The sequence below is a fragment of the Ixodes scapularis genome, unplaced genomic scaffold (assembly GCF_016920785.2).
Source record: "Ixodes scapularis isolate PalLabHiFi unplaced genomic scaffold, ASM1692078v2 PGA_scaffold4__175_contigs__length_147842914, whole genome shotgun sequence".
NCBI classification, from domain to species: domain Eukaryota; kingdom Metazoa; phylum Arthropoda; class Arachnida; order Ixodida; family Ixodidae; genus Ixodes; species Ixodes scapularis.
The window spans coordinates 81,907,736-81,979,824 of record NW_024609879.1 but is presented as its reverse complement, the minus strand read 5'-3'; the positions used below and the strand labels follow the sequence as shown (position 1 = coordinate 81,979,824).

Genomic DNA, 72,089 nt, shown 5'->3' with positions numbered 1-72,089 from the left:
GTCTTTAAGTTGTTTAGTGCCGTATATTTCCCTCCACAGGTGTACCATATTAACTATAATTTGGAACGCAATATATGTGTATCTGTGTATTTAGGCGAGAGACGTGTAATATTAGATCACGTTGGTGGATTGTCTAGAGGGTGAGGGCTGAGGCATTTTGAGCGCAACCTTTTTTTTAATAGATCAGCCACTACAGGGTGTTGTCCCATTTTTATTAGCAACTTCCAATATGCGAGTGAGTTTTTATTTCTGGCACGTGCCTGTAGACCAATAGCTTCCACCTAGGCACCTTTTGCAATACGGTCCGCCGCAGTTGGAAGGTTCCTTGCACTGTAACAAGACATCAAACTAATGTATAATACCGCACTCAAAAAATCTTCACATTCAATGCTCTTAACGTTAATCAATACACAATTTTCGCTAACATTGCACAGATTTTTGTCATCTTTGCGATCTTATCAGTCTTCCTAGATATGCGGGGTGCTTCAGCCGGTTTGTGTCAAGAATGAAAACAGAAATTGGTGCGCGTTACCGTGCTGAACTAACAGCGTCCTTCACAGTCGCGTTCAAGAGGTAGAGAGAGTCTTGCGATGCCCCAAACTCGTTGGATAATGCAAATAATTTACTACATTCAAAAACATAAAGTGCGTTTTAACCAAACCCCACCCCCCCCCCCCCCCCCCCCCTTTTGCCTCCGATTCAAAACTGTGTCCGCCGGTCCGTCCGTCGGTGTCTATATATTCCGCTAAATCTTTTAGGGAAAACGACGTCCCGAAAACTAAAGTCTCGTTACCTGTACATCAAGTGGGAAAATTATAGACACGTGACATGAACGTCAATTTTGTTTCGGCGTTCATTTTAACGAACATATTTACTTTCTGACCGAAACACCAATTTAGTATCCCCGCTAAATTTAGTGTGAAAATTAGTCATGTAACCTATAAAAGTTAAGTTTCTCTGCTAAATATAGCGAAATATTTGCGTCACATCAACTAACCACCAATTTGGTTTCCTTGCTCAATGTAGTGGGAATATTTTCGTCACGTGACATGAACAGCACCTAATTTCCCTGCTAAATTTGCCGTTAAAACTGGCGTGACCTGACCTGAGTACCAATCCAGTTTTCCCAATAAATTAAAGGGCAACTCCGTTCAATTCCGAAAATTTCGGGATAATGAGGATTTCGAATCAAAAAGCCCTAGTAAAACACACTACGTCGTTTGCTTAGCCAAAAACGGGATATATATCTTTAAATCTAATTTCAAACACGTGCGGAACAAGAAACCGAAACCTCGGCTCCTTCCTGCAACATTTGCCTCGGGACGCCAAAAACATGGCCATCACGTGGTACGAGATGTCACGTGATGCTCGGCCCAACAACGGGCGGAATTGGGGCGGGCGAGTGGCAGGCGCGAGTGTCGTCTGCATTGCACTCTTCGACACGTTTTGGTGGCACGGCATTTGACGACGTCTGCAGAACTGCGGCATAAGTCTGCGCACTCGATGTCCGTAGTGTGGGCGAAACTGCGAGAGACAATGATCTCAAACGGTGAGACGAGGACGGTGGTTGTGACGCGGAAGACGGCGGTAACGGCGGGACCACGGCAGGTTGCCGGACGGCTCCCAACAAGCGCGCAGCGCAGGCGCGTTATGCCAATCACAAGGAAACCACTGAGTGCCGAGAAGCAACGTTGCTGACGTCATGCGCAACGCCCGCCCGGAGAAGTAAAACAAGCAAAAGGGGGCCATGATGATGACGTTTAGCTCAATGTTGGCTCCGCCCATGCCGTAGCCTTCACTGCGCTGTTGGTTGCGCCTGAATTCTTCCGCTCGAGTCAGCCGATTTCGGCAACTTGGCGAGTTGCAAAGTTTGCCGGACTGTTTAAGAAACATTTAGACAGAACTGCGTCTTAATATTTTACGTATGGCCTTCCTAGGTGATAGTGAAGAGGACTGCATTGTTTTTTCAAAACCAAAAATGAAGCGGAGTTGCCCCGGTAGATTTTGCGGAAAAATGGGCGTCACGTAACCTAAAAACAACTTCAGTTTGCCCTCTAATATTACGTAAAAATCGACGTATTGTCACTTAAACACCAATGCAGTTTCCCTGCTGAGTTTAACAGTTGAAATGGCCGTCACGTGACATGCCCAATTCACTCTCTACACCCCTTCTTCCCTTTCGCCTCTAGTTCTATTGCGATCCCTCATTATTTTATGGTCTCCTTTCCATTCCTCTCTCCCTTGCTTCCCCTACGTCTGAACTTCCTCTCTCCATATCTACCTCAAATTCCATATTCTACCTTCCGTCTTGCCTTCTCCCTCCCTCCGTTCCATTTCCTCCTCCCCCTCCTTGGTTGTGTGACACGCATTCAGTTTTTCATTAATTTCTCTTCCCGTAAGCTATCCCTCCCTCACCCATACTCTCTCTTAGAGTTGTGCAGTGCCTTTTCTCCTTCTCCAGTTGCCTCCCTTTCCTCTTCTGCCCTTCCCGGACACATGACACGCCTATTAGACTCCCTAAAATTTATAAACAAATAAGTTTCTCCTCTCCCGGAACGACTATTCAAGGCGACGGTCCCACGGCGCCAGACAGTGATAAAGCTCCCGTCTGCGGAGCAAATGTTGTGTCTGTGTCACGTATATCGTTCTCTTTGCAAATAAATGGTCAATGTATGATCAGTGTCGATGGACACATTCCGACATGCATTACTGAATAATTATCGCATAATTAAAACAAGTGCAAGTTTTGATATTTTCAAAGATATGCCTCTACGCATCAAAATTTCTAGATATTTAATATGTTCAAGTTGTATTGTTATTTTTAATGATTATATGAAGGTCCCGTGTATTGACATATGTTTCTTGATTAGTACTTACTTTTTCCGATAATGAATTTTCTTATTATTGTAGGTGTAGCAACTTAGCTTAACATGATAACTCAGCCACTATATTTAAGGGCATGCTCCTGGTAAACGCAGAAACCCAGCTAATATATATATATATATATATATATATATATATATATATAAATATACTAGAAGAGCAGCACAAGCGTTTTGTTTAGTCCAACATCACTCTATAACCAAGAAATTGAAAGAATTCTTTTCAGGCATTGTTGGTGTTCACATATAGCAGTCGAGCATATGGCCTAATTTTTACTTGTACGCTAGTGGAGCTAGGACTCGATACGGCGGGTTTGGTTGTATTCATTTTCAGATTTGTCAAAATAATTTGAATTTATGGGACTATGTGAAGTTCAACCCACTACGCAAAAAAAAAAAAAAACGTTCAAAAATCCCAACTGTTAAAGCAACGATTTTTTTTTTAATTAGACCTTTTCTCGTTCCAGCTAAACACATTTTCCACGTCTTTTCTTTTTTCTTTTTTTTTTTTTGGAAGGCGGACTTACAGTTTGCAATTTTAAAAGAGTATTATGTTGAAGCAGACGACGCGCACGTACGTGCTCGTTTGTAACGTTGCTGAAATTCGAGGTTGGGAACGGGGGGGGGGGGGGGGGGGGGGGGGCTCTGGTCTGCCCTTTTTAAGCGCTTGACTGCCCCGCAGAAAAAAGCGAGCCGATGCAGACCTGTAGTTCTGCGCACTCAGGCGATGATAACTAAACCAGAAACAGAAGCAGGATCGCATGTAAGCGCGCTGTGCAGTCTAAACCCAACGCCAGGAAGCTCACATTTTGTTTTGTTCTCGTCATCAAATAGAGGCATGTAAGTCGATCTCTGTTGATTCGTAATTTATTCGCTGCTCAGCACTTTGGGCTGTATTCTGGATAATACACTAGATTGCAAGATTCAGCGAAAATATATTCTGGTCTTCTGCGGATACTGTCTGGGCCGGCAAAACAGGCATAGAAATATTTTTGTCGTCATGCATGAGGATAGCTTTCTGACTTCACTTACGTGCGCGGATATTTGTTCTACACCTTTCGCGCTTGCAAGCAATGAACCTTCAAATTTCGGTTAATTTATTTCTAGACAAAGCTTTTTGTGTTGCGGCGAGAGTCTGGGAGCCCATTTCGTGCTGCTCCTCTAGGCAGTAAACCCTTTACGAAATTCAGTCTGGTAACTTCGATAGCTATGACCATCTAACTGTGTATCATGTGACACGGTGTAAGATTACACCGTGATCACGTATGCATCCTAATGACTGCCTTTTGATGGCTGGAGAATTGTGTGCTTAGGGACAGAAACTGATGCGGAACCTGAGCATCTTGGCGTTAGTTCTCTGTGCTTTTATTATCTGTGAACATGACAGACGTATATGCTTCTATGCGCTATTTATTTGAAGGTGTTATATAAGTTCTTGGAAGGCTGGATCTCGGCACATATTACGCCTCTAACAGCTCATAACAATAAAAAGTTTGTTTTGTCAAGGGGTTTACTCAATTATAAGCGCCTCGTACAGAGTGGTAGTTTCTGGACACCATCGGGAATTAAAGCAAATACAGAAAAAATCTCCAGCGAAAAGCACCGTAACCTTGGCGCGTCTACCGTTGATGAATAGGTAATAGATGTTATCCGCCATTAGCATAAAACAATTTGGACATACATTTCAGCCACTAGATGGCACTAAATTTTGTAAAGGGTCCATTGCGGGCATGGCGCCTCACTAATGCCCCATGTGTGGCAGCATGTGCATCTAGTGCGTGAACGTAGCTTTAGCAAGATGTCCAAGTTGCAGTCGACCGTACACCATTCTAATCTTTAGAAGTCCGCAATTAAGAGTGCGATCTCCTCAGCCCAGCAAACGCACGTTTGTTGGTTCGGAAAGCAAGCAAATTACGTGCCAAAAACACTAAGATTGAAAATGAAACATGCCGGAGCCTTTTTTGGAAAGGTCTGTCCACTTTCCATAAAGCTTTATGAGGGCGCGTTTATTTCAGCGTTTGCGTGTTATGCGCGCGCACCTTCTTGCTGGCCGGAATTGCGAACAATAGCTGGCTGGAGTGTGATTTACCAAGTGCACACTCTATTTTTTTTTTAAATGTGGAAAGGTCTACAATCTATATCGCACAAGTATAAAACGGTGTAAAAGCTACATGTGCGAGCATTTGGCTTTATTTATGTCCTTTTCGTGCAAAAATACGTGCAAAAATACGTGCAAATTATCAGCGAGATCAAACACCATGCTCGCGCCAGCAGCTTTTACTGTGTTTTATATAAAGTATAAAGTATAAAACACAGTATAAGTTCTGTCCACCGACCATCAAGGTGATGATGATAATTCGCGGCTATACCTTTGTATTGTTTGATTTAGTTGCCAGTGCCACAAAACGTTCCACAGCAACAGTCTCTACCGGCGAATTGAAAGGCTAAAGAGCGCAGCCAGTGCTCGAAAATTTTCGGAGTTTATGTTGAGAGGTTAAAAAAAAATGGCTCTGATTTTGTCCCTGACGAGCTCCTTCCTCGTTCATGCAGTAAATGTTTAAGATAAATTGAAATTCGAGAGATGAAAAGTTTCATTAAGTTACTACGTTCAGTGCGCTCAGTTTCGGTGCAAATCAAAAACCAGTAAAAAAAGTCCTTTAAACGAGTCGTGAAACACTTTCCAACTTCTTCCTCTTTAGCTTTTCTCCTCAACTCAATAATTTCGCCTTCTACCAAACAGTTCAAGAAGACGGAAAGGGGGGAGTCCCCTTTTGCTCGTAATCTCGTTTGTGTACCCAGGCACAGCCATTCTGCCCCTAGAAGATTAGCCCGCCGATCAAAATTCAGACAAAAGTTGATTTCCCCGCCCCGTTCACCCCGAATCTGACAGTGTTGTAGAAGCTACGTGCTCGTTGGGCCAGTCACACTCTTGCCACTTGATCACGCTTTCTCGCGCATACCGACGCGCACAAAATTCGGTCAGGTAATGAAAGAAAGTGGCTGATTGGCCCGGCAAGCGCGTAGCTTCCACCACAATGTCAGCTTAGGGGTGAAGGGATTAAGTGAGGTCCGGTGCCGTGTGACGCGCGTTTGGGCCCGGTGACGCGCTGCGGGGACCGCGGATGTGTCACAGTGAAAAGGCAGAGAGCCTAAGAAGGGAAGGAGGTACGAAATAATCAGCTGTGTTTTCAAATTTTTGTACCGAAAGTTAGGATTTTGACTTTCTACCATTTTTTTCTTTTGTCCCACTTAACGATGTGCTATTTGTAAAATCCCAATTTAAATTGATTTATACCAGGCCAAAATTTGCTTCATGTGCCTTTTAAACCCTTTCTCCAAGCGAAGCCAGCTCCCCGCTATGAAACCACACCCAAAGCTAGCCAACGGCACCAAAATTCTCCGATCCCAAAGCACCGGAGTAAAGCTGATGAATTTTCAGCTTCGGTCCCATTGACTGGCGCGCCGACGAGGCTCCCATTGTACGGACACGCAGCGCAAACACAAAACATCCAAGGTAGCAGCGGCACTCTCTCCTCGACGACAGAGCGGAGCGGAACAATGGTGTACATGCTTTCGCACTCATAACTCATAAGAAGTGCTTAGGTGTACCTCGAGCCTTTTCTTCGACAGCTAGCTGGAAAGATTTGGAAGAATCGTAAGAACAGCGTCGACAGAAAGCATTGGTTTCTTTAGTTTAACCCTTACCTTCTCGCCGTTCATGACATGCACGTAATTTCTAATTACATACTCTGGTTCAAAATGTAATTCCCACAAATCAGAAGTCTCATTGAACATATCGTCCGCTCGATGCAAGTTATCCTACAGTTTTCGCCGCTCCTCGTCTTCGGGTACATCAAACAGAGATACCTTTGGCACGTCCTTCGCGCAAGCTTATCCTGTTCTACAGCCAGGTACGAAGCAGTAGTTTCGCTGAAGATTCGGCATTCTTGCATTTAAGTTTTTAGGAACAAACCTCAAGACAATATTTAAGCAATATGCCAATACTTGTTTTATGGCATTATCTTTAACAGTTCGCTTACTGGAGCAATTCAAATTGAAAGCAAATTTGCTTCACTCAGCAAGTTCGCAAATATACACGAAAATAAGCAAGAAACCTAAAAATGTATCTTGCATTGATAAAAATGTTCCGCAACATTCAATGCATCGTAACGGTACAAAGTCTTTTAAACCTTAAAGGCTTGTTTCAAAAAGTAATGAAAGCTACATTAAGGCAGTATACGCAGGTGAGTTATATTCCCTCGATGGCTTATTCCGAGCTGATCGTAACGAGCAGTCGCGCAATACACTGAAGTATATGTTAAATCCGTTCTAATTACTTAGAACAAATATAAACTTCGAATTTCAAACTCGCTGAGCGTCATCAAAAACCATGAAATCTGTCAAGTTTAGAAATACTCGAAGCACATCTGGAGCGCAGTTGAAAATTAAAGTTATAATTTGAGCATCAGGAGTAAGGCTACAGACGCGATGGCGTGCCCCGCGGTTTTTCTGCCTGTTATCATCCGCGTTTTCCTTTTTTTTTTATTGTTAGGTTTGTGTTTGCGACACGAGCCTTTAGCGGGCTACTGCGCTTCCCGCGCGCTTTTATTCCCAAATAAAAAAAGTGACTGACTTGGTGGCATTAAATATGGCTCAACAAGAATTTAATTGGAACCATGTGTTTATCTTTACTAGTTAAAAAGGTAAAAAAAAGCTTTTAGTTTACTCTTCGAGTAATCGTGCCGATTAGCCCACCATATTATTTCTCTGTTGGGTGTGTTCAGGTAAGGGCGGTCATGGCGGTTTCCTGCACATTTTAGTTTTCAATTAAATTTTTATATGTGGTACCGAAACGTGTCCACACAACAAAACAGACCTTACTTTTGCAAGATACTTTATGTCATTCGTGAAAAGAAATCTCATTCGAAAGGAGATTGAAAAAAAACGGTTTTCCCAACTGCGTGATAACGAAAATTGAAGGCCGTTGGAATAAAAGATACAATTTCTACACCGTCGATTTTTTTAATGTGTAATGCACGCACAATTGTTTGCCAGAATTTGTTAAAGTTGACTTATATCAGCATATATTTCAAGCGGAATAAGATGTCAAACTTGTCTTCTGGAGCAAATCTTGCACAATGAAGAATTTTTTAGCGAATTTTTAAATCAATTCAAATTTATATTATAAAGCTGAAACTTTTCGCGTTGAGCGTTTATTACTTTGTAAACCTAAAAAAAAAACTTTATTATCGTTATACTCTTGAAAGTGCTTTCTGCAGCGCGCTCGGAAATATCGTCAAACTCGAAAAAGTCAAAATTTTGCGACTTTTGTGGGAAAATTAAAAAAAACAATCGTTGTCGATTTTCTTTTTTTAAATTTTACCCCATGGGTCCTTGATTACCGGTTATTACAAGTCTGAAAAGACATGTCTCATTATCATTTTTAAAATTTAAAAAAAAAGTGTAACCAGGTCGTGGTCGCAAAAGCTACCGCAGGGGCGTTTTTGTCTTAGCGACTAGCGGTACAGGAGCGAGGCATGGCACAGTATCCGTACTTAGTCATATTAATGCCCTGATGCTATGAAGCAGTCTAAAAATAACACGTGAACTTGTTTTCATCGTTTATGCCGCTGGTAATGTCAACGAACACGGAACTTGGCGTCGAATCCGATACTTATTAGTGTGTTATACTTGGCTGGTTAGAAGCTCATCGTGCTACCTCTTCGTATAAGTCATTTAATATCAGTACTTGGCTGACAAAATAATTCGATTCGCCGTTCTAGGCACCGCTAGCACCAAGCGATGTTACAGAAGCTTTTGGCCCGACCGATGGAGGGCGTGGCGTGAACGGAAGGTTTAGCAGGTGGTATATTGTGGCATTGTTACGCATGGTGTAACTGGACTACAAGCCGTAGCATAATTGAAGACCGCGCCAATGAAAACAAGTGCTTGTTGATGCAGACTTGCCAAAAAACAGTAACAGCTCCCCCGCTCTTCTGTGGCAGAAAGTGAGGCAGAAAGTTACACCCGCGCGCGCCACGCGCGCAAAGGCGATCGTATCATTGACTCGCGGCGGCGATATGCGAAACCAGCGGCGTCCCTTCGCGGTGTAAACATAGATGGCCGGGCATGTGGTGATGGTAAGCAAACACCAAAGTCATTCCTCGTGCGGTGGCACGAGAGCCCCTCCCCACGGAAGAACAAACAAAGCGAACGGAGCGGGGGGGGGGAGGACTCTTGGAGAGTTTTGCCCGTGCTAGCAGACTGTGCGAAGGGATGTACGAAACACGTCTGATGCGTGGGTCTCTAGTTGTGTTCGCTCCATAGCACGTTGAGGATTTTCCGCCTAGTGCCCAAAACAGCATCTATACACGCGGAGCTATGACGCTATTTGTGACAATCTAACTTATGACTCCGCGCATGCATGCTTAGCCTTGTCAAAAATTAAGTTACACCTCGAGGACTACGCATCCAATCTACTCTCGCCTCACTTACGTTTGCGATGGAGCAGCCGCTCATCTTAAGGGTACCGATATCACGAGCCACAGTGCAGTGAGCTCCAGACGACGAAGGGGATATTTTCGGCAACAAGCCAAGGCAAGAATGCATGCGACGGGGTAGGGGGATTTGTAAAGAAACAAGCCACTCTCCAAAATTTGCGGGCGCCTGCCACTGACGCCATACTAGGTGGGAGTGGGTTTGTACGGGCACTGGAAGGGAAAAATGAAAAACGTCTCCATGCTTTACATTGTAGATGGCAAGCTTGACGCATTTCGAGAACGAAAAAAAAAAAAAAAACTGGGGTTGAAGGACGCCAAAAGGGTGCCTAGAATCCAGTCGCTTCACTTGTGGAAATATGAAAAATCAGATCAGGAGAATACATTGTACGTGACACGCAGCGCAAACTCTGAGTGGAAGAAGCCCTAAGTCCCCTAAACGTGTTCTATTAGGTTACTTGTTTCAACAAATCTGGCTGCGTCCGGATATATTAAAGACTCCTCTCATTGAACTTCCCGGAGACCGACCCAGGCGTACATCACAGCCTTGCAAATACCTATGCCCTTCAATATAAACAAGACCCCGCGGGACAAACGGTTCGAAGGCCTTCCTGCGCCTGGTTTGACATATCGTGCTTCCAACCATGCTCGTTTCGTTTCGTACGAATTGCGACCTGTGTGAACACGAAGTCTGCTCTGGACTTGGAGCCGTGAGATTCGATCTGCAAAAAAGCGGATCGAGCCCCGGAAATGCGATGGTGGCGGGCCATCTCTGTGCCGGGGAAGCCTTCGCAAGAAGTGTGTCTATCTGTGTGTGTGTGTGCGTGTGCGTGTACGTGTGTGTGCGTGTGTGCGTGTGTGCGTGTGTGCGTGCGAGCGTGCTTGCGAGCGTGCTTGTGTGCGTGCGTGCGTGCGTGCGTGCGCGCGCGTGTGCGTCTGCGTGTGCGCGTGCGCGTGCGCGTGCGAGTGCGTGCGTGCGTTCGTACGTGCGTGCGTTCGTGCGTGCGCGTGTGTGTGCGTGCGTGTGTGTGTGTGTGAGTATTTGGTTGGCTTCATCGAGCTGCCCACTAGCACACCGTGGAAACCACCGGTACCACCCCCTTCGGGCAATGCAAGGGAAGAGGCCATAACTCCAAGACAGCGAACGATTAGACACTCCCTCCACCCGCTAGCTTCTCAGTATTGCAATCAGGTTGGTAGTAATGCCGGATTTTAGAAGTTCAGTTTTTAATTGTCTAGTAATTGTTTTTCTTCTGTGCAATAGCTAGGTATTTGTTTGCATTTTACTGCCCGCGCACCGGCAGGGTGAAATGCGAAGACTATTTATTGCCACGTTTCGATACTTCTGAGCCCCATTATAATATTTCATTTCTAATGAAATGGTCCTTTCATATAAACTCTCGCTGTTTGAAAACCTGTGTTCCGTCCTTTTGATTCGCAAAACCTCACCGCAGTGTATGCAGGTCGTCTGGTCAGCAGATCTTTCTTACCTTTCTCTTTATCGTGAACAAGGAACCTGTGCGCGCGTGACCGCTTATGGCACTCGGTGGTGGCGCTGGCTGATTCTCAGCAATAGGGTTGTAATTGCAAATAAACATCTGCAGGTTTTTGCGCTGTATGACTTTCTCAGAATTTCATAAAAATATTTATCCAGATCGAAAACTCTCTTGCCCCCCTCGACCCAGTCACAGATCATAAATTTTCTGACCGCGCATGAGGCGCCGCAAGATATCCTGTGGGAGCGACTTGAGTAGCGCCCGAGCGCACACTAGGCTGTTGCCTCCGACACTGAACTGCATACGCTGCCCAAATACCCTCGAAGTCCAACTTGATTTCCACTCATTCTCTATGGTTTTTCGAGAAATACAATGTTTTTGTTTTACCCTAGCCACACGCGCCATCAGTCAGGGCAGGCGTTTCCGCAATGTCGCTCGTTTAAGCGATTGCTACAGAAATGAATCAAACTGTTTTGTCAGCAAGCTTTCGAGCGGTGCCTAGAAATACGAATCAAATTATTTTGTCAACCAGATACTAACATTAAAGTACTAACTTTAAATGGCAGCAAAATGAACATCTAACGAGCCAAGTAGGACACCCTAATTTTTGCCAAACTTTACCTCCTGGCAATCGAGATTTTTTTGTTGTTGTTGTGAAATTTAGTTTTAGCTTTTTTTAAGGACAGTTTTGTTCAATGGGTGGATAATGCTACAGCGTACCATTTTAAATAAATCTAAAGCCCTCACCACCTTCTAGTTTAGTGGAATCCAATATAACCACCATGTAAGATTATCATTTGAATACACAGGGGAACGGACCCAGCCAAGACATATTTCTGTTTGTCTTTGTCCGTCTGCCCACATCATGTAAATTGGGTGATGCCAAAAAAGAATTTGATATTAATATTTGAAGGAATTACTTTGCGGAAACGAATCTAAGATTTGGGGAGCTACTGGACGCAGCGCAATTTAAACTTGCGCTAGTATTACAGCTTCAGACTATCAAAGATGGCTTGAATGGAATTTCTTAATTCTAAAGCTAGTCTAACAAACAAATATGAGCAGTAAAACAATAGTTTTCATTTATACGAAAAGTGGGCAGGGAGTGAGAAGTATACCTATAGAGAAAAGCATGAAACGCATACAGTTTGTCTGCCAAATTCGAAAAGTTTGGTTCAAGGCCCCCTCTCCGCACACACGCACTGAGCCGCTTTTTTTACAAAGTAAAAGCTTCTAACGTCACTTTAATAAATACGGCGATGACTTCTTAATTGTGTTAAATTACACATAAGGCCTGAAAGAAACGGGCAAAAATGAACACACAAAAAAAATTCGGGCGTCAAAAACATTACTAACCAGTTAAATTTGAAGAATAAGAAAACGATAAAAATAAATAAATTTACAATCCTCAAAACACTGATGGCGTTAATGCCTATGTGCAATCAAGGTTCAAAATAAACTTTAAAAAATCAATCATCTCCATTCTACATTTAAAACGTTATGCAACCTAAAGAAAACGAATGACGTATGAAGACTTTCCTTTTTTGTTCATGGAAATACCAAACTCAAGTGTCAACGAACACGCGAGTGGACAAGTAAAATGCAGTACGCAAATGCATCTACATTTGTAAAACATTCGTATAAGTGACGCAAGTCAGTTGTGGTATCAGTTTTCAGTTTAAATCACTTCATTCCTCAGCTATAAATGCTATTCAAAACTAGAGTTTGCCATATGTGGAAGAACGGTTGATAATATTAAAAGCGGGCGCGACAGCAGAGCACTTCCTTGGAGACATCCCGGACCCACTCTCATACATGACTTTGCATTAAAAGTGCGTCCCTCCTTTCCTGTAGTGCAAAGGTATACAAAAAATCAGTTTTTTTTTAACGAAATCTATGTTGTTGTTATACTACGACCAAAGAATCACAACAACACTCGTGGACTTACAAAATTGCATATACTTACAAGGATTCCACATCCACGGTTTTTTGGACTCTTTGTACGTCCGCGATGGCACTCCACAAAGTAGAAGCTGAAACAATGATTTTTTAAAATCAATGACGAGAAATGATATTTTCGTTTTTGTTTTGTTTTACTGGGAGACTTTGATCAAGTGAAACATGTACAGATTATTTAAATGTGGAACGCAAGGTCTGTAAATATCTAATCAGACAATGTGAAACAAAATGTATTGCTGGGTCTCAACTGAACCTGCTCACTCCACCTAGTGACTATAATTATCAGATTGACGGTTTTTCGTCAAATATTTATTAACAAAAACGTTCAGAAACACGGAGAAAGAAATCTCTTCAATAGTTCCCGAGGCCAGAATGATATATGTGCAATGTACCTCGTTATGACAAGGAGTTTCTGAGAACTCAGTTTGTGTTTTATATCCGCCTTGAATGGAATACCCCGATTCTTTTTCTATAAAAAAATCGTTAACGATAAAAAGATCTTATTATAAACCTTTAAAGAGTGCAGTTTTTTTCAACATTATATTTCACCACAATAGAGGTAACCTCAGGCTTAATGGTGACACATTTCCACACTTAACAATGCGAGCTAGATATTTCCATATGATATACTAATGAAAAGTTTTAATGTAAAGGTGAATGCATCAATTACAATTATACACCTACGAACTGTATCTCTTTATATATACCGTCTTTATCTTCTGACCGGTGCGCGTACTTTATTTAAGACATGTTAGCCACTTGAGGAGTCTATACTGCGATACGGAATAATGGTAGATGTGTCCTGCCCGTATTTGAAATATATATATATATATATATGTATATATATATCTATATATATTATTTTGCGACACATAGCAAGAAATATCGCATATGTAAATATTTTACTCGATTGAAAACTGACCTAAAGATTCGATTGCTACGGGTACTGCCATTTGAAATAATGTATAGCTGCACCATATTAGCACGCAATTACTACTAATGCATGTTGAAGCAGGCACTAAAAAAAGCAAAGGGTCCCGAGGAAAATAGATAGTTTCGTTCTGCCAAGGGATTTCGCAAAATACGGTAAAAAGGTGTGGCTTATTTATGTTCCACATTATTAAAACAAGTTGACAGATCGACTTTTGGTTTTCCAATCACTTAAGATTCCTAAGAAGGGCTGCGAGAGTGGTGCCATAACTTTGGTGGTTATCCAAATTCGTAAGCTCGAGTCGTTCTTAAGTGGTGACTTCTTTTGTGCGTTTGCATGTTAATTTTCAAGGTTTCAAAGTTACAGTGTCTGTAAGTTGTTGGATATTGTAACGGTCTAACAATGTTTTTTTTTAATGTTTTTTACGCGGAAAGCATGCCGGTATTTTGTTTTGTTTTGTGTAAGAGTAATTGCGCACAATCCATTACAACTGTGTCCCGCCCACAAGCACACACGCGCTATCGTGGGCCTGGACAGTTTTTGTACCGTAACCTGCTAACATGTACAGTGAAGCTTTCTTTGGAAGAAGGGAGACATAACTTTTTAAGAGAATTTGTGAGGGTTAATTTAACAAAACCTCCCTTCACTAGCTTAGAGTGGGCCAATCTGGACGGAAGGAGTGGTTTCTTCCCACTCAGTTCGTATGACTAGTACACATGATAATCCGCAGAAATGAACGGAAGGTGCAAAACCTGTAAGGAACCTTCGATTGGATGTACATCAGTTACTTCCAGTGGATTTATACAAGTCTTCAAACACGAAATAATGTCAGGTACCACAAGGGGAAAGTATTTAGCTGTACAATCTACGATAATCAAGAAGTCGTCCACAAACCGAAACACCTTCACAACAACAGAATAATCTAAGCATTGTAAAAGGTTCCGGTCCTGATGTGCGGGGTAAAGTTTACTCAAAACTGGCGCAAGGCATGATCCAATGCATATCCCTTGCTTCTGCAAAAAAAAATATTTTTGCCAATGCGCAAAGGTAGATATTGCATATACCGTGAGTAGTTCAAGGAAACCGCTTTGGGATATCCTTGACGCAGTCTGAAACCCAGTAACACAAAATGAATCAATGCAGTTTTCCACACACTTCAAAAGCTTATTCTGAGGTAAGGAATAGTAGAAGTCCTTGGTGTCTACTGAGAAGGCCTTCAAGTGCCTACCATTACAGTTGGTTAAAAGATCAATCACTTCGTTTGAGTCTCTCAGCAAGAAGGGGTCATCAACCGGCAAGAGATTTAATTTTTCCTGTAGGAATAAAGCATTAGACTACTGCCAGATTCCAATCTCAGATACAATTACTCTTAATGGGCAATCTACCTTATGGGGTTTTGCGATGAAAAATAGCTCTAAGCTAAGAATATTACTGCTGTCAATACTCGAGCACAGATTTTTTTTTTTTTAAATCTTGTTCTCTACAAAATTTTCTGGCCTCACACTTGACCTTCATTCGCAATACATTTGGGTGATGTTGAAATACCGAGTCAGTGGCTATCGTGACTTTGGTGCCATACACATCTCGTGGTATGGTAACAAATCCACCTTCTTCGTCCGCTGGCAATACAGATAGGGACTGCCGCACAAAATACGTCTCAATCTTTTTTACAGGCTATCGGTACCTCGAGGCTTATATCGTGTAAAGCTTCGGAGCTTATCCATCTGGCTCTACAAAAAAAAGCACCAGAAGTGCGTTTTTACTTGCATCGAGGTGGCAGTTTATTCTATTTTACTGTAACGTGGTAGAGAAAAAATAAGTCAAACAGGCAGGTGTTTAAACGATCGCTTATGAGAGCACTTCTATAACACGCACAAAGTCATTTCGGGACACTTGGGTATACACTGTAGGGACTGTGGATGCGTTGAGACTTTTGAAAAATGTTTTGTAATATGAAGAAATCGGGACCCGCTGGGCCAGAGAGACACTGGAAGCTAAAAAAAAATAGCGCTTCTCGTTGGCAAGTTTGTTAGTAGTCCGTCCTTAACACTGTCTCAAAAAGAGCTCGAACCTTTAACCTGATAATTGCGATGATGAATGAGAAACATATTTAGAAGTGTTCCCTGTATTCGTACGTTTTTGCTGGTCCTGAAGATTGGGAGAGTCAACCCAATGAAGAAAACAAAGAACAACAGAATACAAAACGAAGTGTAAATCAGCGCGTGAATGTCTAATTAGGGCGCAGCTCTTGAGGAGGGGGAGCGGAGGGTACAGAGAGGAGGGTATGCCTTTTCTCCTCCTCTGTACCTCTCCTCCTCCCCTCCGTCTCCTCTCCTCCTCCTTCTCCTCCTCTTCTCCTCTTTCTCGTCCTGCCCTTTTTCTCCCTCTCCCTTCCGCCATCATCCTACTCCTCTCATTCTCCTCGCCTCCTCCTCCCTTCTTCATCCCAATCCTCCTCCACCTCCCTCCCCCTCCCTCAAGACGTCGCTCGTGACGCTCGTAACGTCACTCGTGAAGGTCGTGACCATCCTCGTGGCGTCACTCGTGACGTAACGTGTGACGTCATTATGGGGAACGTCCCATAATGCAACGTGCGTTTACGCCGACGGCCACGGCGATGCCGCTCAGGTCGGAAACGGGCGCCCACTAGCTGCGCTCTAAAATACATAAATTCGCTTGAGCAGTGGCGTAGCTAGGCCACCCAACACCCGGGGCCCTTAGGTCTTTCGTAACCCCCCCCCCCCCCTCCCCCAGCTCATGCCCCGAGATCACAACTAGTAAAGAGGGGGAGGGGGGGGAGGCTAATGCCACCGAAGGTGGTTTCCCCTCAGGTGACTGGGACGCCTGATACCTGAGCCGAAGCCACTCCCCCCCTTCTCCCCTCCAACCCATTTACTAGGCCACTTTACTTGAGTTTAATTATGGTTAAGTCATAACAGAAAGTAGACCCGCTTTTTCAGCGATGAGGAGATCAGATTTAGCCCTCATTTTCCTCAAATCGTCCACAACCAAAAAGTCAAATCAGGGCTGTGCCTACCAGGGGATAATTCTATATATTGCCGCGCGCGCAGCTGGCCAAGTAGGCAGCTCGCGCCTGGCCTAACGGTTATCACGCTAGCCTTGAGGGATTCAACCCTCAAGAAATCCATGGGCGTCCCCAGTCGTGCTTGTAAAGAAGAAGGACGGAACCCTGCGATTCTGCGTGGACTGTCGTCGACTGAACGCTGTGACGAAGAAGGACGTCTATCCGCTCCCCCGCATCGACGATACGTTAGACCGACTGCGCCACTCCCGATATTTTTCGTCGATGGACCTGAAGAGTGGTTACTGGCAGATTGAAGTTGACGAACGTGACCGGGAGAAAACTGCCTTCGTCACTCCCGACGGACTGTACGAATTCAAAGTGATGCCGTTCGGACTTTGTACAGCACCAGCCACCTTCCAGCGCGTCATGGACACCGTGCTGGCAGGTCTGAAATGGCAGAGCTGCCTCGTCTACCTGGACGGCGTCGTGGTATTCTCACGAGATTTCGATGAACACCTCAGACGACTTCGAGCCGTGCTTCAAGCCATCAAGACCGCCGGCCTGTCACTCAAGCCAACAAAGTGTCGGTTCGCCTATGGGGAACTAAAGTTCCTCGGCCACGTCGTGAACAACAAAGGTGTTCTACCTGACCCCGAGAAGACCCGCGCCGTAGCTGCGTTTGCGTCGCCGTCAGACAAGAAGGCAGTAAGAAGATTTCTCGGACTCTGTGCCTACTACAGGCGCTTTGTTCGAGACTTCGCCAAACTATCCGCATCGCTGACACACCTCACGAAGGACGCCGTAAAGTTCGAGTGGACAGAAGAGCAACAGAGGTCATTCGACGAGCTCAAACGAAGGCTCGAGACGCCCCCGATTCTTGGCCACTTCGACCAGTTTGCTGAAACCGAGATCCACACCGACGCCTGTAACACCGGACTGGGTGCGGTACTAGTCCAAATGCAGGACGGCGCAGAGCGAGTCATCGCATACGCAAGTCGGACGCTGTCTAACGCGGAGAGGAACTTATCAACTACTGAAAAGGAGTGCCTCGCTGTCGTCTGGGCAATAACAATGTTTCGCCCATATTTGTATGGAAGTCCCTTTCGCGTAGTTACAGACCACCACTCGCTCTGCTGGCTGGCGAATCTGAAGGACCCCTCCGGACGCCTCGCCCGGTGGAGCCTACGACTGCAGGAGTTCGACATGACCGTGGTGTAGAAATCCGGCCGGAAGCACAATGACGCCGACTGCCTGTCGAGGGCCCCAGTCGAGGCCGGTCCTTCCTGCACCAGAGAGGACGACGATGAGTTTTTTCTCGGCGCTCTGGGTATCAGCGACATGGCAGCACTCCAACGAGACGACTCTGAGCTGCGAGCACTCATTGAGCACCTAGAGGGACAAGGAAGCGCCGTTCCCCGCGGTTTTGTGCGAACACTGCCAACCTTCTCCATCCGACAGGGTGTGCTCTACAAGAAGAACTTCAGCGACAACAGCACGGCGTGGCTGTTGGTGGTCCCTTCCAGTCTTCAAAAAGAAATTTTTCAAGCCTGCCACGATAAACCGACGGCGGTACACCTTGGTTACAGCAGGACTCTTGCCAGGATACGCGAAAAGTACTACTGGCCCAAGCTTGCGAAGACAGTGCACCACTACACCCGATCTTGCCACGAGTGTCAACGACGGAAGAAGCCACCGACGAGACCGGCAGGACTTCTTCAGCCTATTGCGCCGCCATCTGCCCCATTCCAGCAAATCGGTATGGATTTACTCGGACCATTCCCAATCTTCGACGCAAGGAAACCGATGGATCATCGTCGCAACCGATTATTTCACGCGGTACGCCGAGACAAAAGCCCTTCCATCAGGAACGGCTGTTGAAGTCGCGAAGTTCTTCATCGAGTCCATCGTCCTCCGGCACGGCGCTCCCGAAGTCCTGATCTCAGACCGTGGATCATCATTCACGGCCCAGCTGACGCAAGAACTCCTTCGTCTCAGCCACACCAGCCATCGCCGCACCACGGCATACCACCCGCAGACCAACGGGCTAACGGAGAGACTCAACAAGACCATCGCCGACATGATCCCCATGTACGTCGACGTGGAGCACAAGACATGGGACGAGGTGCTGCCGTACGTCACATTTGCCTACAACACGGCCGTACAAGAGACTACCGGAGTGACACCCTTTCAACTGGTGCATGGACGCAAGGTAACGACAATGCTGGACGCTATGTTACCCCACGAACCGACTGTCGACGCAAGCGACGACGCCCAGGTGGTTGCCCAAAGGGCAGAAGTCCGTCAGTTCGCCAGACTCCGGATTAGGGCTCAACAACGTGTCGACACTGGCCGCTATAATCTTCGTCGTCGGGACGTCCACTTCCAGCCCGGAGACAGGGTGTGGGTGTGGACACCGATTCGCCGCCGCGGTCTCAGCGAGAAACTCCTGAAACGTTACTTTGGACCTTACAAAGTGCTTCGTCGACTCGGGGATCTGAACTACGAGGTGATGCCCGACGGAACACGGACTTCGTCACGCCGCCCTCCACGACCGGAAGTCGTCCACGTCGTGCGACTGAAGCCGTACTACGCTCGATAGGACTGTGGCCCTTACGTGTTCCAAATGACTCTTTAGTTTACCGTTCTGTTTTATTTGCTTCGTTTTTTTTTTGGGTTGAATCGGGACGATGCACTTTTTAAAGGGGGGAGTAATGCCGCGCGCGCAGCTGGCCAAGTAGGCAGCGCGCGCGTGGCCTAACGGTTATCACGCTTGCCTCCCACGCAGAAGGCCGGGGTTCGATTCCTGGCCGCGGCTAAACATTTTTGTTGACAGTGTAATTTGATGCTCTGGTGAATTCGAGAACCGTCTTGCTGATTCGAGGTCAGAATGTTCTACACGCCGAACCTTCTGCGCCGATCATTCCAGAAGCCCACACGTGTACATAAGGGGCTCCGCGTGACGATCTGCACTCAGTTTTCGCCCAGCGTTCGACTCTGCTGCTACGCCGACTTCGACGCCCGCGACGCTCCGTTATTATCTTTTGTACCCTTTTATTTTTGGCACAAGTTCGCCACATTAAACGCTTATTTCTTCCTGTTTATTTCTTGTTTATTGGTCGCCACCCGTGACAATATCATATAATGCTTACCAGCACAAACCCTCAGCCCAGAGAGCTGTGATAAGCAGCGTCGAACAAGTTTTTAAACCCTCCCAGGGTCAGACCATCAGGAATAGCCTTCGCGAACGGACACAGCATTGAACGCCCACATAAAATAGTCTTCATGAACGCCCACAAGAAAAGCTGCTGCCTATAAACGCGTTTAGCGCATCAGTTACCCGAGCTCCACCAGTCGGAGCGCCATCCAAGCCTTCATTAATGTCCTCCGCATTTAATCACCCCTGCTTTTCCAGCCAACAAGAGCCATCCTTTGCTGCCGCCAACGTGCAATAGGCGACGTCCATGGGACGCGTAAACCGCGTCCAGCAGGCGGAAGTTGCTCAGTGGTAGCTCGCAAATACTGCAGTGGTGACGTCAAGATCAGGAACCACAGTTTGTTCACGTAAGATGTGGCGTACCTGGGGCGTATTGCTTATGAACTGTCAACGTTTAGTGAGAGATTGAATGTACCGATGTCCCAATATAAAAAAAAAAAGATCGGCGGTGTCAATGTTTTTTTGGACACTTCGATCCCTGATGTACAACAAAGGTACCATGACTTTGATAGTACAGCGGCGTCTGTTAATCGCGGACGGTATGTCTTTGATTTACGCACTTTGTCGTGGACGTGGTCGGTTTGCTTGATACCTACAAGTACAAAAAATCGTTTACTAAAAAAAAAAAAAATGTTGCGAAAGTGTTAGGAGGTGCATGCGCTTATTCTAATGTACTAGAGTTACTGACAAGGTGAGAAGTGCAGGGCGTTTCTTTCGTATATCCGGCCTCCTGCACACACCGTTGCATTCCGCCGTGCTATGGCTATGCGTGCACACTCCAAGGTCACATGGCTCCAAACTGTCATTAAAGGGAGAAGGCTCACGCAAGGCAGGAAAACTGAAATATCTCCCTGCCGTTCTGAGCCTGTCAGTGATCCTAATAGTTTTCATATTAGTTGAGGCCGTTCGATCAAATATGACAATCCGGAAATCGCAGATTGGTAAATACAGTCACAGCGCGGACAGACTGCTTGTCAGCCTTAGCATGAATTAAGTGATGTCCGCTCGCTCTTCTGATTCGTGCAAACTACAATGGCGGGATTGTTCTTCCATTTGCTCAACTTGTTTACTCCGCTACATACTTGTACTTTAAAACGAAGTGTGAGAAGTTTGCACGAACATTGCGCCTAAAATTATTTTCACTTCATCAATACGGAAACTAATCGTATCAAAATAGTTGCTGCACGGCCGGATTGTTATGGTCAGTTGATGTAAAATTTAGAACTTTCGATTATCGATTCTAATTCAGTAGTATTTTAAGCCATATTATATTGTCAGCGACTCTCTGATATTATTCGGTGAACAAAGCACTGCATAAACTCAATAAATTAATTAAAAAGATTTACTTAGGGCACAAACTTAGGAACTATATATTGAAGTCACGTAATTTTAAGGAAGATAGGAAAGGCACACAAAATAGATCTCACGCAGTGGCAGGCACTGCAGAAAAGCGACTCCACTGACTTAAAACTGTAGGTCAGCTTTGGCGACAAGGCCACGTGATATCAATAGGGGGGCGTTCATGTAAAGCTGAGAGAAGCTTTCGCCTCGGTGAAGGGGGCGCACTGCAGCGACACTTGTGACGCCTCGATTTGGCTTGAAATCGCCCTAATGCGGCATTGGCCTGCCACTACATACACCAGTTGCAATGGCGAGTAGCGCGTTGCAATGTGATTTCATATTTGTTCCTGATTAAAAAGCATTTTTTTTAAGGGATGCGAATCTCGGCAATTGAAGGTAGCACATGTAATAGGTATTGGTCTGTAGGAGATAATCCACGGGAAATAACATTGGTTGACAGCGAAGTGCATCCCGGAAGCTGAAAATAGTGACGCCTTCGTGGCTGTCTACAAAAAATCTGTTTTTATCGTTTCACTTTCTCTTAGAAAGCTGAGCATTTAAAAAAAAATGATGAAATTGCTACATTGCTTACATTTATATTCGTACAGCTGCCCAGCCGCATACATCCTTTGTTCTCAGGCAAGCGCTCTCGAATTGCCGAGCTACCTGCTGTTCTAAGCATTCCGCGTCTGTCTTAATTCAGCCGAATGAGGTCGATGACAAGGTATGCACAGTCATACCGCAACAGTAAATCGAGCTGTAGAAATCCCAAAGCGGGACGTTTACATCAATACCGCTACTCTGTTTCCAGTTATTCTGAGTAGGCAGAATAAAAAAATCGAGAACATGAACCACGCACTGTGACAACTTTTAGAGTTTCAGAACATATATATGTGCTGAAAGCGGCAGAATTGTAACTCATATACGCGCGTGAGTAACCCACTCATTCTTTATATGTGTGAAACATGTGATCGCTGATACACCTGTATGCGAACCAATAATGTCGCGTGTTTTTCATTTTTGTTTTAGCCTGCCCCGGATTGATCATTTTGACCACAGTTTCGGCTGACTAAAAATAAGTTTCCTCGCGTGGTGTTTTGTTTTGTGTGCTTTTTGAGACGCTTAAAGCTGATATGTATTAAACTACTGCATCTTCTAGACAACTGCTTTAGTACTACCTCTATCTCTCTCTCTCTCTCCCCGTGCAATGTTGAGAATTCTAAATGTTACTCCTAACATTTCATTTCATTTGGGTATATGTCTTGGGCTCGTCCTCTTTAATTTTTTCTTTAATACATGTAACATTTACGGCATGCTCCAATTGCTCGACCCAGAAATGAATTATGATAAAAATTTTATATTTTATATTATCTATATCTATACTGTAAAGCGCGCGCTCGGCGCGAGCTTTAGCTGCTACTAGCGCCGAGCTTCCTCGCGCCCCACGCGACGAGCAAGCAACGATGGCGGTGATAGCTTTCACCGCACTATATCTGGTTTACCTTCAAGCTATGTGTTACCGCATATATCGAATAGTTTTTAATACACCAACCCATTGCTTCTCTAAACTTCGATATTTCGTAGTTCCAGGGAACAATACCGAGCATCATATTTGGATTTATTTCCTTTGGAATTATTTTCATCGGTTTTTATCGAGCTGTTTAATTTTCTGAGCCATTTAATATATCGTTAATTGGTTAATATTTTTTTAATCTACGTAAACAAATTGTGTTTGGTCAGGTGCTGGTCCTTTTAGCTCTCTAGCACCTCTCCTAGACACGCTGTTCAGCCTAATGTTGCGTTCTTCATACCCGCTTACCAATCGGCTCCGTAGCATCAACGCAGCAACATACGTTGTTTGGAATGGAGCCTATTTCTGATAAGAGGTACCATATGCAGGAGAATACCAAACCTCAAATAAAAACTCAGAAATGCAAACACAGTTCATTACTGTGATCCCTAAAATCAGTTGTACGGTTCCACGGGTAAGGTGCAAAGACCATGGTAAATGCCCATCTTCAACCTGGCCCAAGCCACGATGTGTGCATTTTTAAGAAGGCGTAATATAGCATTAATCGCAAATTTCCCTCAGTCAATCAAGAATATTTAAGATCCTATAGAATACACACAGAACAACCACAACATAAACAGGCCTTTAAGAAACGTTGCATTCATTATTTTGTATTCTGCATTAATTTCTAGTATAAGATTTGCAACGGTACGAGAGCACGTATATCTTACCTTTCTAAAAGAAGCAGAGATACGATGACAAGGGCAAGTACACGCATTGTTGCTATGCAATTAGAAGCTGTCTTCTGGAATGTCGCTTGAAGAGCAATATCATTCCTAGTCTTCAGCCAAACGTTTTATATACTGCGCCGTAAACTTTCAAATCATGTAAGCGACATGTGATGTCATCATACATATGCTGCGGAAATATTTTGCACCTGCCGCTTTTAATGTTGTTTAATGATTTGATTAAAAAAAAGTTTCGAGAGGGGAATTGTTGTTTTTGTATCTAATGATCCTGCATGTGTTATAGCGATACGTAAGAAAAAAAAAAATAACGGCCATCAACCGCTCTTAATCACGCGTCTTGCCGGTACGGCGACCTTCCGTGTAATATTAATATAAAAAAATAGAAAGAACGTGTGTGCGAGCAAATAGGAAGTAGCAGGCAGGAAATAGTAAAATATTTCAAAGGTGCAGCCGCTTTTTCTTTCAAAGATTTTTTTTATTATAGTAGATCGATAAATATTTCCCCGCAGGTGCGCATTTACAATGCAAAAACGGCATCAGAAATACTTATGAACAGAATAAAAGAATAGTTGTTTCATGTTTCTTCTATATCCTTTTGTTAGTTGTAATGGTGTGTTTAGTTAATTCTTATATTCTCATAGCAGATACCGTTGACCTCACGTAATATCTCGCACTTTTCTTCAATTTTTAAACTGCCGCTATTACATTTCTGTAAGATATACTTTTAACCTGGGGCCCATACCATGGCGCCCATACATTAGTTCAAGTTCAATTGAATGCTAGAATGGTACATCAATCCGGTTCCCATTTCGCAACAAACATTTCACGCTGTAAACTATCATCCCAAGACTTGTGTCTGCGACATGTAAAGTTCTATATATCTTCCATTTTTAAATATCAAACCTCTATATATTTGTTTTATAATATGTTATGGTACTATAACGGAAGTCGAGTGATCATTTCATTTCATATTTATTTCATGCTGAGAGCATAAACCTAAAAACGGAATACATCCCTATTCCCTATAATGCATTCATTTACTCTAACCTCTATCCGGCATTGAAGACACTACCGGGGCGCGTTACCTTTGCGTGAAAAAAATTATACAGAATCACTTCAAGTTCGCGCTTAATTTCATCATAAATCGTGGGCGCGGACGTGCGTCCCGTTCCTATTTATGACTGACAATTGTCCGTCCTTTCATAAAGCTCTGTACTCAATAAAACATATTTCTGTGACAAACCACTTCCGTTATATTGTGCACCATGCCTTTGAGAATTGTCAGGCTCCCAGTCCACAAAAAACAGTGGTTTCAAACTTGTGCGAGTCAGAAGTGGCCCAGCAATTGCTTCTCGCACTGCAATCTTAACTGAATAGACATTACACGTTCAAGGCTTCATAGCAGTGACTAAAGAAAAAATGGCCAAGCACAACAGCGCTGATAAGGCAGTGCGAGCATCAGAAGCTTTAAGGTAACCGAAGTGCGGTTAATATTTAGACTCCATCGAGGAAAACTCTAGCGCTCCGAGTTATGACGTTTCAATGGTCTCAAAAGAAAAGCTGATGCGAAACTGAAAGGAAATTGTCTGCTTGTGTAGTTCTCCTCGTGTCTTTCTCCGCGATGTTTGTATGTTTTGTTCATGTTAAATATACGTAATATAAAATATAGAGCAGACGTCGATACTTCGAATTTGTTATATTATGATCATCACGCAAATGCGTAACTGCAATTCCGTCCCTCTGCTCATTGCGCTTCCTATCATTGAAGAATTCATTGACGACATTTTTATTCCGAATTTGAGCCTAAATGTTGATGATTTTACGTTATTTTAGAATTACCAAATATCTGATAAAAACGCCGTGATATTGTAAAAAAAAAAAAAGATACGAAAAGCAAGGAATCGGCTGTAGACGGTAAGGTCAAAAACGGAAAGGGTTTCTTACCTGCTCTCACCCGCTTGTTCAGTATGGTCTTTATATTCTATTTAGTTCATACTGAGGCATTTAGGGGTTTACGAGGAGATAATTCTGCTCCGGAATCGAAAATTTCTGTGGCAACGATTGTGTTTTTGGATATGAATATGTTGAGAAAAAGAAAGCTCGAGAGAAATAAGGAAGGATAGATTTGAACACGGCATCGAAGGCCGTGTTTCCATTTCCTCATGGTGGGTATTCCGGAACATAAGAATATCATGGAGAAAGAAGTAGTAGCGTGCCTACGGTTTTTGTTGGTGGGGTGTGCGCGAGTAGGATGGAAATGTCTATGATTCTTATCTTTCGGTCGAATGAAATCTTGTTTTGTGCAGTCGTTCGTACTCAATTCCGTCTCTATTTGTTACCTCACGTAGGAACATTCAAATTTTTTACTAGAATGTGAATACAAGCTTATAGGCTAATATTTCAGCGACGAAACAATTAACCAATCTTTCAGAGCAAGTGCTTTGAGGTTTAGTCCTCTGGGGTTTTAATTCAATAAAATTAAGAAACTTTGAACTTATTTTAGTTCGAAAAAAAATCAGATTTCTTCGAAGGAAAGTTTTTTCTCCAAAAACTTTGAAGAGCAGTAAGAGACCTTGTACCGTCCATCATCAGCAATTATGAGTCAATCATATTTTTCGTGGTGAGACGTCCACCTCACACCGTCCGTGAACTTCGATAAATTTCTGATACGTGTGTTTGCTTTTACTAAAGTTATTCTACTGGCTTTACCTCTCCCTCACTTCAGGCAGTCATGTGTCAGTTTTAAAGTATTTTAAATAAACGTAGAAATAAATAAAACATTGATTAACTGAAGCTTGAAAACACAAATAGGCGGGAAAAATCAGTTCATTTTTCGTAGTATTCTTGTTTGTTATTCCTGCCACACGGTAACGTTCATGTAATTTCTATATAATGGGAATATGTGATTCTAGAATTGCTCGCAATCTTGAAGAAGAGCGATGCGCGCCCACCGCACTGCGAAACGAGTGGCATGACATGTTTCGCCGAGAGGATAATGTCATATTTTATGTAAAAGTCATTAGGTTTGTCAGATTGAAAAATGGAAGGGTGGGGGGTATAATTGAAAGATTCAGTGGCTGCATGTGTAAATATTGCATGCATGTATCTTACTATTATCCGTTTTTACATGTCATACCACTACTCCTCTCATTGCTTTGTGATGAACTCAAAAGAACATGCATTCTCGCAGATATATTTGCTTCACTTAATCTTTGCTGATAAAACAAAACACCATATTTCGCCATTGTTTTAATGCGAATAGTTTCGTGCAGGTATACAGATATTTCAGTTCTCTCGTATAGTACTTGTGCAATAAAATATGCTTGTTGTCCAGGTTCTGTGCACGGCTTTTATTTCAGCAAGTAACACACTCCTCTGCATGCGACAGGTCATCAATTGTATTTTAGACGGTCAATCCCCGCACGCTCCCTTCATTTGTCATCGATGGCCTTCTCTCCAAGCGTTCCGGTATGAGCGCTTGCCCGCCTAGCACAGCATGTCGTCCAGCACTTGGCCCACGTCGATTATTACCGGGAACTGTACGGCGGAGTCCGGACAGTTGCGCAAATGAGTACCCAGCCCCGGCCGCCATCGGGGCTTCGCTGGCCTGCCTTGACAATCTCGAGGGAAAAGTTTCGCCTACTGGTCGACATCGGTTTCAAGCTGTACTTTCCGGCCAGTCTCGCCGTAACCGCTCCCGCTACTGGTCGATATTAGTTCCTTGCTGTATTTTTGGCCAGACCAGCCATGGAACTTCAGACAACTTACTATAATGGAGAGTTTTGCTAATGTGTCCTGTATCTTCTTTGTTCTGTTTGCACATTTACTGTGGCGCTGTTTTTGATCGTTATCGCCATCGCTTTGCCGCTGTCGCCACCGATTCGAAAAAAATCTACAGCCGTTAGAGCTAATTGGCATAATGTTTGACGGTTCTCAGAATTATTCTGAAATGTAATCAACGCTTTAAGTTCATTTATTCTATAAGAGCCATTCCCTCGCTAGATTGTTTTAGAATAGTCTTAGTAGGGTTACCTAATAACTAAAGGGCTGTTTATATTTAAACTTCCATGAACTGTTCCACCATGCGCTTGCAGCTTTTATAGCCCCCGCGTCGCCTTGCTGATGGTGTATTTTCGATTTGACGGTGTATTTTCGATTCCACTGATCGGTATCAATGCACCGTCGGTGCGGTCAAACCCAAGGAATGGAGCAGTTTTCGTGCATGGTTAGGCTACAGTATCGTAGATGCATAAAAAAAAGGAAATGATGGAGATGACATGGAAAAATTAACTTTTCAGTGTTCTCGAATATCATAAAAATGTCAGCAGAAAAGAAAGTCACAATATCCCGTCACCGAGTGGCATCCACGAACGCTGCAGCCTGTGGACTGTACCGTGCGCCCTCCCAATGGTGCACGCCGATGAGGGCAACCAATTAGCGCCAAAAGTGCAATATCATAGCATTAAGGTGTGTTCACAATTGCGACTAGCGACAGTCCGGTGAGCGACTAGCGAAACATATGACAAATGACCATTGCATTCCCAATGAGGGCGATTGACGAATCGCTGCCGGCGAGTCGCTTCTCGTAAACTCGGGAGCCGCTTCGATTACACATACCACTACAGCTGCGAATCAAATTCTGTTGCTTTTCTATTTCTATTTTAGGTGCGTCATTTTTGCCTAACAAAACGAGTTGTTGCATTGAAACCTTCGCAACCGTAAAATGAAAGCAGAATTGCTACATTGGAGTGCAGTCACTAGAGCTTCCGTGGACATGTCAAGCCAAAATCCACAGGTTTGCTTCCAGGCCGAGTTATTTTTTTATTTTTTTGGGGGCGCTTGTTTGAGTAGGATCTTGTTTTTGTAGTAAAAAAAATAAGCACTCTTATGAGAGCAACCCCCAGAGACATCTAGGGCTCTGCATCTATAGCCACTACCGGCGAGTCGCTTCTCGGAAGCTGCGGGTAATGCCGTCGATTCTGTCCTCCCGTCACAGCTCGGGTTCGCGTTGCACTACTCCTCTATATTCGTTGTCTCAGAGTCTCAGATGCGTTCTTGTTGCCATTATCAGCAGACTGGTTATCTTGACCTTTGTCCTCCGGAACAGTACACAGAAACACAATCGCTACGTCTTCGTTCACTCGCTCGAGGTACCGCGTCGCATGATACATTCGCGTGAAGGCAAAAGTGACGCGGAATCGCTGCAAGGCAGAGTTCTTTTTCTGGCGCGCGTTCATATCGGAGGGCTGCTTTTATAAAAGAATTAGTATTATTTATTAGGCGTTGAACAGATGCCATGGTCGCTTCTCCCACAGAAATACGGCGTGACCGATGTAAACAACCGCGAGGCGCACTTTACTACACTTCCAAATCACTGCTAAACTTTCAGCCGCCGTGGGACTCGGCGACCGGTCGCAAAAATCGGTTTGGAAGCGAATGGTCTAAGCCGGTTGAATTAGTGGTTTGTGACAGTCGCTTTTGCGACAAACGTTGTCTCGCAACAACTGCAACTTGCTTGTGTGAACATGCCTTTAGTCATCTTTCTGCACTTGTGCGGTCATTAGGTCAACTAATCAAGAACAATAAATGTGGCGTGACCTTGCGCTTTTAGTGTGTTTATCCTTTTGAAAACCTTCGATACCTCCAAGTCTTTGTCTGTTCTCTGACTTCTCTCGCGTCCGACTCCCTTTAATGCCTCAGTTGGCTCTTCGTGCTTGTCTTTAAGAGGACGCGTGATCATATACCAAAAGATGAAGCACCACTGGTTTAACGAGCTCGTAGCTTCCAGCGCGCTGTAGGCTTATGAAAGCCCGTGAAACGTTGGTCAAGCAGGATTTCTTTTCTCTCCCGCGTTGAAGATATATTCCCTGTCCTGCAACTGGGGAATAGAGTGGACTAGGAGATGGGGTGCTGTCGAGCGGAAAAGATGGTCCGGCCGCGGGCTGTGTAGGGTGGAAAGCGAAGATAAAAGAACAGTGTTTTCTGAACTATAGTTTACACCTGTACACGGCCTGTACATTCGTCAGGGAGAACCACGGTATACGCGCTGTGTTCATTTTTAGCAATCGCTCTAGAAAAAAGAAATACGGCGGTTTAACGAAGCAACTATCCAGGCGATTTTTTCAACAGCGTTCCCCACTGCAGAGCAGCCGTCAGAGAAAGAGAAGGCACGATGAAGGACTGACATCTGACTGACATCGTCAATGAAGCCCCATGTGATCCTGTTTGCGGGACGCATATAGCGGCGAGTGACGTTCGAATTTCTTCAAGCCTTTGCAGTGGCTTAGCCCACTCTTGATCTGAATGTCCCCTGCATTTCGCTTCACCACGCTTACAATTGAACTATTCCTCAAGTACCAAGCAAGACATGGTGACCCTTCCGTTGTTTACCAGCGCTTCGCGAAATCGGAACGACTTCGCTGTTTTGAAGTCCTTACATTGGAAACTCCTTGAGCCGGCCGCTCGTCTAATAACTGAGATTCAAGCTATTTACACGCATTGAACTGCGTACCTAGGCTTGTTTTGCCTACACGACAGTCCATCCAGTGAACATCTCGCGTCGGGAGCATATATATTTTTTTGCTACACGTACTGGCTGAACGTCATGGTAACATGCTCGGTACCTTGTTTCAGGTTTACATGCTGAAAGCTAGAGCTACGTTGAAAGCATACGATGCATGGCGAATAGGAGCGCGTATACGCATATGGTGAAAAGTCAACCCCAAGCGTGCCACAGGCTGAGGGTAACATATCTTTCTACCGCGTGACGTTATGCGTAAGCTATGGGGGCGCACTTGGGTAAAGTTCAGCATTATAGAAAAAAATATTTTCCTTATATAGGCGCTCCGCACCCGGTGCGCTCTCTGCACGTAAAAACTTCTTATGCACTGCACACATCAAAACATGCCGGCATCACTAGTGCAAAAAATGCTTACGCATCCTTGTATCGTCCGCACATGTAGCTAGTCCGTAGAGTACCACCCTTGAGGAAACAATTCCTCACCTCTACTCTCGTCGTCAAGAGAAACACAAAATTGAGATCGAAGGGAGTGGTCCCTAAATTACGTTGAGCTTGCGTTTAAAAGTGTACCGCACTTTATGCTGCACAAATTTAATATTGCGGGTTTTCATTCCGTTTTGATCGCTCAACACTACTATTGGTTACAAAAGGAGATATTCCAATTGAAAATTTATGATCGTTAGATATAGTTTAGGAATGTTACTTTGGGCACGCCGTGCATCTATACAGGTGATTATTTGCGTTTGTTGTTTAAAGCAGAAAGGCTGCTTGTGAGAATATGTAACACATGATAACACGTACAGCATAAGTAAGGGTATGCTTAATGCATTTTAATATATCCCTGGCATTTCATCGTGGTTTAATCTTTCCCAGATGCTCCAAGCAACCTCGTCTGACTCGTTAGGCCTAGGGAGCTTCTCGAGATGGTGACCTCGGAGAGTCGCATACGTCAGCGCACACAGCCGTTCGATCAAGCATATGTACTTGAAGTATGCAGACCGCTCGCACCCAGTGTCAGCCGAAGGTGACCGGGTTACGTCGACGTACTTTACGTCGAAGGGGATCCGACAGAACATCCGATACCCGACCGGCAGGAAAAACGTCTGGTTCTTAATTTTCTGCTAGAATGGTTAGTAGTCTGAGAAAAAAACGGTCGCTTACAATTCTAATTTGCGCCTTCTCCTGTTTAAAAAATGCGTTTAGTGTAATTCAACCATAATAAGATGGCATATTTAGAGACACCAATCGAAAGTGATATGCGCAGACGGGGTCCGAAAACAATTTATAATTGTTGGTGGAAAAACAATGATACATATTTTCGCTCCGTTTATATCGAATGCACTACATCCTACCACAAATAAAGCAGATCATCATGATCATAGCAATGTCTACTGACCGCCATGCGCTATAGCATGAGTTCGCAAGGAAGCTTGCTTTAGTTTTTTTTTCGCTTCAGGCAAACCCGCCTTGTTCATAGTGTGCGATTCTATACTTTCGGTTTTGCAGTTGTGACGTCCGATTAGTAGCAAAAAAAAAAATAGTGGAAGCTTTGATGTTCGAACTCGCAACTGCGAAAACGTATGCAGATATGCGGCGATCAGTCGACAAATATGAGTGTGAGGCACATTGAGCCTGCGCGCAGCTCAACGCTGCGGCTATCAGGATATGCGCATAAACGACGGTGGATATTTGTTTAGCATTTTGTTGCTCTTTGGAGTTCAAGATTCACATTTGCATTCGGTGCCGTTCACAAAAGCCACAAATGCAAAAAAAAAAGGAACAAAAAAAAATGAAAGACGTTAAAAAATCTCTTTAATGCGAATTTAGAGTGCAACTCTTGAGGAGGAAGAGAGGAAGGTACGCAAGGGCAGGTATGCCCCTCCCCCTCCTCCGTACCACCTTCTCTTGTCCTCTTCGCGTCTTCCTCCTCCTTCCCATTCCCTTCTCTACCCTTTTCTTCCAATTCTGTTTCTCCGATAAATTTAGCGTGGAAATTACGTCACATGTCTTGGTGTCACGTCACCTATGAACCAATTTAGTTCCTCCGCTAGATTCAGCGGGGAAATTGAGATCACCTGACCTAAACACCAATTTAATTTCCGGCTAGATTTAGCGTAGAATTGGAATGGTGTTGGGGGGGAGGTCACTTGGCGTTAATGTTTCCGCAAAATTTACCGCGGTTACGCCGAAGCTTACGCTGACGTCGACGCCGACGCCGCTCATCCCGAACACGGGCGTATGAGCGCCGCGCTCTGAAAATAGGAATAAAAAAGATTGCCGTCACTTGGAATAAGGCCAGGATCTAATATTACATCTCCGGCGCTCGCAAACCACTCCGCCACCGGCAGACTTTAATTTCGAATTTCTAAGACATACAAAACGAACGTGACGCGGCACAGCTTTGGATTTCTTTTAACCTTAAGGACTTGATAACAGTTATATTTTTGGATTTTTCTTATGGCAATTACTCATCTATTTTGAGTTTAGGACACAACTCCTCTAATAACAGAGCGTCGCGGCTATGAGTCAAACAAGGAAACAGCCAGTGATATAGCCAAGGGATTGGTCAACACTAGAGTCGCTTCCCAGCACAGTCGAATCCATAGCACAACATCCGTCAATCGCGTTATTTGCTCCCGATCATTTCCGATTCAATAGAGCTCGTCTTGATCCCAAATATGTCGGAAAACGGGTTAGTGAACTTAAGTGGCCTGCTTCTACGCGAAGAAGAGATGATATCCCAGACACGGTTCTATCCACCGCAATCAAAGTTAGTGCTCGTTTTGTTTTGTGTGATAAGCGAAGGTAGACGAAACACAGCGCTGTTGTTCGTTCTTCTCGTTCTTCTCCGTGTCTTTGCGCACTTTTTTTTCACCTTTAAATATAATTTTTTTTTTAAACTCTCGGAAGGTGGTTTGCAACCACCACTTTTGCCTAGTCCTGACCCAGTTACGTGCTGCGATGGGTTCCCTTGTTGCTAAATATCACACTGACGAGTTTATCATTCGGTGAGTTCATCAGAGCGCTGCCACTCGCACTGGAGAGTATTCTATGAAGCGCTGAGGGCGCCGCAGCACAGCGCGTTCTTTCGTAGCAACGATGTCGAAGTTTATGGCTCGAATGTGCCACTTTTAGAGCGCAGCTCTTAGGGGCCCGTTCCCGGCTTGAGCGGCGTCGCCGTCGCCGTCGCCGTCGGCGTAACCAAGGTCATCCCAAGGTCACTTGACCCCCAAGGTCATCCCAAGGTCACGTGACCCCAAGGTCACCCCAAGGTCACGTGACCCCTTCCCCAGGGTCACGTGACCCCAAGTCACGTGACCCCCGATGACGTCATCAGTGACGTAACTGATAACGTCACCGGCATCCGCATCGTCATCGTCATCATCACTGATGACGTCACCGGCATCCACATCGTCATTGTCATCATCACTGATGACGTCATCAGTGACGTCACTGATGACGTCACCGGCGTCCGCATCCTCATCGTCATCATCACTGATGACGTCACTGGCATCCGCATCGTCATCGTCATCATCGCTGATGACGTCACCGGTATCCGCATCGTCATCATCGCTGATGACGTCACCGGCATCCACGTCGTCATCGTCATCATCGCTGATGACGTCATCAATGACGTCACTGATAACGTCACCGGCATCCGCATCGTCATCGTCATCATCACTGATGACGTCACCGGCATCCGCATCGTCATCGTCATCATCACTGATGACGTCACCGGCATCCGCATCGTCATCGTCATCATCGCTGATGACGTCATCAGTGACGTCACTGATGACGTCGGCGGCATCCGCATCGTCATCGTCATCATCACTGATAACGTCACCGGCATCCGCATCGTCATTGTCATCATCACTGATGACGTCATCGGTATCCGCATCGTCATCGTTACTGATGACGTCATCGGCATCGTCATCGTCACGTGACCCCCCTAGGTCACGTGACCCCCACCCAAGGTCACTTGACCACCCCCCCCCAGTACCCTTCCCTCCTCCTCCTCAAGAGCTGCGCTCCAATTCGGCGTTACAGGGAGTTGTAAACGGCTTTCACTTTTTTCTCTTTGGTCATGTGTCTTGGTCTTCGCGCAAGTGCAACCATGGATGAAGTCACCCGTTCCGCGCCAGTAGCTGCGAGCGTTGTAAACTAGCGCCCCTGTAAGTTTGCTTTTCATTTTCTTTTTTGGAGAGTGCCTGATCAGTGTTCTATGATTTTCAGTTTGTGGGCTTGCGTAGGTCATTATTTTTTTGCAAGCACAACCCATTTCATGCGGCTCTTAAAAATGTATCGCACTTATTCTACTTAATGTGGTGAAGTACTTGTCACATGTGAATGGGATGGGTTCGAAGATAGAAAAAAATGCTTTGAAAGAGTTTATTTTTTAAACACTGAAAGAGTGCACGCTAAAAGCTTGCACTCTAAGTCGAAACGGACTTTCGCTTGGAGAAATTAGCCCTGTTTACCTTCGGACGTGAGGGATGCTGCGGAACAAAACATAGAGATACCTCTGCCACCTATGTCGCAAAGGTGGTCTATAAGATCCCTTTTGACTCTGGGTTGTGTTATGTTGAACAGGCAGGGCGTTGTTTAAATAACCGTTTTACGGAACACAGGAGTGTAAAGAATAAAGAGCAGAGTTCTGAAATGGCAACTCATGGTGCGAGTCGTTTTTGTTCCCCGCTTTGTGGTGTAACTTCCGTTCTATGAAACGAAAAGGATTTGTTTTGAAGGCAATTAAGAAGACTTTGTGCATCCAGCCGTCCTTGGTTATCAGTGATCGGATGAAATATTTTTTTCTTGTGTGAGGGGGCTTGCAAACTTGGGGGGAGGAGGGGGGGGGGGTGAAAAAAGACGGGAAGCGGTTGCTCGGAAGTAGAAAGTTAAGCTTAGGCTTTAGCGGTTTGGATGTCGTCTTGTGTCTTGGACATTGGGGCTGTTGTTGTTCGGGTGGTGGTTTTCTTTCCAAAAGTATGGAGACGGGAAGTGGCTAATTTTGCCTGGGTAGAATTCGTTGATCGTCTTGTTTATGCGTTTGAGTTCATTTCCTTTTTCTCTTTCTCTATGTGTTTGGAAGTCCATTTATTGGTGTTCTCAAATCAATAAATTTTAGCTGTGTTTAAAGTGTTGCTGCCTTTGTCTGTTTTTTATTATTGCTTTGTATTTTAAGGTTTACAGGATTTCGTAAAAAAATACAAGCATATATTCAATTAAAACAGTTAACATTTAAAAAAATGACGCGATATGTTATGCTCCACTGTTAGTTGCTAGTTTTGGACGACTTGTTTTTATGCCCATTAATTAATTAATTATTGCCGTTTTGCGATAGCATTTGTTTATTTCAGTTTAAAGCACAATGAAATAAAGTAAGGCGGATGCGTAGACGCGACTCTATATTTTATATATGGAAATTTTCCTACATATGTCCCATTTATTATTTTTAAAATATCCAAATAACAATTAAAGAGATTCCTTTTATTCTTTCTGGAGCATCAAAAGCTTACAGGCAGTTCCCTCAAAAAAGCTTTATGAAGAAAAATATGGTACCGTATTTTCCGGCTGCCAATATCTCCTCTACCTCCATTTATTTTCTCTCTCTCTCTTCCCCTCTGGTTAATAGTCCGCGCACTATACATCGTTAAAAGTTTTAATATTACCCCATACGGTCTATCTACAGGTACAGACTATACAAGCATTTGTTTTTAGATTGATCGTTACTGTGGCAGGACATAAAAAATTTTATGAATAACGAATGATATTTTTTTTTTTTTTTGTGAGCTAATAAAGTAAGCACCTCTTAACGTTTGCTTTGTATGATATTCCTATTTATATTTAGACTAAGCCCCAAGTTCGATTGTGCTCGGCGTATGGACCGTGCGCCGGGTGCGGATTATCTAAGTAAAAACTTTTATTATGAATCCACTTTTTTATGTAGAGTATGCACCGGGTGCACGCTATGTTCCGCAAAATACGATAATTGAAAAAAAAAAAAAATTTCTTAATGTGTCGAAAGGCCTTGCACGGAACTTCAGCTTTTTCCAACTTTCGCTTTTTACGTACTCTAAGACTTATGTGAAGGCAGGCTTGTTTAAACCCACTGATATTGTTGTCTTCGTTCAAAGAAAACAAAACAAAAAAAGTTGGTATAGGCAGGAGAGAAGTATTTATTTTATTTATTTACATTGTATCTACATCGCCCTGTGGACATTATTGTAGTGGGGTTTAAGAAAACATCATGACAAGTGGAAAAAGAAAACGTCATTATCATCAATGAACACAATATCTTCCGGGAGGTCGTTCCACTCTCTCGCGGTTCTAACAAAAAATGAATTACAAAACTGTCAGTTCTGTAAGCGGGAACAGCAACCTTTTTAAAATAACAACGGGAGGAGACATAGGATGGCTCCAGAGAGAGAGATAAGTTCTTTATTATGGAGATGTTGGTATTCTTTAAATGACACCGGCTACTCCATAACAAGAAAGAGAAATAAAATATATATGAATAAAGGAAGAACATAAAAGGAAAAGAATAAAGATAAAACACATAAGTATAACCGTAAAAAAACAAAAAAAAACTTACAAACAAATCTAATTACAATTACGAATAAGACGACCATTTGGGAGTCGTGCACCGATTTGCTAAATTACATACATAGTCATTCCCGTTAAAATTGACGCAGGTTCGCACTCAATAATCATACACGATTCTAGTGTCCTTTAGAAAGTCATGAATGATATTCATTGCTCTGTCTTGTTTTTTACGCGTCGGCTAGGGCCCCAACAACTTGGGCAGAGACAGGGGTCTATCATTTAATATTTGAAGGCGAATCTCCATCCGGCGCCTTTCATGTTGAAAACGTTAACAGTCACGGAGGATATGTTGTACATCCTGATATGGTTCTCCACAGTCACATCTTGGCGAATCTCGGCGTTTAATTCGAAATAAAAAGCTGTTAGTAAAGGCCACTTCAAGTCTGAGTCGATGGATTAATGCGTCGTATTTTCTTTTCATCCCGGTGTGCGGTGGAAGCTCAAAATCCGGGTCGATATATGGTAGGAGAGTCTCTGCTGAAGTGTCCTTTAGCCAGCACTGCCGACAACGTAGATGGCGTAAGTGACGAAGGATGAATTTTGCATCTCCAGAGGTAAAGGATGTTGCTTCCATTGCGTCACCATCGTGAGCTTGAGCTGCCAGGTGATCAGCCTCTTCATTTCCGGCGATTTGGCAGTGGCCCGGTATCCATTGTAGCCTGACGTTATGTCCGTGGAGTTGAGCTTGTGCTAACGTGAGTTGCACCCGATATAGAATGGTCGCCTGGGAAGTACGGAGGTGCATACCCTGTAATAACTCTAGGGATGATTTTGAGTCCGTTAGAATAACCCAGTTTGATGGTGTACCGAATGCTTCAATGAATGATGATGCTGAACGTATTGCATGTAACTCCGCTGACGTCGAGCATGTATGATGGGACAATCGAAAACATTTAAATGTGTCTAACATAGGGATTGAGTAAGCAGATGTTGACCCCTTGTTAGATGTTGACTCGTCTGTGTAAATATGAATGTCGTCTTTGTAGCGTGCCTCTAAACGGGAGAGGGACATTGTCTTTGCCACCAGGGGGGCCACCGAAGATTTTGATCCAAGACCAGGAATTTCGGACTGCATCTCCAGTGGCGGAATTGACCACGGAGGGTTGATTAGACTTGGAAGCCAATGCGCGTGATGGGGTGCTGCGACAGGTAGTGCGACGAGAAGTCGGTGAAAGCTAGACACCGTCCGTTGAAGTGTCTTTTGGCACAAGGGTCGGGCATGTGAGTGCGAAGCCAGTCAAAGATAACGACGGCATGTTTCTTGTTCCCAGAGAACAGGTACTGGAGGTTCCTTGGCCTCAGCAATGACGAGGTCACTAGATGTTGCGCGGGGGAGTCCAAGGCATACGTGCAAACTTCGCGCAATCATGTCCCAGGCAGCACGAAAATATTGGACCAATAACGGACAAATATCGGTCAAAGTTTTAGGAAATAACGGTCCAATAATGATTTGCACCCCGGCTCCAGATCGGTCCAATAACTTGAACCGATAACGGGGAAAGTTTTGAGACCGATATCGTCAACCGTTTTGTGACCGATGTCGTCAACCGTTTTTCGGCCGTCTTTCGAAACCGTTTTACAGCCGTCTTTCAAAATGTTTTGTGGCCGTTATCGTTGAACCATTTTGGGATTTAAATGTCTTCTTGAAATACGGAAGAATGCGAATGACGTACTACGACATCAAATGTGAAACTCTTTATTTTCAATGGAAACGGATGCTTCATTTTAGAGGGAATCGGAGATGTCTGACCATCTTCGACTTGGACAAGGGGTATGGGAGCACTGCAAAAAAATTTCACTCAATTTTATGGGCAAAAGTTCCGGGTTCCATAGTGCCAGCATGGTTTCCCGTAATCTAGAAACTGAACAGTCTGTTAAAAACAAGGCATATAATTTTGTAAAATGACGGAACGTCTATATTCCACTTAACAGACAGTTATCCGTTTTCCCATTTTATTGGTAAAAGTTGCTGGTTTTATATTGCCGTCAAGTTTTCCCGTAATCTAGAAACTGGAGTCTGTAAAAACAAGGCACATAATTTCGTAAAATGACGGAATGTCTGTAGCTGACTACGGAGGGCTATCCGTAGGAATTATGAAAGCTGTCGGCACTAAATAATGAAGCACTACACCTTTTGGCCTTAGATAAGGCCAAAGTTACGAGCCATCCGTACCACCCGCACCTCCGCTACATCAGGCGACTCCCCTGGAAGGGCTATACCTTTGCCAGGGGTGTCACCTGACGTATCGGAGGTGCAAGATTGGTGCGGATGGCTCGTAGCTATGGGCTTCAAGAAGACGGAAAGGTCTAGTGCTCCGTTATTTAGTGCAAACAGCTTCCATGTTCAAGCAAGCCGAAGTCACATGAAACTTTTGGGGTATGGATTGGGATGGAGAGTTCATAGGCTCTGTCATTCAATATACTAACTCGTATTATTTTTTACCCTTACACAAAACAACAAGTGTTCAACAAGAAAAAGAGCACACAACCTCTACTACTCATTGCCAGGATTTTGTTTGTGTGAGATCAGCTGTTCGTAGAGATGACAGCTGAACAAACGAACCAATTAAGAAGTTTTGCCACAATGCCTTTATTGGAAGAAGGCATGCCTTGCTTTAAGTTGGGAGAAATTTTACATTACAGTTGTCCTTGCGCTCGCCATCTAGATGCCCCTCCATGCTTGTGCTTATAGTTGTCCTTCAATTGGAGACCTCTTCGATATCTTCATGGTGCATATAAGAGCAGCCTGAAATAAAGAGCAGAAGAGGATTCGAAGTCAATACACAATCACAACAAGCTGTATATGACATACATGGTTAACATCAGCAAGCAACGTGTTTACTACCTAGCCCAGCTCCCCACCTTTCTACTGCACATGACATATAAAACAAACGTCCCATAAATTGAACCAAAGTAAAAATTTGCATTGATTTGAATACCCAACACAACAAGTGCTTGAGAAATAAAACTAGCAAATTAAAATTTACATAACCATTCAGTGATATTAATCACAATCAAGTGAGCCATATCTCCTTTAGAATATACAGTAGGCTCGCGATAATTCAAACTCGGAGATTTAATACCTCTGGTTAAGTCAAACAAATTTCAAAACTTGGGCTGTCCCAATACGTTTTCAATGTATTAATTAGCCGCTTAATTTGATCGACGTTTTCGTGTAATTCATACTTTTTGTTCTCGCGGCCCCGTTGAGCTCACTTCTTTCCGAGCACCAGTGCACTGCGGAGAAGCAGCACCTGTGAAGCTTGCTTTCACAGGCTTTGTTTTCCTGCGGTGCACTGGTGCTCAGTAAAAAGCACACTCTACAGGGCTAAAGCAGAGCAGAGCCGTACATATAGATCTTGGTATATGAAAGGAGCAAGCAGAGCCAAGGCCTGCATCAGACGCAGATAGAGGGTTCGACAATCTCTCTTGGCCTACCAGAAGCTGAAAATAATCCCCTAGCTATGGTAGCGAGAAAGGGTTTTGATAAGTGCATTGGAGTTAAATATAGTAACTCTCCATGGTTGAAAGTATGGTGCATGCACTGTTTCGATTATGGTTATGCAAGTAGATGTAGGAAACCAATGTTCCGCTTAAATTTCTGTATTGCTCAAATGGAGTCTGACCGCTTCGACGCCTAGTGTACGGAATACGTCAATCGTTCAGCAGGTTGCACACGTTTTTGATATTTTCTACATCTTCCACCGTGATTTTGCATGACCACGATCAAAACATCACTGCACCCCAGTCACCGAGAGTTACTCCGACGAGCTCATTAATTTTGATTCTCACAACCACTGCCAGGATATTATGCGCGGCTGCTGGTTGGCCACATATGAATTTGTGAAAATGCTCTGGAACATGCCCAGCCCACCTTAAACGAAAGGAGCCGCCTCATTTGCCTTCTATACATCCAAATGAATGGTTAAACTATCTCTATATACGTCTCTGAAGCAGAGGACACATGAGCGGCAAAAACGGGCGCCGCACGGCAGTTTCCATATCAATTTGCAAGGATGCTGTGATGTGGCGGCATGGCTTTATATCGCAGTGTTCACGCAAGTTCCTATAGAAACTGCAGCACAATGCCCGTTTCCATTACTCATGGGTCCCTGCTTAACAGTCCCTAATAGACAACTTTTTTTCTGGTTGAACAAACTTAATTTTGTTTTAAGGTGTCATGTGCTGTCTAAACAGTCCCTGATAAACAACATTTTTGAGGGTCGAATAAACTTGTGTCAAAAATTTTACCAATGTTATATGAATTGCATACCAGCTTATGATTAATGGGCCTGTGCAGAGGAAATCATGAAATATCTGTTTTGTATGTGCAGCCATCCATATAGAAAATCATATTTTATATGGATGGCTACACATTGATAATTCATGCAAAATTCGTGGCTTCCTGGAGTTTGAAATAATGAGAGTCTACTGTATGTCACATTCAAATTAATGGTTTAGCTGCTTGGGCTTAACTGTATCTGAACCTTTTCCTTTGGCAGTGCATTAAATGTAAAATAGTACAGCAATGTATAGGCTCTAGTTTGTGCACTGGCACAGGCTTGTGCAAATAAGTCAAACTAGCATTAAAGGGAGCTTGAAGCACTTTGTAAGAAATCTGAGTTAGGAGCAGACTTACATAGCATTTTGGCTCGTTAATTCAGTAATCACACTAAACTTGGGCAAAAGTCAACAAAAAACCGCATTCATTTTGATTATGTGCAGCAACTATAGCAGGGCATGCACTGAGCCTTTCTTCCACATGTAACCTGTCCCAAGCTTCATGACATCATCGTTGGCATCCCCAAGTCAGCCTATTGGCAAGCAAGGGTTGTCGAACCCTGCTAATGACGTCACTTTTGGTAGTCTTTATCTCCGTTCTTTCGCTCTGCTTTGCTCGGTGTGCCGCAATGAACGCCGACATTTTAATTAACGACTACGACGCTGCTACTAGCAAGATTAACAGAAAACTTTGACTTGACTCGGGATCTCTTTGGCTGGGTCTTTGGTGGCTCATGGACTGGGAAGCGCAGTTTGTGGATAAGCGTCCCAGCGTGTCCCTACTTGGCAACATGTGCCGCTTAGCATGGATCCAGTTCAATTCTAGCAGCCCAACACGGTATCCTGGCAACAGCAGTTAGACCAAGGCGTAATTCAAAGGTAGTCTAAATTGTGTTTACCATTTATAAATGTCCAGGCACGCCTGTCAATTAGCCCATCCAAAGGCTTTCGGAGATGGTCACGAGAGCCAGCAGGTTGTCTTGGGCAGCTCACTGTCAGCCACTCTGTCCCTCTGTGCACAGTGCCACCTTCATGAGCTCCCACTGAAGAAAAGAAACAATCTGAAAATTGTAATGACTGTAATGAGAACCAATCAGAACATCCCAGCAGCAGATGCTACAGCATGGTGTCTGGAATGCACCTCTGCGTTCTAGCATTCTATACCACACACTCATTAAAGGTGGTCCCTAAGCGACAGCATTAAATGACGCCACAGTAGCCGGCATGTCCTGCTGTCAGATGAGACAACCCTGGCAGTTGGTTGACAACTTCTGGCAAAAAATATGAGCTAAAGGCAAACGTCATTGCTCTCGCAACATCCAAAATCCTGGCTGCTAAAGCTTCTGTGAACTGTCAAGCTGAGGGATATTCTCTTCCCCGCAGCAGAAACTACCTCAATAGCCATGATGTTCACAGCCTGTAAAAAAATCTCATGGAAAGTCCATTCAAGAGCAAATGGGTAGCTCTAGAGACAACCTGTCGCACTATGAAACCATTCCACAAATCTGCCATAAGCAGCACTGCCATAAGCAGCAGCACTTCATTTAGAGTACAGAAGTTTGTGTTTTTCATACATTTCGAGATTAAATTGTATCTCTGGATTCTCCCAAGACTCTATAGTTTCCAAGCAGAGATTTACATTGGCAAGCTGGCTGAGTTCCTGAGTAGGAAGGTTTATGTGCCACACCACACGTATCTTTTGCTGACATTCAGACAAAGGAAGGCTGAATATCCCTGATCAATGGTGATTAGGGTGGAAATCTTCAGGCTTTTGCAATCGCCAACTTCCTCAACATTACCATTTTTCCAGTTCATAGACGCCCTGCACGAGGTTGAGTTGGGTGCCAATGGTCATTAACAACTGCATGAGTGACCTGCACACATATCCGGTAACTACTGGGTGTATCAAGGAGTGGCCCGGCTCTTTAAATTGACCGGAAAATTTGGTTTCTTAACCTATCGCGCTATGACTTGTGCAGCGCTGCCCACAGATGGTGCACTTTTTTGTAAAATTTGCAAAGAGAAAACTTACCTGAGGAAAAAGTAAAGAAAGAAAAGGGTTAGCTCCTATGGAAATGCGGCGAAGGCAAAGGTTTTCAAACAATACGGCACCATTTCGCACGGGAGACAAGAGATGGCGCAAGCGGCCACAACGCCAACTGCGCCAACGAACGAGCATATGGCACCGAAAGCTGGCGTCTTTAACAGACAATCTTTTGAACTCAAAAGTAGAGTGCATTCCGCAGGCGGTGACAGTCGCAGAAACAAAAACAGGCGCGGCAACAACAAGGAACTGCAAAGCAGATGACATCGGTACTCCGAAAAAAACAGTCAAAATATCCCAACAAATCACTTTTCTAATCGATTATGTGTCCATTCAATATGTTTTATCAGTAAGGATAATAAAATAATGCATTGGCAACTGATATCAGAACAGCTCGTGCCACTTTTGAGTCGAAAAGATTGTCTGCTAAAGACACCAGCTTTCGGTGCTGTATGCTCGTACATTGGCGCAGTTGGCGTCGTGACCCCTTGCGCCATCTTTTGTCTCTCTAGTGAAACGGCGCCATATTGTTTGAAGACCTTTGGCTTCTTTGCATTTCCATAGGAGCTAAGCCTTTTTCTTTCTTTACTTTTTCCTCAGGCAAGTTCGCTCTTTCCAAATTTTACAAAAAAAATGCACCATCCCTGAGCAACGCTGCACAATGTCGTAGTGAGATAGGTTAAGAAACCGAATTTTGCAGTCAATTTAAAGAGCCTGGCCCCTCCTTGATACACCCAATATACAACAGCCCAATTCATCCTACTGGTCAAAGTGTTGGCTTACGTCCAAAAACATGGAATGTTGGCAGGTACCTATAGTCGGTGACAGGTCAAGAATGAAGTGAAAGCTCCTCCCACCTCTTTCCCCTTTAGCAGAGCAAACGCTGGTAAAGAGGGCGCCTCCTCTCCAGGGTTCAGTCTGCTATAGTGGAAAAAGGTGGGAGCAGCTTCCACTTCCTTATTGACCTGTCACCGACTATAGAATGTGAGCAACCAATGTGGCTTTTAACTTATTCTGGGCTCACTTTTGTTTTTGAATGTGTTTACCTGTGTGTCTGCATTTCTTTTTTTTGGTACATATGCACGGGCGTATTTTTACCTTCACGACTGACTACATACCTCCCCTCCCCTCACCCCCCCTGCAATAATGCCTTCGGGCAGTGCAGGGTAACCCGAAAGTAAAGAGATGTGAATTTGCCTGCCATGCTCGGCAATCCCAATTCAACTCCCTCAACTGCAATCCTCGTACAAAAAAGATGCACTCTAGCAACTGCGTGGTTGACATGCCAAAACCCAAACTCAAACCGAGACCAAAAGAAGTTCAGAACTACGTGGTGCGCTAACACAGAGCCATTTGCACCTGCCTGCCCCTGCCCCGCCCCCCCCCCCCCCCCCCGCTTTCTTTTTATTGCCACAGAAAGTGGTGTACAAGAAAAGATGGGTTGCTCTTTTGTTCTAACTCAGAAGAGTAAATTGAAGGCTTTAGTAACAGCCAGTGCTAATCGAACACTTTTCAGAATGCTTCTTTGTAAAAAAAGAAAAAAAAAAAGGTCATGCTTTGTTTTTTTGTGTTTGCATAATTAACTAGCTCCGCAAATGCAGCTATTCGTAATTTCGTGCAAAGACCAAGCAAGGGACCATGAACACTTACCAACTATCGTACCTACCAAGTGCTCAACCTCCAGCTCTCTATGATTATCTCCAATTTAGAGTGGGCGTTTGTTCGGTATTTTACAGTTTGTAATGTTGTTTTGTTTTGAAAATCAAAATGCGAGATAAATCCAGCAGGGCACTGTGGAAGCAGTGCAAGGGCCGTGTTTCACCTTTTACAAAGCATCCTGTCTCCAATGGCAGTAGAGGAACGGGGGGAGGGCTGATACGCCTGCAGGCCCTTGCCGTGTTAATAGCTGCCATCCGGACTGGCAGCTCATCGGCAGCTTCTAGTAACCTGCAGTTTTTTCGTCATCATACAGACTTCCTGCAACATCATGAATAAGACTCAGACTGACATTCTCGAACAAAGAAGAAACCAGAACTTGCTTCACGGATCAACAAAAGAACAAGTGCAACATGACGCTTCTCTTGTCGTCGACAGTGCAAGGACCATGACGACACCACCATTAAACTCAACCAAATAAGAAAAATAAACTTCTGCATGAAGTAATTGTATTAAGAACAGTGTGCATATGGAGCTTAGATACCTACCGGTGCCTTAAAAAATCCAGGGAACTTCAAAACAAATTAAACACCACCTAGAAATAGCACAGCTCGCTCGATAGGCACATGCACAGCAATCAACAAGCCTTTTGACGTGTTCTGTAGTGCTGGGATAGAAATCAAGAATCAACACCGGAGATGTTGTCAAAATACTTTGGGGTAGTACAATGCGCAAGTTTATCCTGAAGCTACTGTTGATTACGTTCACCTAAGGTGTTAAATCTGGTTCACACTGTTGCAACGGACTATGACCAAGTTGAACAAAACAGGGTTTTAAGTTGCTTACGAATAACATTGCTTCTGCGCAGCACGATCATAAGATGTCACAAGAGGCTTGAAGACTGGTTTTGTCAGACTCAGTCGTAGCGGGTAGCAACAGTGTGGACCAGCCTTCTAGACTAAAATTGTACCCAGCACTGGGTTTTGGACATGGTTCCAAAAATGCTGTAAGAGACTCCCTTCAACTTTAACAGAACCTCAAGTATTTAAAAGTTGAAGTAGGAAGCCTTCACATTCAAAGCTGGATTTCCTTGATTTGAATGTGTCTCCACTGTACAAGCGAGAGCGCCTGGCAGGTGTGGGAGTTGGCTTGTGGCTGTCCCTATTCGCACACCGAGTGTGGATAGTGGTGGATTCTAATCCGCACTCCGAGTGTGAATAATTTTGGATTCTTATCCGCACTCCGAGTGCGGATTGTGTTGGATTCTTATCCGCACTCAAAGTGTGTGAGTAGACTCTAGTGTGAGTGCGGATTGCGTGCGGAGGCGCGGACGCTGTACGGGGGTACTAGGAGATTAGGGTACGAAGGCGTTGGCACGAAGCCGTTGAGTGTGTTGGATTTTATTTATCTGCACTTCGCGTGTGGTGCGATTTTGTCGCGCTATGAACAGAGTGCTTTAGAAGTTTTCAACTTTGTGTTGTGAATGACACTGGCTTTGAGCCTCAACGAGTTTATAAAAATATTGGTGGTTCTGGTTTCAGAATTATAATAATTTCAAGCAAATGTTTTTGCTTCTATTAAAACAAAATTAATTAGCATTGGGTGGTGCACTTCAGATTAAACGGTACTCACGCCACGGGGATCGGACACAGGCAATCAATGTATGTGTATGTGTTTGTCGCAGGGGGAGGGAGGGGTTAGGGGAAAGGGGTGGGTATCTTGTACCCACTCCAAAACTTAGAGAATCTCAAACACATCACCCCCCCCCCCACCAAGAAAAAAAAAGGAAAGAAAAGAAAAAAGTTTTGGCGATAATTTTTTTTGGTAGGGCTAAATATTTTTATTGACGAAAGAAAAAAAAAAGAAACTAGAGCAGCGTGCAATTTTTGACGTGTATTGTCTTGTGCTTAGGTGATGGGGGCAGTGGCGTAGGAAAAGGGGGAGGGGGGGGGGCTGCAGGAAAATCAGTCATTTCCAGTAAACAATATTATTAAAAAAGAGAACCCCCCTTTCCTATGCCACTGCCCCCATGACCTCAGCACAAGACTATACACGTCTTCTGAACATTTTTAACACTAATAGATGAGGGAATGCTTGAAAAGTCCCTGGCATGGACGTACCAACCGGGGGGGGCAAGGAATACGTTAGAATGTGTTTTGCAGCCCCCCCCCCCCCCCCCCCCCCCCTTAAACAGCCGCCACTGGGCAGGGCAAACACTGGCCGGCGGCGCCGAAGGGATACTAAGGGCACCGCACCCCCGGCTCGGGGGGGGGGGGGGGGGGGTCGTTTGTTTCCTCACTCAAAAACAAGTTGGTACGCCACTGGTCCCCAGCCATTTGTTACTGTAGATTTTTTTTTAATAGAATGATGTGCACGTTTGTAAGTAGACGATAGATGTCATGGCTGTTTTGGGTGCGGCAGCAGCGGAAGCGTTGAACATCTGTGTGTGTGTGAGTGGGGGGGGGGGGGGAAGCAATTGCATCTTGAAAATTGTTCGCTTGCCGCCCCCCTTCCCCTTCCTACATTACTGCCCCACCAGCTAAGCACCACAGAATGTTAATGTGCTGACCATGGCAAAGCTTCCGTTTTCGGAGTGCGAAAAGCGACAGACGTGTGGTTTTCATTGCGAGCTGTCCACTATACAAGCGAGAGCACCTGCCAGGTGTGCGATTTTTACACTGCAACTTTCTTGAGCATTTTAATCAAATCGTATAACCTATATCTTGTAAACCCTGATATGGGGAATGCTAAAAAAACGAACGAACATCTCAGGGTTTACAAGATGTCGATTAATTACCAGCTCGCCTGCACTCTATCACTGCTTACATATAACCTCTTTCCTCAGCCATGTAAAGTATGTGTGCACCCCCGGGTTCTAGAAGTCACGAATATGACCGGGGAAAACTAAATTAATGTTAAGGCAAACAATAATAATCTTCATTAGCTACAGTAGTAGTACTGTGGGTGGCTCGCAAGGCTAGACATATATGCAGGGCCCGTAAGGAAGAAAACAACGGAAGTGACGAGCTTAACAGGGTCCTGTCAACACGTTTAAGCAACTCTAGGCCCGCGCGCCTGAACACCGACGACACGCAGAGCAGGCCGGCGCGGGGCACACGCCGTACGCGAGCGCTACGACGACGCACAGCTTGGAGCGTGTTCTAACAACCCGCTGAAACCCGCTAAACGCCAGCACCCCAACCGCGCCATCCCGCTGGACGCAGCTCAAAAAGCCAGCGCGCGCTGACCGAGATACGCTGTTGCAAGCGTGAGAAAGGACGAGACGACACGTCAATGTAAAAACCATCCAATTCTTCACGCGTGTCGCCGTCTCGAACACATTCAAGGCGTTCGTTCTAAGATCCGTATCCAAGCGTTTGACAGCACAGCTCAGTTAGCGCGCCTGGCACTTACAGCGTGTCCGAAGGGCTCGCCGATAGCAACGCGAACTTTCGAAACAATCTGATCAGCGTCTTTGCAGTGCTCCGGTATAGCAGAACATTCACGGGATTCTCAAGATAGCGGCTAGCATTTACGCAAGGCTTGAACGAACAGCCTCCACAAGCGATAGCGATCGTTTCCCGCAGGCAGCCAGCATCCCTCAGAACTGCGACGCGACACGAAATCGCAGAGACCGCTCAAGCGTCGAAAAAAGTTAAATATCATCCGAATTACGGTGGCAACGTAAGCTACGGTGCTCGGAAGATCATCCAGCACATGTAGATGATACTTTTCGGGCATGCATTATGAATATGAAATCAAGAAAACTTACCTAAACAATCATTTGACCCACGCACGTTGAAGGTTCAAACAGGCCTTTGTCTGCACGGACAGGACGGAAAAGAATCCACACTCCAGAAGCTGCTTGTGGCTTTGGATTAGACTTTGGATTGGCTGTGGCTTTGGATCGGACAAGTATAGGACTGCGGCATATAGTTTCGGTTTCGACCCAACTCTACTGCAGTTTATCTTTCGGTGGCCGGTGTCGCTACCGTGGCCAGCCATTACTGGAGTTATCTTGTTCTCTAAGCAGTTTGAAGTCAATTTTTTGGGCGAGCAGACATAATGTTGAGACCCGTCTGTTTTTTCTGTTACTTCTGCTCTTCAAAAAAAAAAAAACCAGTCTCAGGGTAAACGACGAAATAATGTCCCAGATAACCTTTGTTTCCTGACTGAAATCTCCGTCAATTAACTTATGTGCAAAAAAGAAAAAAAAAAAAAAGGAACAGGGTGTTCGACATCTTAATTTAACTTGACTTTTTTTTTATATGTGAGGATATGCAATATCTTAATTAATTAGTGGGTATTTGTTTTGTGTTTTTATGTTTTGCTTAAAAATTATTTGTACTTCCATTTTTTTTTTGTCTGAAGCTTTGGTCGAGTTACGGGGCTGAGTAACAGCGGGTTATTTTGAGATTTTCATACACCAGTGACGTAGGTAGAGGGGAGGCGGGGGGAGCTGTCAGGGGGGAGCCCTCTTCCTCCTGCCTCTTTTTCATCCTTGTCCCTCCTCCTCCTCCCTCCTCCCCCTTCTCGTCCTCCTCCCTCTCGCTTGGTGCATTGTGGGAGACGTCCCATAATGCAACACGCGCGGCACCGCGGTGCATTATGGCACGTTTCCCATAATGCACCGCGCGGTTACGCCGACGGCGACGCGTCACGCCGACGCGTTACGTCTACCGTTACGGTCGCCGTCGGCGTAACGCTTTTTCGTTACGCGACGCAAAGGCGTGACGAAAAAGCGTTACGCGACGCTGGCGGGCCAGCAGGCGCACATGCGCAAGGGTACTAACCTTTCTGTCTAGCCTTGCACGCCGCTGTGTGGGCAAACTTTCTCGTGCAAATAAAAATTATTATTATTATTATTATTATTATTAAAAAGCGCTACGCCGACGCATCACGAAAAAGCGTTATGCCGACGCGTTACACGACGCCGAGGTGTCACAAACAAGCGTTACGCCGACGCGTCATGAAAAAGTGTTACGCGTCGGCGTCGATTAACACTTTTTCGTGACGCGTCGCGTAACACTTTTTCGTGACGCGTTACGTAACACGTCGGCGTAACGCTTTTTTGTGGCGCGTCACGAAAATGTGTTACGCCGACGCTTTACTGTTACGCCGACGGCAACGCCGCTCAAGCCAGAAGCGGACGCCTAAGAGCAGCGCTCGAAGATGAAAGAAACATCAATCAATTCAGGTTGTAAAGTCTGATGGTTAAGGTTTTATAGGCAAAAATGCTTATGTGTCTAAATATTCCTTGTACATATGGAAGAATCCCGGCGATATGTTGCCGCGACTTGGCTGGTGCAGTGCCGTCATTCGGTGGTTGCAAAACAGAGCCCGATATAGAACTTCATATATTTTCAGCAATATATTTTGGAAGCTGGCAGAAACGGCAAATGTTGCCGTCATGTAGCCGGGATGCAGCAATATCTTTTGGAAGCTGGCAGAAACGGCCAATGTTGCCGTCATGTAGCCCGGATGCAGCAATATCTTTTGGAAGCTGGCAGAAACAGCCAATGTTGCCGTCATGTAGCCGGGATGCAGCAATATCTTTTGGAAGCTGGCAGAAACGGCCAATGTTGCCGTCATGTAGCCAGGATGCAGCAATATCTTTTGGAAGCTGGCAGAAACGGCCAATGTTGCCGTCATGTAGCCGGGATGCAGCAATATCTTTTGTAAGCTGGCAGAAACGGCCAATGTTGCCGTCATGTAGCCGGGATGCCGCAATATTGGTTGGACGCTGGCAGAAACGGCCAATGTTGCCGTCATGTAGCCAGTTTAGTGCCGGCATCATGAATGCTGGCTCTAGACTGGTCAAGCTGGGCCCATATGGGGCCACCTTAGCCATGCTGAGACCAATGTCGGCACAATATCTTGTGCTGCCTGGGGTATGCCAAGCGTTTCTCCAGTGTTGGTGAGAGGCCGTGTAAAACAGGAATGGAGTATGCGATAGTCTGGCGTGCTAGAGCTGTATGCGATAACAGTAGTCCATCAGTCGAGCCTCATATCTGGCACCTGCCACATATCTAAGAACGTTAACGACTCTGCCAATTTTTTCCTCAAGCATGGTAATATGTCTTGACCATGTGAGGGAGCAGTCCAGCGTAACTCCAAGAAAACGATGCCACTTCACCTTTTCAATATGTTGTCCTTGAAGTGTCAATTTAAAATTCTTAAGGTACTTTAGATAGGTAGCTTTATCAATTCCTGTTTTTTTTTTTGTGAAAGACACGGTCGAAGAATTTTAGTGTTAGTTTTTTCTTCTACATTCGAGTGTTTACCATTCTAGCATAGCCTTCATATTTGTAAAACTAGCATAGGCTAATAGTTGTTCAGTACATAAAATCACATAAAAAAGATGGTAGCGCTACCCCAAAAGTACGTTTAATGTGACCGAAACGCGCCTCTAAAGCAGTTAATAGTTATTCGTTTAACATAGAATTAAGAAACCCGTCCTTGGTTTCGTCAAGGAGTGGCATGACCGAATGTTCTTGACAAAGCTTACAACATTCCGTTCCTTTTCCTTGACGTCACGGTAATGAGTCATACGTTATGTGTCGGCTTGCTCTAAGTGCCAGTTGTATGTCGCTACGTGTAGAGACCACTCAAGCATCACGCACCCTTGCGAAACCGCAGATCGAAATAACTTTAATAATTGGGCGCGCTGATGATTTCATTTAGATTGATTTTTTTTTCGAAGAGGCTCGTATTCTTGTCATTAACATTCTGTACGGGACTATTGAACAAACAATCGAAATAAAGATGGTGCCCTAATTTAGTTAAAACGATTACCCAAGCCTTGAAAGTGATCCTTATGGGTTTCCTCTTTAGCCGACGTCCGATCAGGCCCAGCCTCATCCGCACAGAAGACGATCTCAAAGAACAAGATACGAAGGATTTACTGTCTCTCAGTTGGACGTTCTCGAGGCATCGACTCGTCCTTTCACCCTTCCGTCTCCGACCATCCTCGAGCTCGCTGCTCAAACTCTGCCCTGTCCCATCAGCCACTTCTTTTCACTTCGCCCCCGTGGGCTCAGGTCGGACCTCGTCCGGCCTCCTCACTGGCGCGATTCCCGAACTTCCCACTACAAAGGTTGCACTGCGGGGAGCTTGACATTTCGAAGAGGAAGTTGCTGGGCTCAGAGGCGGGCGCGGCCTCGACTGCCAAAGGAGCACTGACGGGAGTGAGGAAGGGGGACATCAACTGGGTCTTTACGGAGACGGCTGTGGGGCAATGGATGTTGTTGGTGGCGGGGGCGTGACCTCAAGAAGTGTGACTAATTCCCCGAATCTGGCGTGCGAGCAGGGCGGGCCTCTCTCGTTGGAGCAGCTGAACTGCCTCCTCCATATTGACAGGGGGAGACATCGTTCCAAGCGTACGCCTATGGCGTCGTAAGTCCCCTGCGGTACGAGGGGGACTTGGCACAGCCAGAAGCTGCTCTCTTTGACCAAAGAACGGGTCCAAAACGGGTTGCGAATTCACGCGTAAAGGCGGTGGGAGCCCTGGCCTCTGAAGGTATTTTTACCATTGACGAGAGACGCAATGGAGTTCCACCAGTCCCTCGGACGCTGCCCTCATGGCCACAGCGTGGCAGGGGAGCGTGCTCCAAGTTGGCACCCCCACCGCTGGCGGCGTTGACCCGTTGCGTTGAATGTTTGCTTCAAGGAGTTCAGATAAACCTGCTCCAGAAGGGCTTGATATTGGGCCCTTTCGAAACCGACTGGCTTCATTGCCGTGCTGCGGTGGGGCCACTTCCAGGGTTGGGCGCGCAGCGAGTCGGACCATAGGAATACAGGATGGCCGCTTTGGCGGACCGATGAGACCGTACCATTCACGCTCTGCCGAAGTGGGCCTCCCGGTGAAGCCATCCATAAGCGGAGCAATGTCGAGCCCCTCCCCAGCTTTCGTTCCCTGTGCGGCAGAGCACTGTTAAAGACGTGCAGAGTCATTGAACTCTGCTCCACCGTGTCCCGAGAAGGCCTAAGATGCTTCCAACCATCTCAAACACCGGCTGACCACAGCGAACGCTCCGCAATCGGGACAACTCGCAGGAGGTCGCTGGATGGGGTCGCGCCCATCTCTTGGTCAGGAAGGAAATACCCCTTAAAATTTGAGACGGGAATTCGACCAGACGGCTCGTTTGTACTGACCCTAGAAAGTAGTAGGTAAGACGAGACACTTGCGTCGTTACCTCGTAAGTACCTTCCCACCACGGAGCCATGGCGAACATCCAAACAGCATGTTGTGCTGCTCAGTAAGTGGGTTTCTCCGTAAGACCAAGCCGCCGACATTTGATTCCAGCTGACGATGACTTTTGCCGTAGAACGTCGGAAGCTTGATCATTACAAAATGGACAGTTTGCAGCAAGGGGCTAGTATATTCCAGACGGTCATATCCCACGGAGACTGACTGACTATCGGCTCCATCAAAAGCAGGAGGCTTCCTGCCTCTCGGCTTTGAATTTTGTAAGCCGGCGCGACTGAGCTTATAAAATGTCTTGCCACATTGTGTTCGCCCGAGAGCCAGCCGTAACTGACACCATCACTGGGGACCAAACGAGTAGAAAGAGAACCGCACTCACCTTCGCGTGTGATTACATGGCCGATCGGACACAATCTGCTTCTAACAATTCATGTACACTGTGCGTCAGAGCAACACAATTTAAATGGACATGTAAGTATTAAAGCCCCTTGTAAACATTGGCGACGAAGAGTGGCATTAAAGACGAAGGTGTTCCATAGCTACAGGAGGAATGCACTGCGCAGTTAAACCCCTCTGGCAAGTACTGGGCGTCATGGATACAGTGTGTCAAGTTTTACTTCGAGGCGAACGAGGTAAATAAAAAAAAAAACGAAAAAAAACGAAAAAAAAAAAGTGCACTTGGTTTTAAAATGCGTAGTCCCGACATTCGATGCAGCGTGCTCCTTCGTCACGCCGAAGGCCCTTGGTGAGGCCAGTTACGATAATTTGGTATCACTGCTCCAAAAGCACTTTGACACAAAATAATCTGGGCTCAAGAGCAGGTACGTCTTCCGACGACGCGATCATTCGCCTAACGAGTAAATCAGCAGCTATGTCGCAGCGCTCAAAGGGTTGGCCGCAGTATGAAACTTCAGTGTGTTAACGACTACAACCGCCACATGGATGTCGCCGCTTGAAGCAACCATATCCTACGTTCTAACCTTGAACCCTACTATACTGCAACTAGATGTAATTCTCCGGGACAAATTTGTGTGCGGCGACCGGGATGAAATTCTCACGGAATTTGACTACCAAATCCCGTGAGACGCTGCTAAACTTTGGTGGCAGCGGCGGAGCGCATCACCCACGGCCTTTCTGAGCATTCTTCTGTATTTCACAGGATTGAACCGCCGGTCTTGAGCTGTTCGGCCCGACCGTCGACAGGACTTCGGAGAGTGTGCCGCTGTCCCGAGGATTGACCTGCCCGTCTTGTGCTGTTCGGCCCGACTGTCCTCAGTACCTCGGAGATCCGTTCAGGATTTTAAATTTCGAGCCAATTTAAGTCCGCCAATCAGCGTGTACCGCCACTATCGCTCAAGATCAACGACATCGCTGGAGCGAGGGGCGTTTTCACTCACTTTGGTGGCAGCGGCGGAGCGCATCACTCACGGCCTTTCTGAGCATTCTTCTGTATTTCACAGGATTGAACCGCCGGTCTTGAGCTGTTCGGCCCGACCGTCGACAGGACTTCGGAGAGTGTGCCGCTGTCCCGAGGATTGACCTGCCCGTCTTGTGCTGTTCGGCCCGACTGTCCTCAGTACCTCGGAGATCCGTTCAGGATTTTAAATTTCGAGCCAATTTAAGTCCGCCAATCAGCGTGTACCGCCACTATCGCTCAAGATCAACGACATCGCTGGAGCGAGGGGCGTTTTCACTCACTTTGGTGGCAGCGGCGGAGCGCATCACCCACGGCCTTTCTGAGCATTCTTCTGTATTTCACAGGTTGGTCACTTTCCTGTTTTAGATCCCCCTTGTAGTTAGCTCTGCTGCTGCTACCAAAGTTGTAACTGTTACGTTGCTGCTTGAGATGACCCGTTGCTATGCCTGTCGAATTGTGTTGCGGGACGACTCTCAGGTCCTTAACTGTGCTGAGTGTGAGTTTGCTTTTCATGTCGGAACTTGCTCTGGGGTAACTGATGCTGTCTTTAAAACAAAACGCGAGTCCTTCAAAAAGAACTGGAAGTGCGAGTCATGTCGGTGTGAGGTTGGTAAGAGCGCTACTGCTGGCCAGGGTCAGAGAGCTGAGGGTGACATGCTCAGGAGGCTGGTGGAGATTGACAGAAAGCTGAGTTTGCTTATTGAGCTGCCGGCCAAAGTCGATGGCCTTGAACGGTCTGTTCAATTTCTCTCAGATCAATTCGAATCCATACAGCGTCGCCTCGAAAATCACGACCAAGAAATTAAAGATGTCAAGCATAGAGTCGAAAAAATTGAAAAATCCGGCGGACCTCAGGCCCTTGCCCAGCTGCAGCTGGACGTTGATGCACTCGAGTGGCGTAGTAGGCGGCTTAACATTGAGATTCATGGGATCCCTGACACCGACGGCGAAGACATTTTGAGTAAGGTGAACGACTTAGCAGTGAGACTAGAAGTTGGTACTTTGGCCGGGGAAGACATCTCCGCTGTTCACAGGCTTCCAGCTAGGCCCGGAAGGACACGTGGAATCATCGTGCGTTTCGCGCGTCAGGAGGTGCGGGATACGTGGCTGGCCAAAAGGGGAGTCCTGAGAAACAGCGAGGATAGGGTTTTCATCTGTGAAAATATGACCTCCCGCTCTAGGGGACTTCTCTCAGCTGCCAAAGAATGGCTCAAACAATCAGGCTATAAATACGCATGGCATGCGAATGGAAAAATCCTCGTGCGTAGAGCGACTGGCGATTCGGCAACAATTATAAAATGCGAGGATGACCTACGTGTCCTGCGGTAGATAGTCAGTCACCTCAAGCTGTCTTTCCTTTTTATTTTTTTTTACATTTTATGATTCAGTTGGGCCATACTACTAAAGAAGAATGGTTTGCGTCTCTCGGATTACGGAGAGACAGACTGAGTTGTCTGCATATGAATGTGCAGTCTGTAAATAGCAAGTTAACAGAACTTGAAAGTTTCTTTGCTGATGCCGATAAGCATTGGGATGTTATTATGTTGACTGAAACATGGTATTCAAACGATGTTGCCATCTTTCAGTTGCCTCAAAAAAGAACATACTATCTTAATAGAACTTCACGACGTGGGGGTGGGGTTTCACTGCTCATAAATGATTCAATGTCATGTGAATTGCTGAAAGAGTTTTCTGCTTCAACCGACGATTATGAAGTGTTGTGTGCCGAGACAAGGGATATACTTTTTGCGGTGTGCTATCGGCCACCAGATGGTGCTTTGAATGTTTTTCTTTCATTCCTAGAAAATATGTTGGCCTGTGCAAGTGACCGCAGACAAAACGTCATAATAGGTGGTGATTTTAATATCGATATGAATTCTGATAGCGCGAGGAAAAAAGATTTTGAGAGGGTGTTCCTTTCGAATGGGTGTACAAATGCTATTGAGTCATTTACAAGGATTACTGAAACGACGCAAACAACTCTTGATCTTTTCTTAACAAGCTATGATCCATCGTGTATGATTAGTGGAGTTTTGAGTTGTCCAATTAGTGACCATATGCCTGTTTGTTTGTCAGTTCGAACAACCCCCCTCAAAAAGGAAAAATCTAATACTAACGTAACATTCCAGCTTATTAACGAAAAGACCTTAAGCGAGTTTCAGAAAGAGCTTAAGGATACGTGCTGGGACGAAGTTTTTCAACAAGGAGATGCCAATATAGCTTATAATATTTTCCTCGGCATATTTGTTGCAGCATATAAGAAGCACTTTATCAATAAGGAGCGCAAATTCAATAAGAAATTTCGGAAACCTTGGTTAACAAAAGAGCTCTTACGGAAAATTAAGAAGCGGGAGAGGCTTTATCTAACATTTATTAAGAAAAGCATCCCTTCAGACTTGGAAACGTTTAAGGTCTATCGTAATAAACTAACTAAAGAGTTAAGGAATGCCAAGGAAGCTTACTACATAAACCTCTTTTCTAGCTGTGCAGGGGACACAGATAAGCTATGGAGCAAGCTAAGTGTAGTCATGAAACGAAAACAGAATGTTGAAACAATAGAAAGAATTTCTCTCAATGGACGCGTACTGACAGGAGTTGAACTAGTGAATGCGTTTAACCATTATTTTGTCCATAGAGAACCTGAACTGTGTTCAAATGAGTCTTGTAGTTACTCCCTGTCCGGAAACGAAAGCAGTATTTTTTTACATGCAACCGACAGTGTAGAGGTATGTTCAACCTTTCTTGGACTCAAGAACTCTTGCAGCCGTGATGCTGACGGTATTCAGATAAGACCTGTCAAGTACGTAATTAATGAAATCGTCCATGTCTTGGTTCATATATACAACTTATGTATTTCCACAGGAACCTTTCCAGACAAAATGAAAGTTGCCAAAGTTACAGCACTATATAAAAAAGGTGATAGGTTAGACATAAAGAACTATCGCCCAATTTCTATCCTTCCAATTTTCTCGAAATGCCTAGAAAAAGTTATTTTAAATCAAATATCGTCATTTTGTGCAAAATATCAGCTAATAACTAAAGCTCAGTATGGATTCCAAAAAAATAAGTCTGTGGAGCTGGCTCTTCTTGAGCAAAAAGAATATATTTTACAAAACTTCGAGCAGAAGCTTCTGACTTTGGGCATTTTTGTTGATTTTACCCAGGCCTTTGATCATATCGATCACAATATTCTAGTTAAAAAGCTTGAGCGGTATGGCATAAGGGGTCTACCACTTGAGTTCATAAAATCCTATCTCGGCAGAAGGCGACAATTCGTTTTTCTGAATGGCTTAACGTCTAAAAGCAAAGAAATAATCTCTGGTGTGCCTCAGGGTAGCATTCTTGGCCCGTTGCTTTTTAACTTATACGTCAATGATATTGTACATATATGTCAACAGGCGAAGTTTATAATCTATGCGGACGATACTAGCATATTTCTATCGTCCAGCTCCTACGCCGAGATAACCAATATGGCAAATGATGTTCTACGTAAATTAAGCTCTTGGTCAAAACAGAACCGTCTAAAAGTTAATTCTAATAAAACTAAAGCCGTTTTCTTCTATACAAGAGGAACGCCTATCCCATTGCATCATAACATAGCGTTTAATCACACAAACATCGAAGTTTTGGACACTATAAAAGTGCTTGGCACGTACTTCTCCAGTAACATGCAATGGGACGAGCATGTTAACTTTGTACTAGTCAAACTTAGTCAAATAGCTGGTATACTGAATCGAAATAGGTATATTCTTCCGGAATCAGTTAAATTATTAATCTACAATACGCTATTTGTATCTCATATTAACTATTGCCATCTTGTATGGGGCACAACAACAGAATCTAACCTCCATAAATTACACTTAATGCAAAAGAGAATGATACGCGTTATTGCCAATGTCTCATACACCGAACATACTGACTACCTTTTCAAGAAATATAACATTCCAAAAGTTCATGACATATACCGAAGGAGGCTTATGCGAGATTTTTATTATAGCATTAGGAAAAATACCTCTACACTCTTAGAAATAGGAAACTTAGAAAAAAGGCAACCTTCGCATAAAACACGAACTCCAGAACCATGGATAGTTCCTCGTTCTCGGACAAATTATGGTGACCAAATGCTTAGGAATACTTTGCCTCGACTACTAAATTCATTTTAGGAGGCTGGCACCGATATATCCTCTATAACCCCTTCTGAACTGAGATATCTTTTATGTTCATTTTCTGATACCGGTGCCCTTAGAACTGCCTGAGATGAAAACGAGCTATTTCCTAGAATTGTTTTGTGTTCCTTACCCGACCTAATCATGTTAAATTGCAACTGTATACTAATGTGTGGAGCTGTATCGAATGAGTGAATCTGATTGACCAGGAAGTGTTTTGTTACTGTGTGTGAGTGTTTTGTGAGTCCAATGCTGCCATCATTTAAAGGGGGCCGAGGGCCCCACAAGCTGCGTTTGTAGCTTTTTTCCTCGGCCTCCTCCATTCTGTATGAAATGGAAAACCAATAAAGAAAGAAAGAAAGAAAGAAAGAAAACCTGCAAGAGCGACTGTTTACTGGACAATTCCTGACTTTTCAACGAAACTGGGTCAGAGCACTGGCAACGAAAAGTACGTCAAAGCAGCAGGCAGAAATAAAAAGAGTGGCCAGCGCACCGTAGATTAACAAAGCGTCCACCAACCCAGTCAGAAATTTCATCTTACAACACAGCATAAGTTAAACACCGCTCTTGGCTCTGTGTTGAAGAATGCAGCCCGAAAATGTGGAGGTTCGCAACAGCAACGTGCTAGTAGGGGGACGACGTGCCACTACGAGGAACGACGATGTGATGGTGTTATTTGATGTTATTTTTTTTTGTTTTACGAATGTCCCCATTCGCTTGGCTGCTGATGTGGTTGAGGCGCGTCTGAAGGATGATTCAACGTTGGCAAGCAGTACTTTCTTGCTAGTGGAGAAAATTGTTATTTTATTGCGGTTTTGCTTGAACCAAACCTACTTTAGTTTTGCCAACGTGATTTGTCATCAAATTGAAAGGTGCCCCATGGGAAGTCTTGTTTCTCTTCTAGTGGCAAACTTGATTATGGAACATGTTGAAACACAGGTTTTGAACTCACTACCTTTGTCTGTTAAGATGTATTGTAGGTACGTGGACGACACGTTTGTAATTTTGAAAAGGGCCAACCTGGATGACTTCCACGCGACGCTGAACAGCGTTCACCGCGCCATTCAGTTAAAGGCCGACGTACACTTCGCGCTCTCCACTTTTGCCCACCACCTCCTTTCCTATATCCTCTGAACGTTTTACCTTGCCCCAACCTGGCTCCCCTCGCAGCTTAGGAGAGGGGAGCGCTAAGAGAATTACCTTCCCTGCAGAAAGCCGAGGTTGTACGTCGGCCTTCAACTTATGAGACAGAGAAAGATGGTGTTTTGCCTTTTTAGACGTACTTGTGCGCCGGGGTTGTGACGGCAGTATAGAGACGGCAGTGTACCGCAAGCCTTGCGACGCTGGTAATTTTTGTACTACAATTCCCACCACCCAACGGAACATAAGCGGTCTGTGGTGAAAACGTTTTTATCTCATTGCGATGCAGTGTCTTCTGATGAGAGCCTCCGGAAGCAGGAACTAAACAACGTAGTTAATGCTTTAAAAGAACGCCACTATCCAAAGGCGTTAATCGCCGATACTCAGAAGCGCATGCAGAGGGGTAGGGAGAGTGTGTCACTGGTAAAGAACGGATCAATTGTGTCTATTTCATATGTTCGTGGCGTGTCAGACGCACTAAGGAGAGCCTTACATCCGTTAGTCATAAAAACTGTGTTTAAACCTCACGACACTCTGGCGAATCTGTCACCGAAGCCAAAGGACTGCACCCTGCGGGCGTCCAGAGTGGGGTGGTGTACAAAGTGCAGTGCGGCGATTGTGATGCTACGTACATTGGCGAGGAAGGAAGGCAGAGGACAACGAGACTGAAAGAACACAAAAGAGACGTGGCCAGGGCCACGCATGCGACACGATCAAAGACTCAACTTGTCGAGCATTGCTTGAACGTCACCGCATTGGACAATCCGGCGAGGTTGGGTCGAGACCAGCGGTGGGGCCCAAGGAAGTTACATCAGTCATGTTTCATTCGTCGTGACCCATCCGTGTGCAGCACGAACCGTGGCTTCCTGCCGGACATTTACGGGGACATTTGTGGAAAGAAGACTTCGTCTCACAGAGACCGTACGGTGTGGCTGGGGTCGTGGGCGAATCTCTCGGCCGGTTCGGAAGGAAGGGGGGGGGGGGGGGGGTAGTCCCCACCGGTTTCAGGGAAAGGGAAGGGAGAGAGTAACTGGTTGACTAACCGCCTCAGTTGTATCAGTATGTACTGAAAATGCCACCTGCATAGGTGGCGAAACGTCTAAAACTTGGTATTACAATTTTGTTATGTTAAGCCAGAGTAAACGTTTTAACCATGCAAAAAACACGCCAACACTGAAAAGGGTGCATTTCAAAGAAGAAAACGGGAAAGAGAGGGTCTCAAGCGCATCGACCACGTAGACACATCACGAGAACCGCAAAAAAGGGACGACGCTCAGCAACAAGTGTCATCGCTGCACGACCTCCACGCGAAAACGAGTGAGTACACCACTTCTAAGATCAGGATTACTCACGTGAACGACAAACATGCGAAATTTGAAGTTGACTCAGGTTCCACTTGCATAATGGACGGCATTAATACCTTTCGGGCACTATGACCCACCAGCTTACCCAAAATAAATCAGGAGGATATTCACCTTCGCACCTGGTCCGGCCAGGCACTTCAAGTCCTCGGCACAACAACGGTGACTGTTTTACACGAAGAAAAAGCGTACAAGGAAAGTCTCCAGGTGGTTCAAGGCTCTGGATGCAGCATTGCTTAAACGCAGCTGGTTTGGAACGCTGGGCATCAAGATCAGTGGCATTCACTAGACAATAGGAGGCTTTGACATTGCAGCGCTTCAAGAGGATTTTGAGTCGGTCTTTTCCTAAGATATCACGGGCCATGCTGCAGCATTCGTACACCGGGAGTTCACAGACGAAGCGAGGCATGAGTTCCTCGAGGCACGGTCTGTTACGCTTGTACTCCGTTCTTCAGTTCAAGTGGAGCTTGACCGACTTCACGAGCAGGGACCTTGTAGCCTACACAACACTCCGACCGGGCTACCTCGTTGGTAATGATGCGGAAAAAGGACGGAAACCTTTGTCATTTTGGCGACTATTGGAGCACCGTGAATGAAGCCAAAAAATGGGTATTACCTGTTGCACAGAACAAAGAGCGGGTAAGCAGTCTGAAGGGAGGAACAACCTTCAGCACGCTGAACCTGTCAAAGGCACATCAGTAACTTTACGTCACCTCATTTACAGCAAAATTACTCACCGTAAGCACAATCAAGGGATTTTACAAGGTATAAATACTTTACTTTAGTGTAGCGGCAGTCCCAGCCATTTTCTGAAAATTCGTAGATAATACACTGAGAAGACTCCTCTTCGTCTGTGTGCGCCTCCGCGACATTATCGTCAGTGGCGCCACAAAACAAGAACATAGAGCAAGGCTTTTAATGTCGCTGCAGCGAATATTTCTAGCAGATTTGCGACTGAAGAAGGCAAAGCACCGTTTCAACGTACCGCAAGTGCAGTTCCTGGAACACCGGCTAATGGCGCATTCACACTGGAAGCGGATCCACGTTCGCGAAGTGGTTCCAGAAGGGTTTCACGAGCGACCACGTTTAGACACACCCAGAGGCGCTTGGCGGTTGGCGAGATGCAGTTGGCGGTTTCTTGGCCATCACAACTTATCTTTTGAGACTTGCGCTTGGCAACCCTGTTTTCCAGTCAAAAATTCACTTTAATCCACGATCCAAAGCCAAACTTTTGCTATTTCGGAACTCTGAAGATTTCTCTTCGGGATATTCGCGCGCATCACAAGTTCAGTAAGCGAAAAAAAAAAACATGACCCCACGAAACTTGCTTGCGATTTCCTAGACTGTAGCCACAAGCAAAGCGCAGCTAGGCGCGCCTCGCTGACTCACAAGAGGATGTCCCCAACCTTTTCTCCGAAGCGGACCCTTCCCACATGAATAGATTGTCCTCGTTTTTGTTATAGAGGGTCAGTTTTTCCCCTTCGATAAGAGTGGTTGGATGGACCGTGCAGGGGCTTTTATACTGGGAGCGTGGTGATAGGGAATGCGTTCGGTGCTAGCCGGTCGTGGCTTCGTTGGTGGCGGACTCCTCTCGTCACTCGCACGTCCGTCGAGTCTACTGTTCGTTTGTTTGCTTGACATTGAGCGTAAATAAACGCTACATGGATTACATCTGCATCGTCTTGTACGTACACATTTTTTATTGAATATGTTCCCTTTAGTTTTTTTGTTAGTAGTAAACGTTACAGGTCAAGCTAGCGCAGGTATCCTGCCAGCTTCGCGGTAGTGCGTTCGCTACGCAATCTGGCTCTCCACGCCTCTATCAACCTTCGTGGTGGTCATGCAGGGTGTAGAAAGCGTTCAATAGTTCACGCGACTATTTTAGTGGGTACAAAAAGCTGACATTTCGGTCGATCAGGTGCGGGTTCCGACGTTCTACAGGCAGAGACTAGCAAGACAGCGAGCTTCGGGATGTGGCACCTGAAATAATAAACTCTTACCCGAACCAAATCACCGGTAGGAAGCCCGTTAAGATTACGAGTAAGATCTTTCGCGGTGGATTCAAGGGACGGACGTGAACGTTACGTTTCTCCGTTGGTTTGTCTGCTGTAACGCTAGGACTACAGCGCCTATGACGCCTCATCAGCGACAGGTGCCATCTTGTTTCGAAAGTCACTGACGTCACATCAGCGTCGCGTTGCGATTGGTTGCCGCTTTGCGGTTCGTGGAAGTGGTAGCCGCTTCGGAGTTGAGAACGCGCGGATTTGTGTCGCGTTTGCGGATCCCCTTCAAGTGTGAACGCGCCATAAGGGAGTACACGCGACAGAAAACAAGGTTCGAGCCATTGTGGAAGTGCCAGCGCCAACAAGCCAGCAAACAACGATAATAATTATTGGAGAAGTAGAGCAAGGGGAACAGATGACAAGCAAAAATCTTCAAACTCATCCAGGTAGCTAGTACGCGACCGCAAAAATCCTTTTTGTCCTGCTATTGAACCAGGGGCCTATCCATTTCCAGTGGAGCGCTCTACCAACAAAGCTAACCAGGCGTTAGACGGCTGCAGAGCAAACGGATTCTATGAGCTGCAACCAGCCCAACACCAACAAGGATGAATCGCCTTCATTTCGAGGTTATGACGATAATGCAATTAATGCAAAGGAGCAAGTGAGATGGACAAAAATAACCACAGAATTGCCCCCCAGCTCGGTTGCATTTTTGCATCAATTGCATTATCATGCCAAGCAAGCAAACTCAGGAATTATATTTTAGGCCTGCTAGCCATCAACGACTCTTTTCTTCAATAAAGGGCAACAGTAGCATGGGGACTTTCTAAGCTACTATAGAAGCGAAAACGGTGGATACGGGAATAGCGGTACCAGGAAGCTTTTGACGAGCTGAAAGAGCTGATTTTGGAGAAGACTGTCCTGACTCACTAGTATAAAGACAAAGGCTCTCATCATCTCGTGTGATGCCTCGCCTAATGCCGTGGTTGCACTGTTGGTGCTGCAGGACAGCTTGGGGAGGGAGGCACCCATAATTTTTGCCTCACGAACATTTAGAGCGCAATTACGCTGGACTAAATTAGGAAGGACATGCAGTCGTGCTCGCGGCAAACCACTTTCAGAAATATATTGTGGGTTGCCACCTGATATTCGTGACCCACCATCAGCCATTACTGGGAATTGTCGGACCTTGGAAACCAGTACTTCAGATGCTTTCCCGACGCATAACACGCTGGTGTTTGAAGCTTGCACCGAAGGACTACCGGGTCGGGAAGCTGGACCAGAACACTGACGCATTCAGCAGGTTGCCACAAGCAGACCGCAGGGAAGAACCCCGTGTAATCGGCGGTATCTTAATGCTCAAGACGTTGTCACGACCAAGCCTGACAACAGAGTTTCTAGCGAGAATGACGCGGGAGTGTAGTATACTCGCAATGCTCTCCACAACAATACAAGAATGTACGGTGCAGCGCCTGAAGCCCGATGACTTCAAACCACACCGCAGAAGAACCACGGAGCACAATATTTCTTGGGGTTGCATCACCCTGAGAACAAAAGTCGTCATACCTACAGCTGCGCGGGAGCAAGCAATGGGCATTTTCCACGAAGGACATCGAGGAGGTGTAGCTATGAAGTCTCGCGCTAGAAGCTACTTTTGGTGGTCATACTTGGATTAAGACGTTCAAACAACTGTTGGGTCTTGTGATCTATGCCAGCATACACATCGGAGCCCAGAAAGAGGCCCGATTGCGTCGTGGTCTCAATCGTCGACACCGTGGCACACAGTGTATGTGGAATTTGTGGGCGCCGAGGAAGGACATACTTTTTTAGTTGTGGCAGGTGCCTTTACCAAATGGGCGGATGTACATCAAGTAAGATCCTACGTAAGCGGCAGTCATCGATATACTGCAATTTTTGCTTGCGACGTTTGGTATTCCGCTCAAAAAAAAAAAAAGTCAGACAACGGGACAGTTCTCGTCTCTTCTGAAATTGGAACGTTCGACAAGAAAACTAGAATTCTGCATGCGCTCTATGCCCCGTACCATCCTGCCACCAACGGGCAGGCAGAACGCTACGCGTGCGAACTGAAGAAGGCGCTAGCACAGGAACCATCTGGATGAATGTATCTCCGACTGTCGCGATTTTTATTCCGTCAGCACTGAACGGCTCACATGACGACTAACACAACCGCGCCAAAGCAATAATTGAACGGAATTACCGACTTCTCTGGACTATATCGTAATCACAAAAGTGACACCAGTAGCAACAGACAAGTCGCCGAAAAACTGCCAAATGCAGACTGGAGAAAAGGTCACGATCCTACAATGCCTTATGAAACCTGAATGATTTCAGGGCACTTTAGTAAGGAAGTTCGGGTGACGCTCATGGCTGGTAGTGTGTAGCGAAGAGGCAGTTCGCCGACACTTGAACCAGACTCGGGAATGCAACTACGAACAAGAGAGCAACGACCCGACGTCATCTGAAGAATCTGTCTGGTGTAAATCGATTGTGAAGAGACGCCCACCAGGAAGGTACAGCGAATCCTCATAAGGGAATACTGTGTCGTGTCCGCTCGAGAACCCCGCAGGGGGCACCTGTGAAATCAGGTGTTTGGAGAGTGGCGTCTCCACGGACCCCGAGCTCCGCAGGGGGCGCCTGCACCTTAGGTGCTAGGTGCTTGGTGAGTAGCGTCACCACGGACCCTAGCCACTTTGGCGACACCGCAGACCCTGAGTAAAAGTGGCTAAGACCCACCCACGTCTGGCTGTGCGTGGCGAGCTCGTGTCCAGGGAAAAGGCATCCTGGTGGTTGAGCTGAGCCCGGGGTAGGTTTGGACCCTTCGGGGCCCCCCGGGCGAGGCAACACACCACTTTGGCCCCTGCTTCCTGTAGACGAGTGTCCTGGCTTGGCCCGACCAGGATGATTCAGTCAGTCGCCACATCTTCTACTATCCCCTCTTATCTTTCTCTTTTCTCTGCTCTTCTTTTATTCCTTTTCACCTTCTTTGGCGGCAAGGGCTAACCTTGGGTGGCGATAGACCCCTTGTCCGGATCCACACTAGGTTATAGTGCCTGGGCAGCACTGGTAGTGTAATGTTGTCAGCAAAGCCATATTTGTTATGGCACATTGCCTACCCCCGTGTTGGGCTCCGTGGTGGGTGGTGCACCCGGGGCACCGAAATTCTCTCCCATCTTTATGGGTACTAAACAAAAAACTTTTCTTGATCGGCCCCCCAAAAGGGACCGCACCGAAGTACATGCGATCAATCCTACTAGATCTGCAGAAAAATTTCCAAGATTCTTGGTGGTGCACTCTGAGAGTGAGAAACCTTTGGCGAAACTGTCACCATTCCTTGTTTCCAAAACACTTGAGTCCAGTGTTGGAAAGAACTTCTCTGCCAAAAAAATGACATCCGGAGATCTGCTCGTTGAGATTAAAACCAGTGAACAGAGCACAGCACTCCTATCACTAAATTCAGTTTCTGACTATAAAGTGACAGTCACTCCCCACCGTACATTGAACACAGTAAAAGGTGTGATTTCAGAAGATGACCTCCTCGAAAGTACAAAAGATGAACTCGTAGATGGCCTCAGTGACCAAGGAGTTGTCACTGCAAAGCGAATCTCCCTTCGTCGAGAGGGGCAAGAGATCAAAACAAAACATGTCATTTTGACTTTCGAGTTGAGCAAAGTTCCCGAGTCAATCAAGGCTGGGTACTTGAACTGTAGAGTACGGCCATATGTGCCGAACCCCAGGAGATGTTTCCATTGCCAGAGGTTCGGCCATAGTGCCCAGAGCTGCAGGGGCAAGACCACGTGCGCCAAGTGCGGTCAGAACGATCACCTGTCAGACAACTGTGCAAACCCACCACACTGCGTCAACTGCGGCGAACCACACGCCGCTTACTCCTGTTCTTGTAAAAAATGGAAAGAGGAAAAGGAAGTAATTACTCTCAAAGTAAAAGAAAACATCTCGTTTCCTGAGGCCAGGAAGCGACTTTCTTTTCTACAGAAAGGATCCTTCGCTACGGTAACACGCACAGGGGGCGTGTCACCGAAAACCTCGGTGGGAACCCAGGTCTTTCCCAAAGACCTGGCAGCCCCACCGACACCCCCTGCCCCCCCCAAGGTCGGCTCCACGACGACGTTTGTCGTTGGAGCCAAAAGGTTCACAGTGCCTGAATAGTGCTGCCGCGTCATAGCACCATAGCACCAAAGGAGATATCCCCTCCAAAGGCATCAGGGGTGGTGCCTCTCGCACCACCCTCAGTCCCTAAAGAGGGTCCATCGCAGACCGCCTCCTCTAAGGAGCTGGAGCGGACACCCTCGTCGTCTGCTCGCTCTTCAGGCCGAGGCAGGGCTTTGCCCACTCCTGCCTCGACCAGCTCTCGAAAGCCTGGCCAGCTGGACGAGGCGTACTCGACCGCAATCCAGCAGTCAGTTGATGAAATGATGGATGAGAGCATGCCACCCTCTGACGACGACCTGGTCCCTTCAGGTGCTGATTCATCAGTACCTTTTCAGGTCGTAGAAAAGAAAAAGAAAAATAAACTTCCTAGAATTTTGCCCCCAAAGGGATCGTAGTCCCTTTAGAAATTAATCATAAGCAAGTTTCCACTTAGTTATCTTGCGGTGTCCTAAAGGCCAGTTATAATTTTAATTTTAATTTCCAGTTTTAATCTTCACTATGTCTCTGTTTTTACAGTGGAACTGTCGTGGGCTTTTTTGTAATTATGATGATGTCACTTTTTTATTAGACGAACACCGCCCTGCTGCCTTCTGTCTGCAGGAGACGCATCTTAAAGAAACTAGGTCAAATGTACTCCGCCATTATCAAGTGTTTAGACAAGATAGGTTGCACTCCTCTGCGGCGTCTGGTGGCGTTGCTGTAGTTGCCCAGCGCACAACCCCATCTGCCGAAGTGGCTCTCTACACCACTCTCGAGGCTGTGGCTGCCCGAATACTGCTAGACCGGGTGATTACTGTTTGTTCAGTGTACATATCACCAGGATACCAGCTGCAGTACGAAGAGCTAGAGGATCTTGTTAGTCAGCTCCCGGCTCCATACTTAATTTTAGGCGATTTTAATGCACACAACCCATTGTGGGGGAGTGGTAAACGGGATGCTAGAGGAGCACTTGTTTAACGTTTTCTTCTTTCCACAGGACTGTGCTTACTTAACACTAAAGAAGCCAGACACTTTAGTTCAGCGACCAGGACTTTTACTTCCATCGACCTTTCTATCTGCCATCCTTCACTATACTCGCGGTTTTCATGGAGGGTCATCCCAAACCCATATGGAAGTGACCATTTTCCAATTATTTTAGAGTTTAACAGTCCTCCTGCTGGTCTTCAAACGCGTACCCCTCGTTGGAAGTTTGAGAGGGCTGACTGGGCAACATTTAGCAGCTCTTCAGTTTTAGCTTGTTCATCACTTGATGATCTTTCCATCGATGATGTCACTCTGCATTTCACTCGACACATATTACAGGCCGCAATCATCGCCATTCCCATGACGTCCTCGCATCTCCCAAAAAGGCCGAAGGCATGGTGGAATAAAGACTGCCGCCAGGCAAAAAAGGAACAGAATCGTGCATGGGGTATCTTTAGGCGTTACCCTACTCCAAGTAATCTGATTGGTTTTAAAAGAAAAAGGGCCCAGGCAAGGTTTATTCGAAGACAAGCCAAGCGGCAAAGCTTTAGAGGATATGCCTCTTTAATCAATAGCAGTGCATCTATAAAGGAAGTTTGGGACCGCGTGCATAAAATTGAGGGTTCCTACGACACTTTCTCTGTCCGACTCTTGTGCCGGAATGGAATATATCCTGCAAGCCTTGACGAACAGGCTGACATTCTTGGTGAGCACTTCGAATTTGTTTCTAGTTCCGAACACTATACGCAATCATTTAGGCGGCATAAGCTACATGCAGAAAAAAAGATTGTGCCTACGACCGGTGGTTTGCAAGAGCCTTATAACTCTCTTTTCATGCTGCACGAACTGCAGATGGCTCTCGATTCATCCGGACAGACTGCCCCTGGACCGGACGGTATCCACTATCAAATGCTTCAGCACCTTCATCCATCTACTCTAGAGCTCATCTTGTATCTTTTCAACCGAGTTAGGGTCGAGGGTCTTTTCCCATTGTCCTGGAAGGCTGCCGTCATTATCCCCCTTTTAAAGCCAGGAAGAGATCCTGCCTGTGCCTCCAGCTTCAGGCCTATAGCACTAACTAGCTGTCTTTCGAAGGCATTAGAAAGGAAGATCAACAGAAGGCTGATGTTTTATTTGGAGAGTAATAATCTTCTTGACAGGTACCAATGTGGCTTTCGTTCAGGACGATCCACGGTCGACCACCTAGTTCGCTTTGAGACTGTTGTGCGAGAGGCATTTGTAAATAAGCAGCATTGTGTCTCTGTCTTTTTTGACCTGGAAAAGGCATTTGATACAACCTGGCGCCATGGCATACTGCAGGATCTGTTCAGCTTAGGTGTACCGGGCCGAATGTTAAGTGGCATTCAGAGTTATCTCCAAAACCGAACTTTTCGCCTGAAGCTTGAGACAACTTTTTCTGGAGAATTTTCGCAGCAAAATGAAGTACCTCAAGGTGGTGTACTTAGCGTCACTCTTTTTATTGTGAAGATGAACTCAATTGTCCGCGCAATAGCTCCATCTGTTCAGTACTCACTGTACGTCGATGATCTGCAGATTTCTGTATCGTCTTGTAATCCATCCATATGTGAACGTCGGCTCCAGCTCACAATAAACAACTTGGTCAAATGGGCTGATGTCAACGGTTTTAAATTTTCTCCTGAGAAGACCGTCTGTGTGAGTTTCTCACGTCGTCGCGGAGTTTTGCACGAACCTTCTTTGACTATGTATGATGTTCCTATCCCAGTGAAAACTGAACACAAGTTTTTAGGTCTTATATTTGATTCCAAATTGTCTTTTGTTCCGCATGTCAAGAGCCTGAAGATGAAGTGTTTTAAATCGCTTAATATACTTAAGGTCCTGTCGCATGTGTCCTGGGGTGCTGACCGTCTTTGTCTCTTGCGTATCTATCGGTCGGTCGTTCGATTCCGACTTGATTACGGTTGTATTGTGTATGGTTCTGCCCGGACATCGGTTCTCAAAATGCTGGACCCTGTTCATCATCAGGGGTTGCGGCTTGTTACCGGTGCTTTTCGCACATCTCCTGTTCTCAGTCTATACGCAGAAGCAAACGAGCTCTCCCTGGAGAAAAAAAGATCTGAACCGGGCTTCACATATTTTATGCGAATTAGATCGGTTCCTAACCATCCAACCTTACACTGTATGGAACGAATACGCTACGAGCGAACCTTCAGTAACAAGCCTTCAGTTGTTCCACCTCTTGCCATGAGGGTTCGCAATTCTGCGGAGTCTGTAGGACTGGACGTGTTGCCTCCAGTTGTACAGTGTTTGAGTTTGGCAGCCCCTTGGGACCTAGTTCCCATTCAGTGCGAACTGGAGCTAACAAAATTCAACAAAAAAGACACTCCTCGCGAAGTCCTGAGACAAGAATTCCTTGAACTCCAAGCACAGTATCACGACTTTATAAGTTTTTACACTGATGGTAGTAAAACTGATTCCTCTGTGGGTTGCGCAGTGATCGGGCCTGGGATGCAGCTTGTCCGGAGAATAAATGACAGTGCCTGTAGTTTTACGGCAGAGCTCTATGGCTTACTCCTCGCCACAGATAAGATCCTCAAACAAAAGCTTCACAAGTCAATTGTTTACACCGACTCACTTAGTGCTTTACGAGCTCTTGCCAGAGTGGGAAATGATCGCAATCCACTTGTAATAGAAATAAGGAACAGGCTAATTTCAGCCGCAAAACGGGAGAAGAAAGTAATACTATGGTGGGTTCCTTCACATGTCGGAATTGCCGGAAATTAGGATGCTGACAGAGCAGCAAGTACTGCTAAGGATCGAGAAGTCGACCTGTGGAAAATACCTTACAGAGACTATAGGCATGTTCTGAAATTTTCCATAAGACGCAAGTGGCAAGAGGAATGGGACCGAGAAATAAACAATAAGTTGCGCGCAGTAAAACCACTACTTCAGGAATGGGAGAGTGCACGAGACCGCGAGCGTTTTTATGAGGTGGTTTTGTGCCGACTGCGAATTGGTCATACCCGTCTTACCCATGGGCATCTTTTGCGTGGGGAGGATGCTCCGGAGTGTGAACACTGCTGCATTCCATTAAGCATCCTAGATATCTTACTTGTATTCCCTTTGTATGACCAAGAACGCCACGGACACTTTGCTAAGGTTTACCAAGAGCATACACCATTACATCTCGCCCTTTTACTCAGCGATGAGCCGTTGATTCCACAAAAGTGTGTTTTCAACTTTCTTAAGGATATAAGACTCCTGGACCAGCTATAATTTTAATAGTTCATCGTATTCATTGCCACATCTTATGCGCTTGTACTTTCATGGTCATTGTTTTATTAAATTACAAGCTAGTATAGCTCTTTCTTCTCTCCAACCTTGATTCAGCAATAGTCCTAGTTGTTGGCGCATTATAGCCTTGGTCGCTCCTGCGCCATTAAATTCCAATCAATCAATCAATCAATCAGTCCGCTCGAGAACCCGCCGTAACATATACCAGCACTGCGGACCGAACAAGACAAACGAGGACGACTCTCACTCTCGCGTGCGATCACAGGCCCGATGGGACACCATCTTTTTTGAAGGACTCGTGTACTGTGTACCTCAGCCCAACACAATGTAAATATGCATGTAAATGTTAAACATGCTAGGAAAACACCACCGCTGCTATTAAAAATCACAGCGGGGTCGTTAAATATACAGGATGAACCTCTTTCCCAGCGAATCATGATCTGGGAGGGTGGATATTAAACTTCTCTTCATCGATGGTTGAGATGTAGAGAAGATACAAGCCGTCTTCACCCAGCGCATATAAACCCAGGAAGCCTTTAACTTCATTTAAACTTTAAAGTGAGCTAATTGGGTTATTATAATCTGGGGGGCATAAAAGTGAAAGATAACATGAAGGAGAACGAGCCAGTTAGTGGTTATGTGTCTCCTCATGGTCCATATTTTT

General features: G+C 45.4%; 1 long non-coding RNA gene and 1 pseudogene across 1 annotated transcript; both read right to left on the bottom strand.

The window, feature by feature from the left end:
* Nucleotides 1-36,824: 36,824 nt before the first annotated feature.
* Nucleotides 36,825-37,802, bottom strand: LOC115312148 (annotated as a pseudogene).
* Nucleotides 37,803-39,417: 1,615 nt separating this feature from the next.
* LOC120850896 lies at nucleotides 39,418-48,526 on the bottom strand. Its single transcript, XR_006078283.1, has 4 exons — nucleotides 48,481-48,526; nucleotides 44,875-45,029; nucleotides 41,908-42,069; nucleotides 39,418-39,473 (listed from the first exon to the last, which is right to left on the bottom strand). It is a non-coding gene; the product is annotated as an uncharacterized LOC120850896 (long non-coding RNA).
* Nucleotides 48,527-72,089: the final 23,563 nt, after the last annotated feature.